The sequence below is a fragment of the Nicotiana tomentosiformis genome, chromosome 11 (assembly GCF_000390325.3).
Source record: "Nicotiana tomentosiformis chromosome 11, ASM39032v3, whole genome shotgun sequence".
In the NCBI taxonomy this organism is placed as follows: Eukaryota; Viridiplantae; Streptophyta; class Magnoliopsida; order Solanales; family Solanaceae; genus Nicotiana; species Nicotiana tomentosiformis.
Genome location: NC_090822.1, coordinates 84742264 through 84814352, shown reverse-complemented (window position 1 = coordinate 84814352; position 72089 = coordinate 84742264). Strand labels below are relative to the sequence as shown.

The window sequence follows — 72089 nt, the reverse complement described above, 5'->3', positions numbered from 1 at the left end:
GTGTTGATGATCCCACCAGTCATCCCTATGGTATGGCTATCACCCACATCTTGGAAGCCCATAACACCTCTATCTCAGAATACCATTTTGTCTCTGTTTCAAAGTCCTACAATTCTAGAGCCTTTGCCAGTAAGGGGTATGTGTGTACTAAGGGTTCCTGGGTGAAGAAACAATAAGGTGAAGTCAAGAATGTTCGGCCTGATTCTAAGATCAAAGCCTATGTTTCCCATCATAGTGTAGGTGATCCTGATCTTGTAGAGAAATTGACTACTATTGACAACAACTTGATCATCATCAAGGACCTTCTTGCTGCAACTCAATCAACGGTTGGGGATATCCATGCTATCTCCAAAGAGACTGGGTTCGACGTTTCAAAGATAAGGGTCAAAATTCTCAAACTTGCAGAGAATGCAGTCAAAGCCTTCAAGGAAGTACATGACAGGATTGATGGAGTGACAGTTTCAGCTAATGCCAGCTTTGAGCGTCTAAAGGAGTCAATTTGCAACACTCTCACTTATTTCTTGCGTCGTTACTTGTGGATGTTTCAGACAATGTTTTTTGCCATTTTGCTATTTTGGACTGGATAACCAGTCACTGGATACTTTCTTTACTTTTTCTAAACTCTGCATGCCTATAGTTTGCAAATATTTTCCTATGATGTGCTTGTTTCTACTTATTTTCAACTGTATATATGCATGTCCCCTCTTTGCTGATGTCAAAAAGGGGGAGAAAAGATAGTCATACATTGTAGGACAAATAGCAACACTTGTTGAGGGGGAGTCGACCGAAGCATATGCAGCACATGTTGAGGGGGAGTTGACTACAGTGGAGCAAGCCAACAGGGAAGTAAACTGTTGTTTATATATATATATATATATATATATATATATATATATATATATATATATATATATATTATTTTTGGAATCATCAAAAAAGGGAAGATTGTTAAATATGAGTTTCAATAATGAAAAATAATATATCACATTTGGTGTAGGATCACAAGAGATAAACAAAGAAACCAAGACTCCCTATCATTCAAGCATGGCCTAGGGGAAACAATTCATCAACAGAAATAAAGGAAAGGAAAAGTATCAATGACTAGCTATGAAAAAGGAAAAAGCAGCAAAATTTTGTAAGAAGAATCAATTAATGATTTGATAGATAATTGACGGAAGCTAGTATAGGAAAGTCCCAAAATCAAAGGAAAATAAGAGTGCAAAGTTCTACACTTGAGATCATTAAAGCACGAAATCAGGGATCCATTATCAATCACTCAAGTAACGGAAAGATTTGCCCAGCGGAAGAAAAGCCTGTCAAGGACACAAGTCAAGGAAGATCAATGGAAACCTAACCTTATTCTTGGAAAGAATCAATTTGCGATTCGGTTCAAGAATCAATTACCATGGGTTTGTAATCTCTCATGATTCGCATCAATCAAGAGTCAAGAAGGCCTCACGAAGTATATATACGTATGTTCCAGGCTTGAAGCAGATATACTTTGAATGAACCATTATTACTCTTTTTGTTCTAATCCAAACAAGCATTGTACTTCTTTTTAAATCTGTTGTGTGATTAGTGAGAGAAAAAAAAGAGATAAACACTGGTGAGGCATTGTATCAAGAAGGGAAAAGTGACATAGAAACTAAGCTATTGGTGTAAAGCTACATCAACCAACTTGTACTCGAGACACTTCAAATACTGAAAGAGATCACCCTTGCAACCCAAGGGGACTAGACATAGGATTCACATTGAATCCGAACCAGTATAAAAATCCTGGTGTCTTTATTTTCTGCACTTCATTTTTGCATTATTATTATTCTATTCTTATCTCTAGTCAGCTAATTGGTAAACTAGTCAACTACTTAGAATACTGAAAATAAAAATTGTCAATTCACCCCCTTCTTGTACTTTCACTCTATGCCTACATGCCAAGTATGCATGTCAAGTGTAATGCACCATAGTGATAAACTCATGTTCTCATGCTCTCAGAGTAGTCAACCTCACTCAGCATGCTCAATCACTCAGTCCTCCCAGTCACTCAGGCCTCCCAATCATTCGGCACTCGCACTCGCACTCGACACTCGCACTCAGTAGGTACCTGCTCTCACTGCTGGTATGTCAGACTCCGGAGGGGCGGATCCTGCCCAAGCGCTAATATAAACCAATCATGGCATGAATCAACAAAGCTTGTTGCGGCATGCATTCCGATCTCATAAATATCACTCACAATTAGGCCCTCAGCCTCACTCAGTCATCATCCTCTCCAGTCTCCCGGCCTCACAAATCTCATACCTATCAACCCAACAATGATAACATGGTATGACAACAAATGATAACAGAGATCGAGATATGATATGCAAATGAATGAGTATGACTAAGTATGTAATTGCAATTTAAGCAAATAACTCAACAATAGAAATGACCTTAGTGGGTCCCAACAGGATAAGAATATAGCCTAAACATAGTTTCTAACATGGATCACAACTCAATTACTCTAGCATGTTGAAATTTCATGGATAAAAACAAGATTAGGTCACTATACAGTACCACAGAATCAACCGAGTCATAATTCACATGGTGCACGCCCACACGCCCGTCACCTAGCACGTATACTCAGGGATTCATACCCTCAACACATGGTTTAGAAGTTTTACTTACCTCGAACAAGCCGAATCCAAAATCGAGCAAGTCAAACAATACTTTAGAAACACCATCACGCACGTACCGACCTTCGAACGACTCAAAACTAGCCAAAAGCAACTCAAGAACATTAAACAATGCCAAAGGAAACAAACCCAATCGATAAATATGAAATCTTTAATCAAAAGCCCAAATTCAACCAAAAAGTCAAACCCATGTCCGCACCTCGGAACCCGACGAAACTCACAAAATCCGATAACCCATTCAATTATGAGTTCAACCATACTAGTTTCACTCAAATTTGACTCCGAATCGATGTTCAAAACTCAAAATTTTACTTTATGAAATTTTAGACAACCCCTCCACCCCCAAATTTCACTTTGAAATCATCAATCAAATGCCAAAACAAAGATGGATTCATAAAATATAATCAAAACCGAGTATAGAACACTTATCCCAATCCATGTGGTAAAAGTTGCCTCCAAAATTGCCCAAATCCGAGCTCCCCAACTCAAAATATGACTAAATGAACAAACCCTTGATATTATATGTTTCTGCCCAGTTGTTCTGCCTCGTTTCTTGTTCCAAACGATCCCGAAACTCGCTTTTGATGCCTCCAATGGATTCCTTGTAAAATTCCAGTCAAGTTAGGCTTTCGAATCACTCCATTTTATAATGAAGGAGATATGTTGGTTTAAATATTTGGAAATAGTACAGATTTTTAAATATGAATTCAGTGGTAATTTCGTCATTAATCTGAAAAAATCTAGCAACCCAATTCTTAGTAAAATGATCATAAATTTCTCATACGATGTTGAAACTTGATGATTCCAGTTGCTATGGTTCCAAAATTATGATACGGATCTAATGCTTCAATCAAAACTGAAATTGGAGCTCATTTGCTTAATGTGGTACCATTTATGCTTGAATAAAAGACGTTGAAACATCAAAAACGAGCGCAACACAACCCAAACCTATCTAAAACTCACCCGAGCTCCTGGGGACCCCGTCCGAACATACCAACAAGTCCCATAACATAACACTGACTTACTCGAGACCACAAATCGCGCATAACAATATTAAAATCACGAATCGCACCTCAAATCAAACTTAATAAACTTTGAATTCTTCAACTTCCAAAACTCGTGCCGAACCTTATCAAATCAACTCGGAATGAACTCAAATTTGCACATAAGTACCAACTGACATAACAAAGCTATTTCAATTTTTGAAACCATAATTCTAATCTAATATCATCAAAGTCAACTCCCGGTCAAACTTATGAACATTCCAAACCTTTAAATTTCTAACTTTCGCCAAATAGTGCCGAAACCGTCTAGAAATATCCAAATAAAAATTTGGGCGTACGTCCAAGTCTAAAATCAACATCCAGACCTAATGGAACCATAAAATCTCTGATCCGAGGTCAAGTAGTAAAAAGTCAAACTTGATTAATTCTTCCAACTTAAAGCTTCCTAGTTGAGAATCATTCTTCCAAATCAATTCTGAATCACCCGAAAACCAAAACCGACTATACACACAAGTCATAATACATCATACGGAGATACTCATGCCCTCAAACTAACGAGCGAAGTGCTAATGCTCAAAATAACCAGTCGGGTCGTTACATGTTCCAATGAGTATCTTTGTACTAGTCTCTTTTGTATAATTATTCAGTCAATTAGAAATTCTATACATACTGTGGATCATGTATTTATATCAGAATGGCATCATTTGTACTTCATCTATTGAGTATAAAAGGTATAAATAATTTTAGGTCATTAAGTCAAATGCTGATGATTTTCACTTATGAGATTTTCTTTATCATGAAGTTGTTGGGAAAATTAATCCCCCCCCCCCCCAAAAAAAATAATATTTACGGTAATAATAACGGAATAATAGTGTAGTACCGAGATACGGTAATAAACAAGAATAAAAAGAAAAGCAAAGAAACCAGAATTTTTACGTGAAAAGTCCTTCTGCATAAGGAAAAAACCACGGCCCGAGAGGAGAAACTGATTTCACTATAGCAGGAATTTTATAATTTATGGTACCGGATAAAATACTCCAAAACCACTATACACTAAAAAGAAATAACCCTCTTTTGAATTTTTTACCTCACTACAATACCGCTCAAACTTTCTGTATTTTTTCTCACAGAGTATTTTTCTTCTTACTCTATCTGTTTGGTGTGTTTCACAAATGACTAAAGAGCTCTCTATTTATAGAGATTCAATACTCTTGCAGATGTCATCAGTGACGCCAAATGAAAGATAGAAATTTCAAACTTTTCAATGTGAACAAATCAAAATGTCGGCTGCCAAATCTATAAAAGTTGTTGACATTAGAAGTCTTTATCAAAGGAAGAAAAACATCTTCCTTAAATCATAGACCATAGGATGGACCCATCAAATCTCCTCCTCCAGTCGCATGCACCTGAAGGTGATATTTTCGGTTTTTCATATAAAGCTCATGCAGACAAGTTCTTTGCATAGCTCGAACTTGTCTCTTGGTATCACCTTAGTCAGCATATCCGCGGGATTTTCACTCGTATGAATCTTTTTGACCTGCAAAGATTTGTTCTTCACTTGCTCACAAATCCAACAATATCTCACACCAATATGTTCTTGCATGGTATATGAAATTCTTTCTCAAGTCTATTATACTTTGACTATCACAATAGACAACATACTCCTTCTGATGCAAGTCAAGCTCTTGAAGGAATCGTTTAAAACATATCATCTTCTTGCCAGCTTCAGTAGCGGTAATGTAATTTGCTTTAGTTGTAAAGAGTGCAACACACTTCTGCAGTACTGTATTTCCATGATATAGCTCCCCTTGAAATTGTAAATAAATATCCGGTACCTGATTTTGTATTATCAATATCACCTACCATATCGGCATCTTTATAGCCCTTAATATTGGATCAGATCCTCCAAAACACAAACAGACTCTTACGGTACCACTCAGGTACCTAAGTATCCACTTGACTGCTTCCTAGTGTTCTTTTCCAGGATTTTCGAGAAACTTGCTAACAACACAAATTGCATGAGCAATATCAGGCCTGGTGCATACATCTGGCTTTCGACTGCTGAAGAATAAGGAACTCTAGCGATGCCCTCTTTTTCCTCATTTTCTGTAGACATATCTTCTTGCTCAACTTCAGATGACTAGCAAGAGGTGTGTTGACTGGCTTAGCACTCTTCATGTTGAAGCGTTCCAGTACACGCTTAATGTACTTCTCCTGAGACAGCCTCAATTTTCTGCTTGTTCTCTCTCAACTAACTTCATCCCTAGAATTTGTTGTGCTGGTCTCAAGTCTTTCATATCAAATGACTTCGATAAATCTCCCTTCAACTTTGCAATTAGCTCCTTTTCTTTTCTTACAATTTACATGTCATCCACATAAAACAACAAAATAATAAAGTCGTTGTCAGAAAATCTTTTGAAGTACACACATGGATCATAATAGGTCTCCATGTAAGTTTGACTTTTCATGAATGAGTCAAACTTTTTGTACCACTGCCTTGGTGCCTGCTTCAACCCATAAAGACTCTTATTTAATTTGCACACCATGTGTTTCTTTCCAGCTACTTTAAATCCTTCTAACTACGCCATATAAATCTCCTCTTTCAAATTTCCACGAAGAAATGCTGTTTTTACATCCAACTGCTCCACTTCAAGATCTAGGCTAGTTGCTAAGCTTAAAATTGTTTGAATAGAAGTCATTTTGAAAACATGTGAGAAAATTTTATCAAAATCAATACCTTTCTTCTATTCAAAACCTTTTATCACCAATCGAGCTTTGTATCTAACCAGCTTGTCATTTCCATCTTTCTTGAGTTTAAGGATCCATTTGCATTTGAGTGGGCTTTTACCCTTTGAAAGCTCAACTAGCTTGTACGTGCCATTTTTCTATAGAAATTCCATATCTTCTTGTATGGCTTTCATCCATTAGATTTTTTCTAGATAGGACAGCACCTCCTTAAGACTTTCTGGCTCCCCTTCATCACTGATGAGGATACACTCTGTGAAAGGGTACCTGCATGACTTTACCCTTCGCCTTTATGATCTCCTTAGAGGTTGAGGTTGTTCTTCTTCTTGAGTGGGGGTACTCTACTTGCTCGACATCATCATCAAGTTGGTCCCCCTTCTCGGCAACCCTCATCGGTTCTACTTTCTGCACTTTAGGATTATTAGAAGTAGAAGGACTGGTAACAAGGTTAGGGATTATACCATTTTTGTCCTTCTCTGACTTATCATCTGCAGTTCCAACTTCACTTTCTCGGAACATTACATCTCTACTTCTGATGACCTTTTTCTTTACAGGATCCCATAATATGTACTCGAACTCTTCATATTCATATTCGATGAATATGCAAGGAACATATTTATCATCCAATTTTGTTCTCTGCTACTTTGGTACATTTGCAAAAGCTCTACAACCGAACACCTTCATATGTGAGTAGGACACCTCGTTGTTGGTCTAAATTCTCTCTGGGATATCAAACTTCAATGGAACTGATGGAATCTTATTGGTTAGATAACAGGTTGTCTGAACTACTTCAGCCCATAATGACTTAGGCAGTTTAGTCGTTCTTAGCATGCTTCTTACCTTCTCAACAATGGTGTGGTTCATTCTCTCAGTGCAACCATTGTGTTGTGGGGTTTCATGAACAGTCTTTTTGTGTCTGATCCCATAGCTTAAACAGTACTCTTCAAATTCCTTGAAGTGTACTTACCTCCATTGTCAGTTCAGAGATGCTTTAGCTTTTGGCATGTCTCCCCTTTCACTAGAGAATAAAACTTCTGAAAAACTTGAAACACATGATCTTTGGTTTTCAAGAAATAAACCCATAATTTTTGTGAAGCTTCATCAATAAAAGTAATAAAATATTTATTACCGCCCATCAATTCTATCTACATTTGACCATAAACACCAGAATGTGCAATCCCTTCTCTCTCATATGACCTATTCTTTTGTGCCACATATCTGCAAAAATCTCATCTTATGCAGTGTTCAATTCACCTTGGCATATTTTTGCATTTATCCCGTACACGTGCCACGAGCAACTCCCTTTGCAATCACCAATGATCCCTTGGTGAGTGTCCACTTTTGATTTGCAAAATAGTTCTCATATCTATCTCGGTCCAAAGCTATTCCAGAGATTAAGTTCATCCGCAAATCAGGTACATGCCGTACGTCCATTAGAACTAATGTGCATCCGACATTTGTCTTGATACAAATGTCATCAATCACCATAATCTTTGAGTAATGTTACCCATTCTCACAGTGCCAAAATCAGCTGCTATATATCTGTAAAAAAATTCTCTTACTGGTGTGGCATGCTAAGATGTTGTTATGTCAACCACCCATGGAGGTTGTGTTGTCGTCATTCTTCTGGCCGCTGCTTTCACCTTTGCCATTTCTTAGATTTGGGCAATATCTTTTGAAGTGACCCAGTTGATCGCAATTGTAGCAAGAGGTTGTGTTGTTCGTCATTTTTCTGGCCGATGCTTTCACCTTTGCCCTTTCTTAGATTTGAGCAATATCTTTTGAAGTGGCCCGGTTGATCGCAATTGTAGCAATTTTTGACTTTTGATTTGGATCAGTTCTTGGACTTCTCACGACCTCCGGATCTACCATAGTTACTCGAACTCCTTTGGTAACTCCTGCCTCTACCTTTTGTGATGAGAGCATGTCCTTGATTTTCAGGCTTCTTTATCATCTTCTCAATGAGTAGAATAGCCGATGTGACGCCCTTCAACTCAATAGTAGTTTTACCGTGCAGGATAGTTGTTGCCAATTATCGTTCGAAGATGGCAATGATTTCGAAAGCAAGATGACTATATCATCTTCCTCGATCTTTACTCCGAGGTTGGCAAGCTGCGTGATTAGTCCATTAATTACATTTAAATGTGAAGAAAAAAATAAACCTTCACCCATATGTAGGGCATATAATTGCTTATTCAGATATAACTTATTTGTCAGCATTTTGAACATGTATAGGCTTTTCAACCTTATCCAAATGCCACATACAGTCTCTTTATCAATGATGGTATTTACCACATCATCTGCTAAGTGCAACCTGATTGCACTAGCAGCCTTTTCATCCAAGTCAGCCCAATCCTCAACTTTTATGGTATGAGGCTTCTTGGCATCACTATATTAACCTTGTGTAATCATTGTTGGATGAGCATATCCCTCATCCTTCTTTGCCATGTTGAGAAATTGTTATCTTCGTTGACATTTACTACTTTGTACTTTACTCCGGACATTTTATTTTTCCACCAATTATAGTACTATCGATCGTGAAGGGTATTTCAATGAACGAGCATAATGTGTGCTTTGATACCAATTATTAGGAAAATTAACCCCCACAAAAATAGTATTCATGGTAATAGCAACGAAATAATAATGAAGTACTAAGACACAGTAATCAAAAAGATTAAAAAGAACAATAAAGATACCAAAATTTTTATGTGAAAAACCCTTCTAAATAAGAAAAAAACCACGGCCCAAGAGGAGCAACTGATTTCACTATAGCAAGAATTTTATAAATTGTGGTACCAAGTAAAATTAACCCTCTTTTGATTTTTCCACCTCATTACAATAGTGCTCGAACTCTCTACATTTTTTCTCACAGAGTACTTTTCTTCTTACTCTGTAAATTGTCTCTTACTTTATCTGTTTGGTGTGTTTCACAAATGACTCAGGAGCTCTATATTTATAGAAATTCAATACTCCTATAGATGTCATCAGTGACGCCAAATAAAAGATAGAAACTTCAAACTTTTCAATGTGAACAAATCAAAACGTCGGCTGCCAAATCTATAAAAGTTGTTGATATTAGAAGTCTTTGTCAAAGGAAGAGAAACATCTTTCTTAAATCATGGACCATGGGATAGACCCATCAGAAGTATATATAGCTTATGAATGTTTAGAAATATATAGTTGGTTCACTCGATCACAAATAAGGTATTGAGTGTCAATCATGCGCTTGTAGGCATATAAATTTAATTCGTAAAATAATTTGGACTATATTTTAAATTCAAGATATGTTAGTTCAAATAAGTTTATTGGGATAATAAAATTGGATTAGTTATATAAGTCCACTTTAAATGCATTAAATAAATAAGCCTGAATCCAATGGGCAAGCCTATTTAACTAGGCTACGAGTGATGAACCCACTTCATTTAGCCCAAGATGTCATCTTCCTAGAGGCCCGGTTTGGTGCCACGTGTCAGATGACGTGGCACGCCAAGTCAAATAGAAGATCCAATAGGATCATGCCACGTGTCAAATTGACAAGGCATGCCAAGTCAAATTAAAATGCCAATGAAATCGTGCCACGTGTGCAAGTGACATGTTCTAACCAATCAAATACGGCCTTGTCATACTTTGGTCTGATTGGTCGAAAAGAGTTTGTTTTCATCATAACTCTTCTTTTCCACAACTATAAATAGGGGTCTTCATAACTCATAAAAGAGACCAGAAGTTATAACCAGAATCAAGAGGGAGCTCGTGGATCAAACGCTGCAGATTTCTCTAAAAGCTTCAAGCATTCAAGTGTTCTAAGGATTAAAAAATCAAGAAGATTCAAGAACAAGCTGCAAGCCCTTGGATTAAAAATATGTCAAGATCAAGATCAAACCTCCAGCACTTGGATTGAAATAAAATAAAATTCAAGATTAAGCTCGAAGGCTTTTTATTTACTATTGGATAGAAGAATCAGAGGATTCATAAAGATTGTAACACTCATATTGTTTGAAATAAAATACTACGATTGTTATAATATTTTTTCGATCTCGATTATTTTTTTAACGCAAATTTATTGTCTACAAATTCTGGCATGCCCAGTGGGACAATCTACCTCTCATCTCAACTTTTCAATCAACAAAGTTCAAGAACATCGAAATGGCTTCAAAGAAGGTTAACTCCATATCAACTTCCACCAAGACTGCTAATTCCAAGTTTTATGCTGATGTGGAAAGCATCCTCGATGTTACCTTTGGAAGCTTTGGACCAACTACAAGGAACAAGGCAAGCTCTTTAGGACAACAAGCACTCCAAGTGCCGTCCGCATCAACCCATGTTTTCGGATCTTTATCCCCAAAAGGAGCAAGATCTTTCACAAACGCACCCTAAGGAGAAAGCGATGTTGAAAAAATTAAGAAAACTCTAGCTCTGCTTAACCTCTTCAGATCCAAGAACTCTGTTGTGAAGGAAGATGATGATACTTCAAGTAATGGATCCTCCCCAATTACACCGCATAGTGTGAGCCAATCAAGGATAAATCTATGTGACAATCCATGCTACTCCCCATCATCCACAACAATCATGCAAGCAATGGTATCGAACACTTCATCTGTGGAGGAGCAGTTGACAAACTTGACAGAAGCAATTGTTGGCTTGACCAAGTGCATGAAAAAATCAAGATTCTAGAGAGTGATTCTCCTCCAAGACAAGTAGCATGTACTAAGGTTATCACTGTCTCTTCTGAAGGGATGATTCCAATCAATAAACTAAAGGAGTTCATTGAAGGGACTATCAAAAATAAGTCTGAAGTTGCTTCCAAGTCCTCCCTCACATATGCAAAGCGGTATACAGCAAGGATCGACATGTTGAAGATGCCTGTTGGCTATCAACCTCCAAAGTTTCAATAGTTTGATGGTAAAGGCAATCCAAAGCAATATGTGGTGCACTTCGTTGAGACATGCAACAATGCTGGGACTTGTGGAGATTACCTCGTCAAGCAGTTTGTCCGCTCGCTAAAAGGAAATACTTTTGATTGGTATACAGACCTCGAGGCAGGATCTATTAATAGCTGGGATCAACTAGAACAAGAGTTCCTCAATTGATTTTATAACATAAGGCACACTGTGAGCATAGTAGAACTTACAAATACTCGGTAACGAAAGCGTGAACCAGTTATCGACTTTATGAATAGTTGGAGGAATGCAAGCCTCAACTGCAAAAATAGGCTTAGTAAAGCTTCTGGCATAGATATGTGCATCCAAGGCATGCATTGGGGACTGCGCTACATCTTGCAAGGTATCAATCTTAGCACATTTGAATAACTTACGACTCGTGCCCATGACATGGAGTTGAGCATGGCCTCCACTGGAAATGAAAGGTTGCCCGTCTATGAGCCTCGCAAAGGGAACGACAAACAAGAAGTTAGGAAATGGACCAAGTTTGTACCCAAGTCTGAAAGCAAATAAGCTATGAATGTCAACACATCACTTGTGAAGTTCACAACGAAGGTGAGCAAGAAACAAAGTATGAAATCCACTTCTTTTCAAGATAAGCCAAGTGGAAAGTTTACTCTAAAAGAAATACAAGAGAAGAAGTACCCATTTCTGAATTCTGATGTGCCAGCAATTTTTGTAGAACTCCTCGAGTTAAAGCTCATTGAGCTTCTGGAGATGAAGCGGCTAAATAAAGCTGGAAAAATAAATGACCCAAATTACTGTAAATACCATCGACTTGTGAGCCACCCTCTAGAGAAATGCTTTGTCTTCAAGGACAAAGTTATAGACTTGGCTCGTGAAAATAAGATTGAACTTGAAGATGAGAAAGAAAGCGCAAACCGAGTCTTTATCACTTTTGGTTTATTCAATCCAGATGAAGAATTACTGGAGAACAACAAAGCCAAAGTTGATCAGCCTGATGATGAAGGTTGGATGTTGGTGACTCATCGTAGGCACCACAAAAGAAGCCCACGAAAAGAATCAATAGAACAACAAACAAGGAAAAAAATGGTAAAAAGACTGAGAAAACCACGTCCAGTTAAGCATTTGAAGAAAGCAAAAGTGGAGGTGCACCACCCTCAAAAGCCACGACATCCAATGACCTTGGAGGAGTTCTTTCCAAGTTGGTTCCGCATGAAGATTTCCCATGATGGTATTGAAGCCTTTTGTTGCAATGCTAATAAAGGGGAAGAAAAGAGTGATGACCTACCCTTGGCACCATCTTCAGAAAAGCTCATCGAGTCCATTCCTCAAGATGTTAATATTTACAAGGAAAATGTTACGTTCACAAATGACGATCTTCTACTAGGTGACACTCCTCATAAGCGCACATTGTACCTGGTTGGCTATATGCGTGATGAAAGGGTAAATCAAATTTTAGTTGATGGAGGATCCTCGGTGAACATCTTGCCAATTCGTACTGTGAAAGAACTTGGCATTCCTATGAACGAACTCTCGAAAAGTCGTTTGATGATTCAGGGATTCAACCAAGGGGGAAAAGAGCCATATGCGTGATCAGGTTAGGAATCACGATTGATGATATGCAATTAAGTGCATGGCTGGATATGATCGATGCAAAGACTTCATATAACGTCTTGCTTGGAAGGACTTGGATACATGAGAATAAAGTGGTTCTATCTACCTACCACCAATGTTTGAAGTACTATGAGGGTGAAGTCGAGAAGAAGATAGTTGTTAATGACAAGCCATTCACTGAGGCCGAGTCACACTTTGCTGATGCAAAGTTCTACTTAAAGAACCACATTGTGAAGGAGATAAAAGTTGATGATATCATAAAAAGTAAGAATGACGAGTCCACAACTAAAAGAGTTGAGATGAATATTGGCAAAGCCAAAGCTATTGTTGAAGGGGTATACCCTAACTCGAATAAATCTTATAGAGGGAACATTGTATCTTATGACAAGAAAGTAACTCATGTACTCTACTATGTCCCTAAAAAGAAGAAAGAGGAGGGTGAATCATCTAATCTCCAAACTAACATGCTAAATGGGTTAACTCTTCCGGTCAAACAAATAGAGGTAGTAAAGTTGTCCTCAATGCTACTTGCAGGGTTTGTGGCCCAAAATCATTTGCAGAATGTCATTCTATACAAAGCGAACAAATTAAAGTTTTGATCCTAATGCTTACAGGCTATTTGCAAAAGCTGGATACAATCCCAATAAGCCGTCAAAGTTAGGGAAGCTCCCATCAGAAGCTGCTACGAGGCAGCCATGTGAAGGTTTGGGATACAAGCAACTGTCACCAATGCGCATCTCCATAAGAAGGGCGAGCAGCCATTATAGAACTGTAAAAGATGAATTTGCTGCTTCTAACAGGCCTTATGTCTTTGACCGACTTGGAAAATCAACTCTGAGGACTTCCATTTGAGAGATTGGGTCCATTAAGGAAGGGGAAAAAGTTCCAGAGAAATTATCAAAGCAAAAGAACATTCGCTTCGCCCAGAATCCAGAAGATCTCTAAGGATTCCCAAAGTTTGGTTCCTTCTGGAATGAGGTGACAAACAAAACTTATGGTTTCATGTAAAGAAGTACTGAAGGTAAATCCATATAATGTGGTCTACATTAAGGAACGTGACAAAGAAAGAAAGTGTGGGTTCTTCGTATCATGTTACTGGACAAGGTGAGAATGGTGTTTCATCTCTAATGGAGGATGATGAGAAATTGGAGGATGTTTTACCGTGTTATCACATATCCTTCAACGATGGGGACCCTCAAGAAGATATAGATGCGAAAGATACTCAACCTGAACTTGAAGAAGGGGTGAAGACAACAATTGATGCCTTAAAAGAAGTTAACATTGGCACTGATAAAGAACCAAGACCACCTACCTAAGTGCTTTACTAGATGTTGATGAATAAAGCACTTATATTAAGTTACTCAAGGAGTTTAGGGATGTCTTTGCATGGAGTTACAAAGAAAGGCCTGGCTTGAACCCGAAAGTAGCAGTCCATTACCTCGCAGTCAAGAATGGCGCTCGTCTTGTTAAGCAAGCTCAAATGCGCTTTAGGATGGACTTGGTTCCCCTGATTTAAATCAAAGTTAACAAATTCATTGAAGTTGGCTTTATTCATGAAGTTAAATACCCAACATGGGTTTCAATTATTGTCCCTGTAAGGAAGAAGAATGGCCAGATTCGAGTGTGCGTTGACTTTAGAGATCTCAACAATGCGTGTCCCAAAGATGAATTCCCGCTCCCTATTTTAGAGCTCATGATTGACGTAACTACTGGTTATGAGGCAATGTCTTTCATGGATGGTTCATTGGGCTATAACCAAATTTGCATGGCACCAAAAAATGAAGAGCTTACTGCATTCCGCACCCAAAAGGGTATTTATTGCTACAAGGTAATGCCTTTTGGCTTGAAGAACACTGGTGCTACTTACAAAAGGGCTATGCAGAATATTTTTGATGACCTTCTCCACAAGAATGTTGAATGTTATGTTGATGACTTGGTGGTAAAATCAAGAAAGAAGAGTGACCACTTGAAAGACTAGCTTAGGATGAATCCATTGAAATGCTTTGGAGTTACTTGTGGAAAGTTCCTTGGTTTCATTGTTTGGCATCGAGGGATCGAAATTAATCAAGCCAAAGTTAATGCAATTTTGAAAATGCCCGAGCCATGAGATATTCATGAATTGAAAAGTTTGCAAGGAAATCTAGCTCATCTTAGGAGATTCATCTCGAATCTATCTGGGAGATGCCAAACATTCAGTCGCCTTATGAAGAAAGGTGTCCCTTTCAAGTGGGACCAAGCGTGTAGCAATGCCTTTGAGAGCATTAAATCCTACTTGATGAAGCCTCCAGTTTTGGTAGCCTTATACCTGAAAAGACATTGATACTATACATTGCAGCGCAAGAAAGGTTTGTTGAGCACTCTTGGCCCAAGAAAATAGTGAGGGGAAAGAAAACTTGCTTTACTACTTGAGCATGATGATGAGACCAAACGAGCTGAATTATTCGCCAATTGAAAAGTTGTGTTTGGCACTGGTCTTCTCAATTCAATAGTTGAAGCACTACTTTCAAGCTCATATTGTTTGTCTTGTTTCTAAAGCAAATCCCATCAAGTTCGTGATGTAAAAACCTGTTCTTAGTGATCTACTAGCGAAATGGTACCTCCAATTTCAATAATTCGAGATTGTGTATGTTTCTCAAAAGGCTATAAAAGGATAAGCATTAGCAGACTTCTTGGCAGATCATCCGATATCTTATGACCGGGAACTAACTGATGAACTACCTGATGAGGATGCAATGGTCATTGAAGTTCAACCTCCTTGGAAGATGTACTTTGATGGTGCTGCACATCGCGGAGGAGCTGGTGTTGGCGTAGTATTTTTCACTTCTCAAGGTGAGGTTCTTCCCCTACTCTTTTACATTGATACAACTCTGCTCCAACAACGTTGCTGAGTATCAAGCATTAATACTTGGGCTTGAAATGGCTGTCGAAATGAAGCAGTTGCAATTGCAAGTCTTTGGTGACTCTTAGATAGTGATCAATCAGCTCTTAGGTAGTTACAAGGTCCAAAAACCTAAACTACGCCCATATCATGATTATGCTAAAACATTAATGGGGTGTTTTGGTGATGTGACTATTCAACATGTGCCTAGGAAAGAAATTAAGAAGGCTGATGCTTTAGCTGCCCTAGATTCATAGTTAACCCTGTCTGATCAAGCGCAAGTTACTATCTGCCAAAAATGGGCAGTATCACTGCCAAATGAGGGTGAAAGTGAATAAAATAAACTCGAGCATCTTGTTGCTGTTTCTGAAGCTGAGAAGGAAGAATGGTGATAACCCATTATCGATTACTTGATGTAATGACCCGACTTATCGTTTTAAGAATTAACGCCCTGTTCAGTGGCTTAAGGGATCAAAAAGCTTTGTAATATGTATTATGACCCGTGGGTGTGGTCGAGTTTGATTTTCGGAAGATTCGGAATTTAATTAAATGAACAATTCTTATTTAGAAGCTTAAATGAAAAGAGTTGACCGGAGAGTTGACTTTTGAGCAAACGACCCCGGAATGGAATTTTGATGATGGCAATAGCTTCGTATGATAATTTCGGACTTAGGCGTATGTTCAGATTCAGATTTGGAAGTCTGTAGGACAATTCGACGCATTTTGACGAAAGTTAAAAAAATAGAAGATTTTTTTGGAAAATCCTACCGAAGGGTGAATTTTTTATAACGAGGTAGGATTTCGATTCCGGAAATTTTAATAGCTCTATTTCGTCATTTATGACTTGTGTGCAAAATTTGAAGTCATTCCGGATTGATATGATACGTTCCGGCGCAAAATATAGAAGTTGAAAGATTTGAAAACTCAAAATTTGATTCGACGCGCGATTCGTAATTTCGGTGTTATGTGATGTAATTTGAAACCCCGAGTAGGTCCGTATTGTGTTACGAGACTTATTGGTAAATTCGGACGAGGTCCCGGGTAGCTCGGATGAGTTTCGGACGAGGTTTGGATCGAATTTGGACTTGTTGAAAATGCTGGGATTTCTGTTGTTTCTGGGCAGACCTGTTGGGATCGCACTTGCAGAAATTTGGGTGCAGGTGCGACCATCGCAGAAGCGAGATGAAGCTTGCAGAAGCGAAATCGGCTGGGCTGGACTGAGGCCGCAGGTGCGAAGAATTTCTCGCACCTGCATGAGCGCAAGAGCGAAAACTCTTCCGCAGGTGCGAGGGCAGCGCCAGTGGACATCGCAAAAGCGAGAATTGGCTCGCAAGTGCGATAAAATGGTCCGCATGTGTGCAAACTGGGCAGAATGTTAAGGACCAAAAATGTTCATTTCGCCATTTTCGTTTTGGGATTTTTGGAGCTCGGATTTGGGCGATACTGGAGGAATTCTTCACAAGCTTGGTTGCGGTAAGTGTTATATATCCTAAAGTGATTATACTTCATGAATCTATGATTATATTCATCGTTTAATTCGGATTTAAATGGAAGAAATCAAGATTTTTACACAATCTTCCAAAAATGAAAATTTAAGATTTGGAGGTCGAGTTGTTATTGGAATTCGATAAAATTGGTATGGTTGAACTCGCATCGGAAAGGGTGTTCGAATTTCATGAAACTTATGTCGGGTTCCGAGGGGCGAGTCCCGCGTTGACTTTTGTTGACTTTTTAGAATAAATTTTTAAGTCGACGTATTATTATCCAGAATTATTTCCAATGAATTTTAATGAAGTTATACAATTAATTTGGATAGATTTGAGCTGTCCGGAGGTCAATTCAAGCAAGAAGGTGATTTTGGAATATCAGCATAACTTCAAAGAAGTAAGTGTCTTGCTTAACCTCGAGTGGAGGAATTTTCCATTATGCATTGAGTCTTATGTGCAATTTGTGTAATTGAAAATCATGTACGTGAGGTGACGAGTACGTACTTGGTTTATATGTGCAAATTTTATTGAGTTAAAGTATTGAGCATATTGTGTAGTAAATTAGATAATTGTTGGCATATATTTAATCATCTATTTGTCGTGCCTAAATCCTTGTTGTTGACTCTGTTGTTATATGACAAGTTGATGTGATTATTATTTGATTATTTATGAAATTTCGTGAATTTGCTGGTTTGATAATTATTGGAATTTAATTTCATTTTGAATTTTTTCCTCTGCAAATAATTAATTAAATAAGCTTAAGAAGAGGTATTTATATAATTATTATAAATTTAGAGTTAATAAAGACTTTGCTTTTACGTTGAGTAATTTTTATCTCTGTTGATTATTTTTGGGTGTTGTACACATTGTGTGGAGCCTACGACTATTTGTTGTGAAATTAATTGACTTGGTTGTATCTTTGGAATTTTCGTTGTAGCCATTAGGCAAATTGTGATATGAATTGATTTTGTTATGTTGCCGTGATAATTTCCCGTTTAAATTGTTGTGTTATGTTAATTATTATTTTGAAGATATAAGGGTGGCATTTCACCGTTGATATTATGTGGGTATAAGGGTGACATTTCACTGTGGTTGTGTTTGTTGGAATATTGTCTGGGCGGAGCGATAAGGGTGGCAATAGGAGCGATAAGGGTGGTTATTGATATTGTCTGGGTGGAGCGATAAGGGTGGCTATAGGAGTGATAAGGGTGGCAATATTAGCGATAAGGGTGGCTATTGTCGGGGACGATATGTGATGATGTGGGGTTGTAGCATTGATGATTTTCATGTGATGTTGTAATTTTCTTGTGTTTATTTTTATACCTTGTGCAATTTGTCTTATTGTTGGTAAATTGGTAACAATCTGATTTATGTTGAAATTGAGAGCCCGTGGCTATGGCCAGGCGGATTATAAAATAAAATGTGGGCACGAGGTGTCGTGAGTAAATAATGAGGATATTTGGCACGTGAATTGTCCGTGCAGTTGAGATATGAAATGTGGGCACGAGGTGCTGTGATGAAATGATAATGATATTTGGCACGTGAGTTGTCCGTGCAGTTGTGATATATGATGATTTAATTATGGGCACGAGGTTCTGCGGTCCGCAGATTTAGCATTGCGGCCGCAACCTAGTCTTCTACGGTCTGCATCATTACTTCTGCGGCAGCAAGGTACTTCTTCTGCGGCCGCAAGGTACTTCTTCTGCGGCCGCACAATTCTTGTGCGGTCCACAATTCTGAAGGATGAGATTCGCACATTTTCTGAAGTTGATCTCAAGCTCTTCTTTTGCGGCCGCACAATTCCTGTGCGGTCCGCAGTTTGCTAGAAAGTCTGCTGGGATTTCCTTTATTGTCTGCGGACCGCAATTTCTTTTGCGACCGCAAAATTCCTTCTGTGGACCGCACTTTATATGCTTCTGTGACCTTTGTTGCCTTGAGATCGGACTACTCCTTTTTCAGTCGGATTTCATCTCGGGAGTCCAACTTCCAATATTCCTGCAATTTTGCAATTTTCATTAGTTTTGGAAACACAATTCAATGCTTTTAGACTAAAACAAAAGCAAAAAGGCGTTAATAAGTAGTCAAAATCCCCACTTATCAATAATAGCATATTTGGGCTCTAGCGTGTTTAGCACCTTCCCTATGGTTTGAAAATGCTTATGATGCCTTGTTGAGTAGATAACATATTTATTGACGCCTATATCTAATTTTCTTGGCTTGTGTCACTTTGTGCTTAATGCTTAATATTGTGTGGCTCCGTGAATACTCTTATTGTTTGAGAATCGGAATGGAACCGTCCTTAGTGAGTCATATGCCATGTGTAGTGAGAAATTATATAGTCCGTGTCTTTGCATTAGAGTCTAGAACTTTCCCGGCATGTGAGTTGAAGCGAAATTTTAGGTTTTTGCTCGGTTGAAAAATGATTTTAGGCTTTCTTTGATTTGTTTGAGCTTAATGCTTACCACAAATAATATTTATCCCTAGTCAACCCTTTTGAGTCTATAAACTTTTATTTGGCAACCACATTACAAGCATATACCCCTTTGTTCTTAATTATCACTGTTTTGATCCTTTTACCTCTTAAAATACTTTAATTATAAAATGAGCGCTAAAAGAAGTAAGGAGGGAACTTGGGTGGCTTTTGAGTGGAACCAATGAATAAAAGAAAGATGCACTTATATTGTAAAGAACACACCACTAGCAGGAACGGTAGAGAGAAAAAAAGTATTGTTGAAAAAAGAAAAGAAAAAAAAAGAATATAGCAAAAGAAAATAATAATATCTTGTTCTTGCTAGTAGATATGAATTAAAGTAGTGCTTAAAGAAAGAGGAAATACTTTGGGGATGATATTGTTTGTGAAATTGCAGTTGGGTTGAAGAAATATGCGCTTAAATTAATTTTGTGATGTGTTAAAGTGTTTAGGAGGGTCAGTCACTATTCCCAAATTTATCCTACCCATCCTTTATCCCACATTATAACCATAAAAAGTCCTAATTAATTTTAAATCGAGCAAGCCTACATTAGTAGAGGTTTACTTAATGGGTAAGCCTATGGTACTTTGTGCATGCATGTGACTTCTTTGCGAGAGTGAGGGATTTCTTTGATATATGTGAGTCCTTAAAATATATTTGAGCATTTGATTCGAATGTGTGGATTCAACTTACTCTCTTGTTCTTGTTGTGAGTGCACATGATTTCTCAAGGGATATGTGACGTTATTAGAATTCTCTATGATGTTAATTGTTCAAGCCATGAATGCATAAATTGTGTACGACCCACAAAACAAAAGTCCTCTAGGTTGAAAACCTTGAAAGAGGCGGCCTAGGCAAAAGTTAGGACATAAAAAAAGTCCGCTAGGTTGAAAACCTCGAAAGAGGCAGCCTAGGCAAAAGTTATGACATTAAAAAAATAATAACAATAAAAAAACTCACCTATTCTGATGGTATGACTTGATCCTCTTCATCGAGGTACGTAGGAAGCTTAGAGTTTCATTCTAAGTTCAGTCGCATGAGTTGAAAAATATATATCACCCCTAATATTTTTCTAAGTAAGGCATGACGGAATATAATTTGCTTGTTGGCACCTAAACATGGGAATTACATGTATCTTTTACCTTATCAAAAGGTTGATGGCTCATGTGGGCAAGTCTATAGGCTCGATAGTAGATTAGTATCTCCGAGGGGGTAGTTATAGTCATCTTGAAGAAGGCGAAATCTTAAAGTTGAAATTTTAAGCCCGCCAGTTTTTAGTGGAAGTCTTCAAAAGAACGCCAAGTACAGAAGTCGAATCCGTAAAATCCATCAAGTCTCCAATTAAAATGGTTCTTGATTTAAAGGTGCTTCTATGTCAAGGCATCACCTTTTGGAGCAAAAGCGCTCGAGTATGAAATTCCCAACGTGGCTAAATGTGAAGGTAAAACATAAAGTATTACCTAGAAGTATCATGGAGTAATTTGATTTTTAATTTTGATATGTCTTGAATTTTGAAGTCTAATTTATGATAAATCAGATGAATTTTAGCCCAAGCATTTAAAATGAAATTCTTGTGAAGAGTCAAGACAACCTTTCTTCCGTCAATGATAGACATCGTTGGTGCTGATCGTTGGTGAAAATTAGCCCCCGATTTTTTTTCACGGTTAGGAATGGAAGTCACCTCTAGGTTTGACTTAGATGTTAGAAGTGATTTCCTCGAGTCTGGATCTACCACATATTCACTACTACCATGTGGTTTGCTTTGGTGTGACGCTATGGAAATATCTACACTGTTTGGTTGCATAGAAAAAGATAGACGGTTAGTGAAGTTACTTAGATATTATGAGGTAATATGAAAGTTTTAATCATTACCTCTTTAATAGTCGTCAAAGTCCTTGAAGCACTGCCAATGTTGTCAGTAATCTCGACTATACCCAAATTAGTGTCTCCTTAATAATTTGAATATGGCTTCACCCGCTTGAAGTTTTGATCGCCATGACTACTATTTCTCTCATTTTGGGATGGGCATTTGTTGGAGGTAGGAACAATGGTGCCTAATGGAAAGGAACCCTTATTGACTTGATGAGCTTGAGAAGGTCCCTTATTTTTTTGAACTTCTTTATATGGAGGTCCCATGATGTCGCGTCATACAACCACTTTAGATTTTAAAGTAGGAGGTTTATCCTCCTTGTTATGCTCTTGAGGCATGACCTCTAAAGGCGTAGCAGTAACCGATCCAGTGGAATTCACCAAAGATTGCAAGTGATTTTCAAGAAAGTTTCCATGCACTCTTTCACACCAAGACTTATAATCGGCCGAGACATATTTCTTCATCTTGGGCATAATAGGGGGAAATTTGGCCTTTGACCTACTTTAAGACAGCACACAAGTTCGTAAAAGTTCCAACCTTACTTCTAAAGAGACCTCACAAAAATCGTGATCCAAGCAACCGAGGATGTCTTGATAAAAACCGAATTGACGACTGAAGTGATGTGGGCTATAAGGCTCCACGATGAAGGTTGATCCATTTCTCAAAGGAAGGTAATTCAAGTGAATACTCATAAAATAATTCGACTCGGACTCTTCCTCATTTCCATCGTCATGATGGTAATACAGTTAAGAACTACTTAGCAATTGGAAGTCCATGCAGCGCTTTCTCCTCCATGAATGCATTTTCTCGCGTCTTCATTCCCAAAGTATCTCGATGTTCCCTCACTTGAATATATGGCCTTCAGAGGAGTAGCTAGCCTATTTGTTAGAGAAAAATAACATGCCAACCAACCATATACATAATGAATTAGGAAGCAAACTCTAGAAGGATCGAGTGGTGAGCCGTTTGAAATTGTGTTTAAGCCTATGTAGATGCTGGCTAATACTGGAACAATAGGTTAATTCTTTGCCTATATGCTTGAAGGCCTGCAATCTTGAAAGTATGAGGCTGAATGAAGTCCCTTCTTTTGTAGTGAGCACAAAGACATATAAGCATGCGAAACTTCTTTAGGATCAGTTTAGGAGCCGCGCTTGGTGGGAAAGGCTTTTGCACGAATTTTTTTGTATCCAAACCTTTTATAATTGGTGGAGCTCCCGGGATCGGATCGACCCTGGAGTTATATGTTTCTACTTTTTTATCGTTGGCTTCGACTCGCTTTGTAAGTTCTTCGAGCAATTTAGTAATTTCGGGAGCAATCCTTGATTCTTGCTCATTTGACTTCACTATGGCTGGCTCCGTTCTGTGGGTGATTTCTCGAGATGAATATGGCTCCGGCCTGATTTGTAGCTGGGTTTGGCTCTGCAACTGAGCTATTGCTGCATGTTGAGCTTGCAATATTTCGAAAATCATATGCAAGCTAACGTCGTTTTCCTCGACGTTATGGGTATCTCGAGCTGCAGATCGAGTGCCTCCATGAATGCAATTTTCGGGTTCAGAATGTAGGTTCACCTCAATGGCCACATGCAAATTGATATCTATCGGTGCTCCAATTCGGGCTCCAACAGCATTGACAAGTGGTCTTTCGGTACTGGGTGTCAATTTATTATTCTCATCTTGAAGAGCGGCTTCGTTGTCGATTGGCGTGGCCATTTGGCTGGTAGTTAGTCGTTGCTAATCTGAAATCCAATATATTATCAGAAACAAGCGCAAAACACAACGGTGTGTTTTCGCAGATTCGTATCAAATAACCACTTTTATCCTTAGCCCCACGGTGGGCGCCAAACTGTTTACCCGAAAAATTGGATAGAGTTAAATTTGTATATGGTTCTAAGGATACGTGATATAACTTGGTACAAATTGCAGAGTGAAATAGAAATATATATATTTTTTGACAGATGGAATGAAATATAAAGCAGAGAAAAGGGAAGTGTTGATGAACAAGGCAAAGTAAATGAGCCCAAAAGTGTTAATCTCTCTGAAATTGTCTTTTTTGCAATCTAACCTTTATGCTTACAAGGATTCCCCCTTTATAGTAGAGGGATCCTACTTTATCTATATAAAAAAAATATAGTGGAGAACTCATGATGAATTGTCTTTTCCTCGATTCCTGCCAAGATTCTCTCCCCTAGTGCGGTTGCAACGACTCTTGTCTGTGAGCTCGATACCGGCTCGAGCTCGATATTGGATCAAGCCCTCGGCCTTGGTTCAAGCTTGACTCTGACTTGGAGTCTCGATATTCGGGGTGAGTGTTGGTCGGTCTATACATCTTCGATAATCTCTACTTTGCCTCGTAGTTCGATTTGGATATAAGCTCGATAATGATACCCAGCTTGTCGTTGATCGGTCTTAGAGCTCGAAGCTCGACGCCCTTACTTCGGACCTCGACCCGTCGTCACGTAGATACCCTTTGATCAAATTATTATCACCTCGACCAGTCCGTACGACTGACTTAATCGATTTTGACTGTACATAATGTGATTGTTTAATTTGATGGATTGTTCTCTTGATTCATTAGGGTTAGATATGGTTAGATGTCAATTTCTTTTTTAACATACCTTTGTTTCATTAAATGGGAATAGTATATGATATTTTATATTGTTTACCTGAAAAATTAGATAGAGTTAAATTTGTATATAGTTTTAAGGATACGTGATGTAACTTGGTACAAATTGCAAAGTGAAATAGAAATATATATATATATATTCTTTGACAGATGGAATGAAATATAAGGCAGAGAAAAAGGAAATATCGATGAACAAGGCAAAGTTAATGAGCCCAAAAGTGTTAATTTCTCTGGAATTGTCTTTTTTACAATCAATACTTTATGCTTACAAGGATTCCCCCTTTATAGTAGAGGGATCCTACTTTATCTATATAAAAAATATATAGTGGAAAACCCATGATGAATTATCTTTTCCTCGATTCCTGCCAAGATTCTCTCCCCTAGTGCGGTTGCAACGACTTTTGTCTGTGAGCTCGATACCGGCTCGAGCTTAGTATTTGATCAAGCCCTCGGCCTTGGTTCGAGCTCTACTCTGACTTGGAGTCTCGATATTTGGGGTGAGTGTTGGTCGTTCTATGCATCTTCGATAATCTCCGCTTTGCCTCATAGTTCGATTTGGATATGAGCTCGATAATGATACCGAGCTTGTCATTGATCGGTCTTAGAGCTTGAAGCTCGATGCCCTTACTTTGGACCTCGACCCGTCGTTATGCAGATACCATTTGATCGACGTATTATCACCTCGACCAGTCCATACGACTGACTTAATCGGTTTTGACCGTACACAAATAGTCCCCTCATTTCTCGGAAAAGGATGTGGCGAGAAACGATATGATTTCCCAACAGCTCGATCAAATATATGTTGACGTTTGCATCGTTCCCGACCATGACGTACGTGATAGCTGTCCCATCGGTTCAGTTTTACCAAGGCATTTAATTTGTGTCAGACGGTGGTCGGCCACCGCTGATATTGAATCGTCATTGCTTTAATCTATAAATAACCCTTCCTTCCACCATTCATCACTTTTGCGTCTTTAATCTTCCAAATTTTCTAAGTTCCCTTTCGTCTTTTCTGAGTTTTCTGTCTGCAAATCTGTGAGTTTTACTGTCTTTCTTAAAACACCAAATACTCTCGTTCTTTGTTCACGGAATTTTAAATGGCCAAAATGTCTAAAACTGTTCCGCAAAAAGAGATCGCTTCTTCATCTCGACTTGCTGCTGGTGGGGATGTGGAAGAGCCCCTCCTTGAGGAATTCATTCCGGTAGGATGCTCGACTGTAGGTGATTTTAAAATTGAAAAGCCTTCTCCGATACTGGGTCGGTGTGAGCCGATGTCGAGGTACCAATGTTCAATTACCGAGAAAGTTCTCGATAAAGTCATACAAGAATGCAACTGGGATAATAAACTCATAGTAATCTGATTGCATGATGAATCAATTACTACCCACGTCGAAGGGTTCTCAAGTGTTTACACTTATCCTTTCACGTTGGGCCCTCTAGACCCTATCATCGTTGCCTTCTGTAAGAGGTACGATGTGACTCTCGGCCAGATCCACCCTTCCTTTTGGAGGATAGTGATTCTTCTTCGATTTTTCTCTAGGAAGGTCGAGGGGCGTATCTTCACCCTCGATCATCTTATGCACCTCTACAGTCAACGACTTTATCGATGAGGGTTGATTAAGCTTGTTCGCCGAGCAACCAAAGCGCCATTCTCGAGCATAAACGAGACTCGAGATCAAGGTTGGATGGGTCATTTTGTTCGAATCAAAACCTCAGACCTGATCCCTGCCGATGACTTACCATTTCCCGAGAAATGGAATATGAGTCGTGAGTAAATGTTTCTTTTTGCCCGTTTTGATTTTGTGATTACCTTTCATTTTGTTGTTCCATTTTTCTTTTCTTATCACAGTCATAGATCGGATACCGGAACCGATCCCGGATCTTAAACAATGGGTCAAAGGTCTGGTGTTGCAGAGACCGTACTCTGAGCGTGCTTGGGTCGAATTATCAAAGGGTCGATGGGAGGCCCACAGTCATGGTAAATCTTCTTATCGATTTGTCTCTTTATTGGTTTGTATGGTAAATCTCCCTTATTCCCCTTTGTCGGACTTGGGAAAGATGTAGTCATGAGGCTTCCATCTGGTGGTGAAGAAGTTCCTGCCCTGAAGCAGGTAAAAGAAAGAAGAGAAAAGACGTATCGGGCTCCCCGAGCTCGGAAAAGAAGAAACCGGCTAAGAGATCTCGAAAGCCGAAGGGGGGCTCTGGTGTTATGTCTACGGAAGTGGCTCGCCATTTAAAGGACGAGCCCGAAAAAGGAGGAGAGAATTTAGCCTGCGTACGGGCTAATGTTGTGATTCAACGGTCTTCCAATTTGGTGGAAGAAAATCAGGGAACCCTGGCCATAATCCCAGAACAAGAAGAAGCCGAGATTATCCCTTCTCGAGCTAAGATGATTGAAAGGGATACCGGGGGGGTGGGTCTTCTCGGGCAATAGAAGATATTTTAAGGGATGAGTTCGGGATATTTGACATTAGCAGATCCCTTCAGATTCGAGAGGCCAGCATGTTGGAGGATCGGTCTTATGAGGGTATTCAAGAGTCGGCCGATATCCACGATTTTTCTGGAGGGGCTTGAGTCAGGTGCCTCAGAGGAGGTTACCGGTTTTGGTGGAATGTCGGTACCCAAAAAGGCATCATGGTCGGGTTCTACTTAGCCTTCATCGATTCACAAACTGGTGGATCGATTCCCAGCCCCGAGTATCAATCCCGACCGAAGGCGAAAGATAGTGCTCTCCTTACCTGAGGATACCCGAATGTTTTCTCCCCTTGTGGGGATTGCCAGTTACCTTCGGTCCTTGGTGACCGAAGAAGATCAATCAGTGATGAATGCGGTGGGGCCCGCATGTCTCTTCAACGAGGCCCAACATGCTTTGAATCGGGTAACTCTGATGGCATTTTTGCCACTTCTTTTATACTTAGAATTGTATGTAATTCTAATGTTTCTCCTTCTGTTTATAGGCTTCGGTGTTGTATCAAGAGGCGATTCTTCAAATCCGGGAGGAGCATGATGCCGAGGTTCGGAGCCTCACTGAGAAGAGTGACTCATACAAGCTCCTTAGTAAAAAACTTCGAGCAGATTTGACAGCGGCTCGGGAAGAGCATGAAGAGATGGCTGAGCAGGTATTCTGAATGTTCTATGATAGTGAAGATGAAAAAGAGATAACCACTAACGATCCGATTCTGCAGGTCTGGCAGAGGATCGAGTAGATTGGATGGCTTAACTCACAGGTAGATGCGCTACTGGCCGAGGCAGAAGAATTTAAAAAGTGTATGGATATCCTTGCCTCAAAAAAGGAAGTCGTTCAAGCTCAGTTGGAGCTGTCTGATGCCCAACTTTGATCTATGAAAAAAAATGCATCGGGGCAGATCGAAAAGATGAAAGAGCTTCAGCATCAGTTGGATTTCGCCACTTCAGATAAAGCAGATTTGGCTAAAGAACTTGAAGTGGCTAGATCTGAGGTGATCGGGGCCAATAAAAGAGCCGATGCAAAAGTGGCTCAGTTCAGGATCGATGTTGAGGTTAACCATGACAAAGCTAAGAGCATGATCGAACTTGCAAAATGGCAAGCTCAGAGAGAAGCTCTCGAGGAGGTTAGAGCTCAGGGCTTCGATATTGGGGCCGAGATTGAAGTCGCCAGGGCGGAGGAGAACAAACCTCGAAGGTTAGCCTTTCCTGAGGAGGACTCCGATGACTCAGGGGAGTCTGAAGATGAGGAAGATGCTGAGAACACGGTCTCTGATGAAGATTAAATCATTTAGGGCCTTAGGTCATTTGCTGCGTTCTTTTGATACCGCTTTCGATTTTTGTATAAAGAACTTCCTTTTGGCTAAGTTGCCGCCTTTGTACAAAAATTTGTAAATATAAATCTTTCTTCCTTTTGAAGCAAAATAGCCTTTTAAGCTAAATAGATAGTTTGAATTTTAATCTCTGTTGCCTTCGGCCCTTGTGGGTAGTCCCCTTTGCTTTATCGGGCTCGAACAGCCTTCAGCCTTTAAATAGTCAAGTGATCGTTTGAACTCGAAGTAATGAGTAATGTTACTCGAAGTAATGTAGCTCGTAGGCATAATGGTCGAGTGAGTGCTTGCTCGAACTCGAAATAAAAGTATCCCATAGGCTTAGTAGTCGAGTGAATGATTCGAACTCGAAGTAATGTAGCCCATAGGCATAATGGTCGAGTGAGTGCTTGATCGAACTCGAAATAAAAGTAGCCCGTAGTCTTAGTAGTCGAGTGAATGATTCGAACTCGAAGTAATGTAGCCCGTAGGCATAATGGTCGAGTGAGTGCTTTCTCCAACTCGATCCTTTTTGCATAATAAATCTTGGATATAAGATATCGGTAAAGAAGAGAGATTTCTTTGCAAGTCATTATACATGTGTTCATGTTTTGCATAAAGTCTCAGGCCAATTACATGAGCATGGTTTGTTTTGACCATTTGGCTCTTACAATGTTTCCAGTCGAGACACTGTTTGTCATGAAATAACGAAGTAACTTCCTTTGCATCGTACTTGATAATTGTCGTTGATATGTTTGATGACGATGGAATGCCCCCCAGTATTCGAGATTGATTGTAAGGGGGCCTCGAATACTATTGAATTGTTCCGAGTTAGCACGATCAATGGTTGCCTCATTAAAAACCTTGCCGAAAAGCCCATTTGGGACAAAACCGGTCTAAGGGAAAAAAGAGTGCAACACGTGCTTTCAGACCTAAGGTTTCGTGTTGAATAATCCATCTTTGTTCCTGATCGAGTTCATTAATCCTCGTCTTTGGTCGAACACCTGCATTGGTTAGTTTTGAAATATAATTGAACAGGGGGGAGTTGTACCTTAGCAGTAGTATGAATTTAGACGTTTATCACACCGAGCTCGTAAGATTTCCATTATAGGGCCGGTATCGATTTTTGATCGATCTCTGTTCTCGGTTGGCAACCCTTTTAATAACGGACCCAGAACCTAACTGATCGTCTTCGATTCTTATTTTGGATTGATACCGTCTATGCATATCGGCCCAAGTAATAGCTGGGTACTCGATCAGGTTATGCTTCAGCTGCCGTGAAGCCGTCGAGCTTCGTTCGTTTATTCCTTGAGTGAACAAGCTTGAACAGCCCAATCGTCCGCGACTAGAGGTAGATCCATTTGTTCCATTTGGAAACGAGATACAAATTCTCTTAGCATCTCGTTATCCTTTTGTCTTACCTTGAATAGGTCTGACTTCCTGGTCTCGACCTTTATGGCCCCAGCATGTGCTTTTACGAAAGAATCTGCAAGCAAAGCAAAAGAATCGATAGAGTTAGACGGTAAATTATGATACCATATCATTGTTCCCTTTGTCAGGGTTTCACCAAATATTTTCAATAATACAGATTCGGTCTCATCATTCTCTAGATCGTTCCCTTTGATGGAACGTGTGTAAGAGGTGACATGTTCGTTGGGATCGGTCGTTCCATTATATTTAGGAATATCGGGCATGCGAAACTTCTTTGGAATCGGTTTAGGAGCCGCGCTTGGGGGAAAAGGCTTTTACACGAATTGTTTTGAATCCAATCCTTTTTATTATTGGTGGAGCTCCCGGCATCTGATCGACCCTGGAGTTATATGTTTCTACTTTTTTATCGTTGGCTTCGACTCGCTTTGTGAGTTCCTCAAGCAATTTAGTAATTTCGGGAGCAGTCCCCGATTCTTGCTCATTTGACTTCACTATAGATGGCTCCGTTCTGTGGGTGATTTCTCGAGATGGATTGGGCTCCGGCCTGCTTTGTAGCTGGGTTTGGCTCTGTAACTGAGCTATTGCTGCCCGTTGAGCTTGCAATATTTCAAAAATCATACGCAAGCTTACGTCGTTTTCCTCGATGTTATGGGTATCTCGAGTTGCAGATCGAGTGCCTCCATGAATGCTATTTTCGGGTTCAGAATGTAGGTTCGCCTCAATGGCCACATACAAATTGATATCTATCGGTGCTCCGATTCGGGCTCCAATAGCGTCGACAAGTGGTCTTTCGGTGCTAGGTGTCAAGTTATTGTTCTCATCTTGAAGACCTGCTTCGTTTTCGATCGGCGTGGCCATTTGACTGGTAGTTAGTCGTTGCTAATCCGAAATCCAAGATATTTTCGGAAACAAGCGCAAAACACAACGGTGTATTTTTGCAGATTCGTATCAAATAACCACTGTTATCCTTAGCCCCACGGTGGGCGCCAAACTGTTTACCCAAAAAATTGGATAGAGTTAACTTTGTATATGGTTCTAAGGATACGTAATATAACTTGGTACAAATTACAGAGTGAAATAGAAATATATATATTCTTTGACAGATGGAATGAAATATAAGGCAGAGAAAAAAAAGGAAATATCGATGAATAAGGCAAAGTAAATGAGCCCAAAAGTGTTAATCTCTCTGAAGTTGTCTTTTTTACAATCTAACCTTTATGCTTACAAGGATTCCCCCTTTATAGTTGAGGGATCCTACTTTATCTATATAAAAAATATATAGTGGAGAACCAATGATGAATTGTCTTTTCCTCGATTTCTGCCAAGATTCTCTCCCCTAGTGCGGTTGCAACGACTTTTGTCTGTGAGCTCGATACCGGCTCGAGCTCGGTATTGGATCAAGCCCTCGGCCTTGGTTCGAGCTCGGCTCTGTGTTGGAGTCTCGATATTCGGGGTGAGTATTGGTCGGTCTATGCATCTTCGATAATCTCCGCTTTGCCTCGTAGTTCGATTTGGATATGAGCTCGATAATGATACCGAGCTTGTCGTTGATCGGTCTTAGAGCTCGAAGCTCGACGCCCTTACTTCGGACCTCGACCCATCGTCATGCAGATACCCTTTGATCGAAGTATTATTACCTCGATCAGTCCGTACGACCGACTTAATCGATTTTGACCGTACCCAGATATTATTCTGTTTTGTTTGATATTTGAACTTTTCATACATGTGTTTCTGTAAATGTGACAGTATTTGATGTTTGATGCTTTCTATAGTACCTTAGAACACCATCAGTTTATGGCGGTAAGGAGAGGAACTACAACATATTTCTTGAGAAGTACATCTACCGAGGAGAACAAGAAGCCACATGGTCAAATCCTAAGAGCTTTGGCAGGGATTGAAAATATTGAGTTTGAAGATTTTATTCATTTACTACAGGTGCTTCGTTTTTCTTTTATATATACATATTAAATTCTTGGTCTCTTTGATGGCACATGTTGTTAGTGCTGTTGAAAAATAAAACATATTACAGTTTCTTCATTGAATTTATATACTATGGTGACCATTTTAAAATGTAAGAGCATTGTATAGCAAGACAAAGAAAATAAGCCTGCGAATTTACAGAAAATCTGGAAGAATAAAATACTTTGGTCGATCAAATGGAAAGAGGAGCGGAACGCCAATTAGCACCAAGAAAAAAAAGATAAAGGAGAGAAAGGAAAAGAAAAGAAGAAAAAGAAAAATAAGGAAAGAAAACGGGGAGGGGGGGGGGAACGAAAATGTATGGTATAAAATATTTCCTCATCAATTTCTCTATCTTTTTTTCACCACTAGCATTTCCCTCAAAAACTTCTTCAGTCAGAGTTTATTAGTATATTCACCAATGTCGTCTTCTTTTTAATTACTCACAATTTTATCACTTCTTCCACTTTCATTTTAAACCAATTCGCATAGCTTGACATGAGGTAATTCATCAAAGCCAATACAGGTAAGGCTTTAATTTTCATAAAGCGATGAGCGATTCAACTATCCAGGATTTGTTTTAATATTTTCATGCGAGATTAAATATGTTGAGACTTGACAATATCATTAGGTCAACTCTTTCGGACTATTTTCTGTAATTTATATTTGAGTTAGTATTTTTCATATTTGATATTTTTTCTGAAAAATAAATGGTTAGGAAAGCAATAAAGAAAACAAGAAGAAAAAAAAGGAAAGGTAAAAGATGAGAAATAGGTATAGCTTCACGTATATACGTTTAGGTTATTAAGAAAAAGGATCAACTAACAATAAAACTCCAATAGGAAAATGCTAGAAAAAATATAAGATCGATAATAATAAAATTGATTAGAACTTGAACTCTAATACATTTAGATTCGATGACTAATATAATTTTAATATTCAGATATTAAAAAAATTATTTAAGTCTTTTATTAATCGCGTGAAGCGCTAGTAAATTCACTAGTGTTAAACTAAATTACGGAACAAGAACAACAAATTGTGTTTACCTTGTTATGCGTAGCAGAAATTGTTGTAATTGCTACCAAAATAATTGCCCCCAAAATAATTGCCCTAAATCTACTTTGAATCACTAGAAAATAAAGTTTATTTCACAAACTAAAACCTTCCCTCTTTGTACGTATGTTGTTTTGGGAGAAGAAGAGAAAATTATTCTCTCTATGTTTTTCAAAAAAGCGGAAACTCTCTTTTATATCTGATAAGGAGAAGTTAAAATTTCAATCCCACTCCCACACGTTCACAATAGTGGCAGAAGTTATTGTGGGTGTGGTAACTGATACCTTTCTTTGGTAACATTTTAACCTCATCTCTTCTTATTGGGTCGGGTCGGGTCATTTCACATGGGTAACCCATGACCCAAACTCAATATCTAACACCCCCACTTTGTACATGGTGAACTAGATCTAGACCAGTACCATAGAAATAACACAATGTAATTCATACAGACAAGTAGTCCGTGCAACCTGTGAGCATTAAGAGCTATAATATATTTCAAACCTATTAAGGTTATTCTAAAGTTATATGTAGAAATACGATCATATTCGAAAAGGATTCACTACTAACATGAGAATCTTATTACTCACTATACCCCAGACATCACCCGCTACTCTAGCAGTTAGTTATTCAATCTCTCATCCTCGACAGAGGTGAACTCGAGTTCATGTTTAAGTTTATATTCATAATTACATTGATAGTAAGTGTAATGTTTGACCTATGAATAAAAGTTAAATTACTAAATTATTTTAGTTGTCTTCCCTCTCTATTCGATTCTTTCCATTCCAAATTAACTTCTTTCCTAGATGTACACTGTATTTCCAAATCATTCATGGCTATTAGTGATATGCTAAAGTAGCAACACTGATTAGCACTTCAAGATACAGTAAAAGGTCAAAGGGTATTCCAATAAAAGTTAATATAACTTCTTTGGGATCTCACACAATGAAGAAGCAGGGATTCATTCTTCCATTATCCCACTAGTCGATAACACACGTGGTATGAAACACATATTACAGTATTCTCACATTTTATTGGCGCGTGTGTCTTATTCTTTTAATCATTCAACACAGTACATATCTTGATTTAGACACCTCCAAATGTCTAACCCGAGTTTCTCACTTCAATAATCATCAAATCCAACTCTTTGGAAAAACTCGCATTTGGCTTACAAAATAAGTCATAATTGAATGGTAAAATTCGTAAGTCTAACTAATTGTCCAGACCGACCTTTACAAGTAAATATAAACCTTGCATTATCCAAGGTTCTATAAGGTCTCATCTCTTCACGATTCTTAATATAAGAGGCAATTGCTCGTGTGAGAGAGCCAATCTCATGACTTGTTCGGCACATTTTATCAACAAAACATCATCACATGCATACGAGATATAAGTATAACTTCAAGGGTCAAATATTGATGAGCATATTATAATAATAAAGTCATTTTATAATACATAAATATGTCCATATCCTTCGCAAACCTAGAGCCATAACATGTTTCTCAAACAAGTATCTAGATATCGCCTTTGTAAAAGGATTAGCTATCATGCTTCGCGTAGGAATGTGCTATAAATTTATCTCTCCATTTGCTACCATGTCTCTCACAAAGTTATACTTGATGTCAATGTGTTTGGTCTTGCTATGATACTTAGGGTCTTTTGTGTATGCAATAGCTTCTTGATTATCACAATATAGAATCGGGGACCCTGAGAGTTCTTTTTAATATCCAAATGCTCAAAGAATCTCTTCAACCAAACAACTTCTTGTACTGTAGCCCCACAAGCCACGAACTGAGCTTCCATCGTCAAAAGGGTTGTACAAGTTTATTTCTTACTTTTTCATGAAATAGCACCACCATTAAGTAATAAAGCATAAGAGGATGTTGATTTTCTATCATTCCGGGCACCAGCCCAATCAACATCTATATATCCTCTCAAGTATAAATCATTTCCACTATAACATAGTAAATAATCTCCTGTTCTTGAAACAAATGAGGAGTGATCTGAACAAATGATCTCTTCCAGGATTGGATTGATACCTGCTAACCTGACCTACATCATAACAAATGTTCGAACGAGTACACATCATAGCATACATCAAGCTTCCAACAACACTTGAATATGGAACTCGAGACATGTCTTCCTTTTCATTTTCAGTCTTGGGACACATTTCAAGGCTTAAAGTTTCACCTCTCGCTATAGGAGTATCCATGGATTTGCAACTGCGAAAACGCTCCAAACTTTTCTTTATATAAGTTCTTGAGATAGACTCAATAATGGAAAGGTTCCTTTGGATCTTAACTCCAAGGATATAGTCTGCCTCACCCATATCTTTCATGTCAAATGACTTTGAAAGTCATGACTTGATATTTTTCAAATACTCCAAATTATTTTCGGCTAATAAAGTATCATCCACATAAAGAGAAAGAACTACAAACATCCCATTTTACTTCTTCACATAAATGTGATGGTCTTCATTAATCATGATAAAATTATACGAGATCACCTCCTGGTGAGATCTCAAATATCATTGCCTTGAAGATTTCTCCAGGCCATAAATAGATCTTTTCAATTTATAGACCTTCTTTTCTTGGCCTTTAACGATAAAGCCTATAGGTTGTTCCATGTAGATTTCTTCGTTTAGTTCTCCATTGAGAAAATTTGTCTTCACGTTCATTTGGTATAATTTCAAATCCAAACGTGCCACAATTGCCAAAGGTAAGCAAATTGAGGTAAACTTCACAACAGGTGAAAGTGTTTCCTCATAATCTATTCAAGCTTCTTGAGTAAAGCCTTTTGCTACCAATCATGCATTGTATCTTTCTATTGACCCATCCGCTTTGCGTTTAACTTTGAGAATCCATTTGTTCCCAATGGCTCTATGCCCAGGCGGAAGGTCAACTAGATCCTAGACGTTTTTGGTTTTCATGGACTCTAATTATTCTTTCATTGCTTTCATCCACTCATCTTTTCCAGGGCTCGATAAAGCATCCGTCACAGACTTTGGCTTATGATAAGTGAGAATTTTGACTATTTATTAGCGCCTTTTAGCTTTCGTTTTAGTCCAAAAGTGTCTAGTTGTATTCCCGAAAACTGATGAAATATCCTTACCTGCAGAAGTATTGGAAAATGAGCCACTACGATGAAATCCAACTCAAGGAGGAGTGATCTGAACAAGGACAAAAATTAGGCATAGAAGCTTAAGTGTGGACCGCAGATTTCTATCTGCGGCCACAGAATGTGAAGGAAAATCAACAGAGCCCAAGTGCAAAGTGCGGACCGCACAATTATTGTGCGGCCGCAGAATCTACGTAAGAGCCAAAGTTCAGAGAGTTTCATTTCAAGCTCAAGAAGAAATACGGACCGCACAATAATTGTGCAGCCACAAAAACAGCTATGCGACTGCACTCAGAAAATGTGCGGTCCGCAGAAGAGCCTAGTGCGGTCGTACCTAGAATTGTACGGACAGTAGAACATGAGAGATGCGGCCACAATCTAGAATTGTGCGGCCGCAGCGTCAACTCCTATCAAGATCTGAAGAGAAGTACAGACCGCACATATAATTATGCGGCCGCAGAACCTCCGAAAGGAAAGTTTTGTCCGAAAATTCTAGCTTTGTATAAATAGACTACTTTCATAAAATTATGTCAAGTTTGGAATATTGAAAGTACTGTAGCCATTTTTCTTTACCCTTTTAGAAAACTTTAGCTTATTTTGGTGATTTAACATTGGATTTTATCTTTTAATCTTGTAATATGAGTTTTATCATCTTTTCTTCTCTATTTTCCTCTATACCCATTATGAGTAGCTAGATTTTTAGCTAGGGTTGTGACCCAACCCTAGTGTATGAACCTAATGGGTGTTTGATTTATGGCTTGTTTATGGTTGGGTGTTTATTATTTAGCATTGTTCTTGCCTTTAATTATAGAATTAATGGTTGTAAATATTAGTTTATGCCTATTTGACTTGGTCTCTACTTGAAAAAGAGAGACTTAGTCTAGGAAAATTTGGCTAACAAGAATTTGGGATAAAATCAAGAGATTGATAGTCCAAATTAAAGGGTTGAACCTAGGGTAGTAAAACCCGACTTGCGCATTTTATCAACTGTTTTGTTCAATACCCATTTGGACTTGAGAAACCCAAATTGGGCAAAATCATTCTCTTACCGAGAGGTATTGAGTGGATATTTGAGTGTTGATTGCTATAATATACCCCGACCAATAAAACAAGCTTTAAAGTTTACAACCCATTAGACAAACACCTAGGTGAAGGTCATACCCCTAGGACTTTTTATATATTTGAAAACCATCCAAAAACAATATTCTCTAGTTTTATATATTTATAATTGTAATCCTTAACGTAATTTTAGAAGTAAAAACAAAACTATATTTGTGGAAGTGCAACCAAGATACTTCACGTGCTTTATCCAATATATACCACTAATCCCATCTCAGCTCCCTGTGGATTCGATCCTGACTCCTTGTTGGGTATTATTATTGCAATCGATCATTTCATAATCCCGAATAGAGGTGTAACTTGGAAGAGATCAATTTTTGGCGCCGTTGCCGGGGAGCATAAAAATGGATTTAGCTATAAATTTCATTTTGTGTATGAATTGTCTTATTTTTCTTCCCTATTACTAATCTTTTTGGTGAAACAATTGTAGGTGAAACAATGGCTCTCAACAGCAATGATCCTCTCGGAAACATGCCTTTGGGGTATATGGACGTGGAAGATGACCAAGTTGAAGAGGTTCCTCTTGAACCTCAAGCAAATAGATGAGGCCGACCGCCTCAAGACAACGTTCCCGTTCCACCCCCACCTCCACTAAGAGCGGCTCCACACCGGGTGTTGCCGAATGAAGGGTATGCAAGTGCCATAGTCCCGCCCCACATTAGGGCGGGAAACTTTCAAATCACAAATGTTATGCTCACATTGCTCGAGCAATGGGGATTCTTCACGGGGACTCCGAATCAAAATGGGTACAAACACTTGAAAGGATTTGTGGACACTTGCTGGGGGAGTAAACAAACAAACGTCTCTGAGGATGCTTTAAGGTTGAGGCTATTTCCTTTCTCTCTACGGGAAACAACCTTGGATTGGTTAGAAAGGTTGCCAAATCATTCCATCCATACATGGGATGAATTGGCGGAGAAAGTTCTTTTCTCCAGGGCATATGGCTACTCTTAGAGACGAGATTATAGTATTCAAACAAGAACCCAAAGAGTCGTTGCATGAAATATGGGAGAGGTACCGAACTATGGTGAAAGAGTGCCCAAATAATGACATGACGGAGGCTATGATGCAACAAACCTTCTACAGGGGGAATTAATACTACCAATCAATGCGTGGTCAACCAACTTGCCGGTGGAAATTTCATGACAACGCCATATGCGTAAGCTTGTGAGATCTTAGATGAAAAGGCGGATACTTCATCGGCATGGAAAGGTAGAGCAAATGTTCCTCAAGGTGATCCAAACGCGATTCACCTACATAAAGAATTGCATGATCATGGCAAGTAATTGCCGAGTTGACCACCACAATGAATCAATTAGCCAAGGCTCTACTTCAACAAGTGCAAGGTCCTAAGCAAGTCAATGCAATGGAGGGAGTTAATATGATGGTGAACAAGAGAAGGCAAAAGGGTCCTCAAGTGCAAAACTGTGCGGAACATTATGTGCAAGAAGATAGTGGGTTTGATCAAGATGAATCTTACAATGAACAAGAGGAGGAAGTACAATATGTGAACAACTTCCAAGGGCAAAGAAACAACTCTCAAGGCCCGAATCAACAACAATGGCGACCTCATGGTAATCAAGGGAATTGGAGTTCTAGCAATCAAGGTAATTGGAATGGTGGTAACAACCAAGGGAATTGGAACAATCAAAACAATCAAGGAAATTGGAATGGTCAAAATAACCAAGGCAATTGGAGTGGCAATAGTCAAGGATATTAGGGAGGCAACAACCAAGGGGGATGGAACAATAACCAAGAAAATCGGGGGTCGGGCTTTCAAAGGCCCCCGATGTATCAACAACCGAGCAACCCGCCTCCTTATCCTTCCCATGGTCCAAGGTCTTCCAACAATGAGATGAGATGGATTGAGAACATGTTCAAACAAATGATGGAGAAGAATGCCAACTCCGATGCCCAACTAGCCTCTCACAACACTTCAATTCGCAATTTGGAAGTTCAATTGGGGCAAATCTCGCAAGCTTTAAACACTCATCCTAAGGGGGCACTACCAAGTGACACGGTGGTGAACCCAAAGGGTGGGAACAACACGGGACATGCCATGGCTGTTACTATAAGAAGTGGAAAAGGTGGGGATGCACCCACCTAAAGTCAAAGGAAAATTGTGGATGATGAGCAAGTGGTATAAGAAGATGAGATCCCGAACAATGTGGTGCAAGCAAATGATGAAGTAAGAATTGATATTGATGAAAATGTGGAGGAGAATCAAGAGGAAGTGAACCCGTCTAGGGAGCACATTGTTGACATACCTGAACCGGTAGTGCCAAAGGCTAAGGCACCGATGCCAAGGCCTCCTCCTCCATACCCTCAAAGGCTTGCTAAGCAAAATGGCGAGAATCAATTAAAAATATTTATTGACATGATGAAGAGTCTATCTATTAATGTACCATTGGTTGAGGCTTTGGAGAAAATGCCCGGTTATGCAAAGTTCATGAAGGACTTGGTGACAAAGAAGCGATCGATAAATTGTGAAACTATAAAGATGACTCATCAAGTGAGTGCAATTATGCATTCAATGGCTCCTAAATTGGAAGATCTCGACGCTTTCACGATCCCTTGTACCATTGGAAGTACCGACTTTTCTAAAGCTCTTTGTGATCTTGGGGAAAGTATCAATTTGATGCTCTATTCGGTTTTCAAGACTTTGAGAATTGGGCAACCAAGACCCATATCTATGAGATTATAAATGGTGGATCGCACCATGAAGATACTGTTGGGGATAATTGATGATGTGTTGGTTCGTGTTGATAAATTCATTCTCCCGGCGGATTTTGTTATTCTTGATTGTGAAGTGGACTATGAGGTACTGATTATTCTTGGTAAACATTTCCTTGCTACGGGAAAGGCTCTTGTCGATGTGGAAGCCGATGAACTCACTTTCCGAGTGGGTGATGAAAAGATGGTATTCCACGTGTGAAAATCTATGAGGCAACCGAATAGCAATGAAGTATGTTCGTTCGTGGACTTGGTGACCGATGTTATTATTGATGATACAAGTGCCACGATTAATGTGGATGACATGTTGGAGTCTGTTTTGCTAAATTTTGATGATGAGGAAATGGATGGCTTCATGGAATGTGTAAATTCTTTGCAAGGGATGGGGTCATATAATTATGCACTTCGGAAACTTTCCTTGGATCTCGAAAATGGGAAAACTCCTCCTACAAAGCCTTCAATTGAAGAGCCTCCTATCTTGGAGTTGAAGCCATTGCCTCCACATCTCAGGTATGAATTTCTTGGCCCTTGTTCTACTTTACTGGTTATTCTTTCCTCTTGTTTGACTAACATGTAGGTAGACTCCACATTGGCAGCGCTACAAAAGAGGAAGAAAGCTATTGGATGGATAATGAAAAATATTCGGGGAATAATCCCCGCATTTTGCATGCACAAAATTAATTTGGAGGAAGATTCCAAACCCTCCATTGAACATCAAAGGAGGCTATATGAAGCAATGCAAGAGGTGTTCAAAATGGAGATCATCAAGTGGCAAGATGCAGGGGTTGTTTACCCCATTTCCGATAGTTTGTGGACCTCTCCGGTGCAATGTGTCCTAAAGAAAGGGGGCATGACGGTGTTTACCAATAATAAGAACGAGTTGATTCCTACAAGAATGGTGACCAGGTGGAGAGTGTGTACGGACTATAGCAAGCTCAACAAAGTCACAAGGAAGGATCATTTCCCACTTCCCTTCCTAGATCAAATGCTTGATAGGTTGGTCGGTCGTGCTTTCTATTGTTTCCTTGATGGGTATTCCGGCTACAATCAAATTCTTATTGCTCTGGAGGATCAAGAGAAGACTACTTTCACATGTCCTTATGGTACTTTCACATTCTCGTGAAATGCCATTTGGGTTATGCAATGCACCGATAACTTTTCAAATATGTATGATGGCTATCTTCACGGATATGGTGGAGGATTTCCTTGAAGTCTTCATGGATGACTTTTTAGTGGTCGGGAATTCTTTTGATGATTGCTTGAAAAATTTGGATAAGGTCTTGCCAAGATGTGAAGAGACGAACTTGGTGTTGAATTGGGAGAAATGTCATTTCATGGTTGAGGAAGGCATTGTCTTTGGCCACAAAATTTCAAAGAATGGCATTGAGGTCGACAAGGCAAAAATAGAGGTGATTTCTAAACTTCCGCCTCCAACATCCTAAAGGGAGTGAGGAGTTTCTTGGGTCATGCGTGGTTCTACTGGCGTTTCATCAAGGAATTTTCCAAAGTGGTGAACCCCTTGTATAAGCTTTTGGAGAAAGATGCCAAATTCCATTTCAAAGAGGATTGCATGAATGCATTTGAATTGCTCAAGTTCAAATTGACAACTACTCCTATTATCACCGCCCCGAATTGGAGCTTTCCTTTTGAGCTCATGTGTGACGCTAGTAATGTGGCGGTCGGAGTAGTTTTGGGGGCAACGTGTCAACAAGATCTTTCATCAGGTCTACTATGCTAGTAAGACCATGAATGATGCCCAAGTCAATTACACTGTGACCGAAAAAGAGCTCTTTGCTATTGTTTTTGCTATGAAGAAGATTCGCCCGTACTTGATGGGTACAAAGGTAATTGTCCACACGGATCATGTGGTACTTCGGTACCTTATGAGCAAGAAAGATTCAAAGGCTCAGTTAATGAGATGGGTGCTTTTATTGCAAGAGTTCGATATAGACATCCAAGACCGCAAAGGTAGTGAAAACCAAGTGGCGGACCACTTGTCTCGCTTGGAGGAGGAGGGAGGCCAACATGACGGCCTTGAAATCAATGACTCCTTCCCCGATGAGCAACTTCTAGCCATTTCAATAACCGAGATGCCATGGTTCGCTGATTTAGCAAATTATCTTGTGAGTGGTATTGTACCAGATGAGTTCTCTTCAAACCAAAGGAAGAAGCTCAAACGGGATTGCCTAGACTATTATTGGGATGAATCGTACCTTTTCTGGATTTGTACTGATGGTGTGATTAGAAGATGTGTGCCGGAGACAAAACAAGTTGAAATTCTTGGGGCTTGTCATTCTTCACCCTACAGTGGTCACCATGGGGGAGTAAGAATGGCAGCCAAAGTGTTGAGTTGTGGATTATATTGGCCTACTCTCTACAAGGACGCAAGTGATCTAGTCAAGCGTTGTGATGAATGTCAAAGGGCCGGTGGGATTTCAAAGAAAAATGAGATTCCCCTCACCACCATCTTGGAAATTGATATTTTTGATGTGTGGGGTATTGATTTCATGGGACCGTTTGTAAGCTCTTGTGGGAACACCTACATTTTGGTGGATTATGTGTCAAAATAGGTTGAGGTCGTTGCTTTACCCAACAACGAAGCTAGAAATGTGGTGGCATTTTTGAAAAAGAACATCTTCACAAGGTTTGGTACTCCGTGGGCTATTATAAGTGATGGGGGGTCGCATTTTTGCAACAAAGCTTTTGATACCTTGCTTAGAAAGTATTGGGTCACTCACAAAGTCACGACCCTCTATCACCCTTAAGAAAGCGGACAAGTGGAAGTCTCCAACCGAGAGATCAAGAGTATTTTGTCAAAAATAGTGAATGCCAACCGGACGGATTGGTCAAAGAAACTTGATGATGCTTTATGAGCTTATAGGATGGCTTACAAAACACCGATTGGGATGTCTCCATACCGGTTAGTGTTTGGAAAAGCTTGTCACCTTCCGGTGGAACTTGAGCACAAGGCCATGTGGGCTTTGAAGAAGCTAAATCTTGAGTGGGATATCGCCTCGAACTTAAGGGTGGCACAATTGAATGAGCTAGATAAATTTCGGTACCATGCATATACAAGTTCATCCTTATACAAGGAGAAGATGAAGTACCTCCATTACAAGTACATTCAGAACAAGGAGTTTAAAGAAGGTGATCTTGTGTTATTGTTCAATTCTCGGTTACGGATGTTTCCGGGAAAGTTGAAGTCTAAATGGAGTGGCCTGTTTGAAGTTGTGAGTGTGACACCCTTTGGTGCATTGGACTTGAAGAATAAAAATGATGAAGTGTTTAGAGTCAATGGTCACCGGGTGAAGCACTATCTGATAAAAGTTGGTGATGGCCACGTAGTGGTAGTGATTCATTTCAAGTGATTGATGGTAATCTGCGTCGGGCCGCGATGTTAAATCAGGCGCTTCTTGGGAGGCAACCCATGTTTCATTTTATTTTCCTTTTTCTTCTTCTTTAGATAGATCTTGTTTTGTGCTAACTATTTTTGAAGTGTGTTGCAGGAATGAGTGTGCTTTGCAGGAACTGTGCTCAGGAAAAGTGGCAAAGTGTGAAAAAAAGTGCGAACCGCATAATTTTAAAGGCCACAGCAGAAAGGGATCTGCGGCCGCAAAATTCTTGTTGCTGCCGCACAACTGGAGAACAGAAATTGCAAACTCTCTGAAGTTGTGCATGTCAGAGAAATGGCCAAAGTGCGACCGCACAAAAATATGTGGCCGCACTCAAAAATGTGCGGACCGCAAATCATCAAAAAGGTAATTTGTAACAGGTAAATGAGTGCGGACCGCACACAAAATTGTGCGGCCCCACTCAGCTCTTGAGTCCTTGCCCTAAACGGCCAACTATAAATAGTCCCTTCTCACCACTGTTCAAACTTTACGAACTCTGAACATTTGACACTAGGGCAAGCACAGTGCACTCAATTGATTCAAGCATCTCGCTCTCATTTCATCATCTTTGATTCTTCCTTGCATGACTACATTACTAACAATGGTTAGATCATGGGGACGAGGTGATATATCCAAGGGGAGGGGTGAACCCTCCCGAGGCCGAGGCAGGGGTACCCTACCACTCTTCGTCAAAAAGAGATATCTAAAAAGGCAACTGCAGGGTGAGGTAGGGCTACAGAGCCCTATGAGTCAAGTTCATACATCCCGTCTAGGGAAGCATCAGAGGGCCACTCAATGGAAGAACGGTCTGATGCCCAATCTCAGCCACAGCAATTTCCAGGGAGATACCAGCTCCGAAATGAGCCTTCCACCTCAGCAAGCACTTCTGAGGGTTCGGATGATAACAGTCAGGGTTCAGAACCCTCATCTACTCATGCCTCCTCCGCACCAGTCACAGTTGATGATGATGATGATATTCCGGATGACGGTCGAGGGGGTGATACCAGAGTTTTCAACCTCGATAGGTCAAAAAAAAAGGAAATTTGGAAAGATAGATTCGTGAGCCTGACCGCTTTCACCAGGTTTCGAGAGTGGTTGCCTCAGAGATCGCTCATACTGCGTCATTTGCTTTTGAAAGACTTGTATAGGTACAATACAAATGTGGCAAAACAGTTTCGGGAGAGAAAAGGGTGGACATGGTTCACTAAAAGGGTGGTGGATTCCAAGGATCACTTAGTCCGGGAGTTCTACGCCAATGTGGCGCACGTAAGAAGGGGACTAAGGTGAGGAACTTGAAAGTACGATTTGATCAGATCACCCTGAACACTTATTTGGGGCTCGAGGATTTGGAGCCGGTGCAGTATTTAGAGAAGTTCGCAATGGGTGATGCAGCTCGCCCTTGACTAGCTGAGATACTAGCAGCTCCAGGACCACCACCACCATGGATCACAGCAGGGGTTCCCATTCAGCGGAACACCCTCAACTTTGAAGCAAATGGTGGCAAACATTTGTGTGCAGTCGCATAGACCCAAGCTGGAATGAAAACAATCTCCCAATACCTCGGGCAATCCTAGTTGCTTCCATCATGGTCGGGTACCCAATCAATGTGGGTGCCATCATGTCGGCCAACATGTCTTTGGTTGTCAGGTAGGGTAAAAGCTCATATCCATATCCCAACACTATCACGGAGTATCTCACAGATGCGGGGGTGGAGCCCAAGAGCTTTGATACGAAGGTTAGGGATAAGAAGCTCTTCTCCTGGTACTCTCTGAAGGACCCAAGGAACCCGAAGAACAAGGGTAAGTTGACTACTACCGTAGGCTAGTCTGATGAGCCGTCGGTGGTAGTTGCAGATTGAGCTGCCATGCCTTCTACGGTAGCTATGCCTTCCACAGTAGCCGGGCCTTCTACCGATACAACTGCTATACCTCCACCTCCATCTTCAGGGCCATCAGTATCAGTGCCTTCCTCCTCTACTTATCCAATCTCGTCACTGCGAGTCTCCCAGACACTGGAGAGTCTCAAAAACTGGATGCAGATAGCTACTGCAAAGTTGTCTGACCTATCTAGTGTTGTTATAGCTCAGACTTCTACCCCAGCACCCCAGCACCCTAGATTTCTCCGTCAATGGAGGAAACTTTGAAGAAAATATAGGAGAATCAGAAGACCATCATGGACACCTTGGTGGCACATGGGGGAGCAATTGAGGAGCTTGTGAAGCAGGTGAAGAAGATGAGGAAATCTCAGGCTTCAAGGAAATTAGCTGACAAATTGAGACGAGAGGTGACCAAGATAGCAGCCGCTGGAGATCTTCCATTTGACTTACTGATGGAGACAGATCCATCAGTACCAGAAGCACCAGTAGCACCAGTGGCATCAGGTGGCCAGTCTGAGGAGCCAGACCTCGCTGCCCACACTGCTGAGGCGGTGCTACAGATGTTCATCAACCCAGCTACTCCCCGAGTAGGGGATGATGAGATCCATTTAGAGGAGCCTGAGGGAGATGATGCTGCTATGGACATTGAGAACACATAGGGAGTCCTCTCTACTCTTTCCCTTCCTTGTTTTTATTTTGTTAAGCATTGAGGACAATGCTTATTTTTATTCAGGGGGGTGGAGTCTATTTTGACTTGAAATTTGACATTGGCTTGTAATAACTGATAACATTCTCTTTTTATTTTTACTTTCATTATGTACATATTCTTCTCTCTCAATTGATGTATATATTCTCTTTTTCTTTCTCAGTTTGTATATTCATTTATGCTTTCAGCAGTTTACTTCATAGCTTCTTTATTTTGTTTTCTCAGTAGTCAATGTTTAGTCTAATAGCTTCTTATTTACTTTAATAGCTTCTTTTTAATTTAGTAGTTTCTTTTCATTTTTAAGTGATCAATATAAGCCTTTGATTTTCTTAATGTCACGGTTCTTTCCAAAGGTGGGTTTTGTGTGAACCAGGTGACTCTTCCCAGCGATGGATGGTGTGATAACCTTCTTAAGGGATTGAGTCCGTTTTTTATGTTTAGGTAAGAACAGTAGTAATAATGAATAAAAGGACCTAATTTAGTCGAACTAGAAGAGTCAAGCATGCTTCACTTGGTACCAACATACTTAACTACATGCTTATGATTAAAAACAAGTTCTTGGAAAGAAATAGCTCTAGTTAGTGACCTTTTGACTCTTGTGTTGACTTAAGCAATCATCGAGTGATTTAGTTGAACCATTAGTGATTTTCAATCTCGAATATGGTTGTTGTGGGACCTCGACTCTATCCTCTTGAACAATCCAGCTGTGTGATAGGTAAGATGTTTTGTTGCAAGCATATGGTACTTAAAGTCGTACTTGTGACATTCTTTTGAGAGAGATGAGCGAACTTTTCACAAATCCTTGAAGTGAGTGCTACATTCTTAAGTGAGATATGCTAACGGAGAGTAGAGGAGGAGGAGTTTGGGATCCACAATGACCTACATCAAAGAGCGAACTTCCTTGATGAGTAAAGTCAATTCTTGATACTCTAGTATAGCATTAGAACTATTTGTGCTTAAAACATAAAATTATTGCCTTGTTGATAATTCATAAGTGCTGTGGGTACTTGTTGGTTCCAATTGATGTGTGTTCGATTCACCTTAGATTAGTTGGAATAGCTCTTATCCTGTGGAGGTGGGAATTACCTTATTTACTTGAGGACAAGCAAAAGCTTAAGTTTGGGGGAGTTGATAAGTGGGAATTTTGACTACTTATTAGCGACTTTTAACTTTCGTTTTAGTCCAAAAGTATCTAATTGTATTCTCGAAAACTGATGAAATATGCTTACCTGTAGGAGTATTAGAAAATGAGCCACTACGATGAAATCCAACTCAAGGAGGAGTGATCTTAACAAGGACAAAAATCAGGCACAGAATTTCAAGTGCGGACCGCAGATTTCAATCTGCAACCGCAGAATGTGAAGGAAAATCAACAGAGCCCCAGTGCAAAGTGCAGACCGCACAATTATTGTGCGGCCGTAGAAGCTACATAAGAGCCAAAGTTCAGAGAGTTTCATTTCAATCTCAAGAAGAAATATGAACCACATAATAATTGTTCAGCCGTAGAAACAGTTATGTGACCGCACTCGGGAAATGTGCGGTCCGCAGTAGAGCCCAGTGCGGCTGCACCTAGAATTGCGCGGACCATAGAACATGAGAGATACGGCCGCAATCCAGAATTGTGCGGCCGCAGAGTCAATTCCTATAAAGATCTGAAGAGAAGTGCAGATCGCACATATAATTGAGCGGCTGTAGAACCTCTGAAAGGGCAATGTTATCCGAAAATTCCAGTTTTGTATAAATAGACTACTTTCATGAAATTAGGTCAAGTTTGGAATATTGAAAGTACTGTAGCTGTTTTTCTTTACCCCTTTAGGCAACTTTAGCTTATTTTGGTGATTTAGCATTGGATATTTATCTTTTAATCTTGCAATATGAGTTTTATCATCTTTTCTTCTCTATATTCCTTTATACCCATTATGAGTAGCTAGATTTTTAGCTAGGGTTGTGACCCAATCCTAGTGTGTGAACCTAATGGGTATTTGATTTATGGGTTGTTTATGGTTGGGTGTTTAGTTGTTTTGTTCGAAATTGAAGAAGCTCTGTTGTCAAGACTCAAGCCCTAATCGCGACCCTTTTGTTAAAGCCTTTGCCCATTTTTTTTTTTTTTTTTTTAAAATAAGCGACGCTACAGTAGCATCTCGCGACACTGTCGCCTCTCGTTACACAAGTAGAGGCGAGCTCAATTTTGAAACGCAACACAACACAGGGAAAGTGGCGACACTGCCTCGCCTCACGCTATTAGCGCTGAGGCGAGCGCTATTTATAACACTGATCTAACTCCTAATGTGCTAATAAGACTATTATTATCAACTTCAACACTAATATCCAAACACATTAATGCTTATTTATAAGATCAGGTTCAATACCTAAGAGTGTTTTTCAACACTTGATGCTTCTCAGTTACTTTTAATCAACTAACCGAACAGTAGTATGTGAGTTATTGAGTATGCGCAAACGAAGAGGAAGTAAGAAAGTGATACCATTTTCACTTTTGAGGCCTAAAAAACTGAGTTCAAAGGTCAAGTACAATCACAGCTGAAAATTGTTTAATAAAGAGTGGCGTTGACTAAGAGAAGCATTGACTGTGAAGTGAAAAATAACTGCATTCTCTAAGTTTGACAAGAATTGTAGGAGTTGAAACAACTAGGACAGAGGACAAAATTTTGCTATGACTGATTGACTGTCTTGTTTCAGAAAAGAGTTTATGTTTTGTGCAATAACAGTGTATAAATTTTTCACACCATCAGCCATCAGGTTAAGCTGATACAATAATATGTAACTCATCATAAAAAACTGTGTATGGTAACTTGATAAATAGGCTAATAACTTTCTATAACCAGTTAAAATAAACTATTGATGTAAAATTTTATATAACACTGTCAGTGTATGTAAATAAAATTCTTCAGAAAAATATATGGTAAAAGCATAGAATTCTAACTGTAATTCTTATTTCTGTTTCTGGTGCCTTCAATATCTATCAGTCGGTTTCTCATCTAAAATTTACCATTTTGGAAAAAAGTCTTGTTTGATTGAGATTTTCTGTTATGTAACTGGATTTACTTTTGGTTTTTGTCTTAGTTTAGGAGCAACAGGATGCTGTTCATATTATTTGGATTCAAAATTTGAGGATTCATTAAAAAACCATTTAAGGAAATTGCAGTATTACTTAGATCTTAGTATTATCTACATCATCATACTTCTTTTTCTTTGCCCTTTTTGGGCATCTTGTTCCAAAATAAGAATAGCTTGTATAAATTCCACATCAATTTTTGAATACTGCAATGTACTCTTCATTGATGAGCAAGTCTAGCTTAGTAATGCAATCACATTGTTTTTTGGCAACATAGTTCTAGTGGTACCGTTGCATATTTGTCCCTTTAGGCACTTTGAGTTCGGTATATATGATGAATTCTACTGTGCTAATTTTAGAGCTATTCATTAGTGCTAAGAACGAGGCTGATACAGTTAATTGTTTTATATGATATTAGCTTACGGCCGAGTTGTCAAGGGTTGACGAGAAGCTCAAGCTGACAGAATCTCTTCTGGAAAGCAAGGTGCTATCTCGAACTCTTCCCTGTATTTTTTTTTTTTTTTTTTTGATGTGCTTTCATAACTGTGGATACAATTCTTGCTTGGCAGAATCTTGAAATTAAGAAAATTAATGAAGAGAAAAAGGCATCCATGGCAGCTCAGTTTGCAGCAGAAGCCACCCTTCGAAGGGTTCATGCTGCTCAAAAAGACGATGATATGCCTCCAATTGAAGCCATTCTTGCACCCTTGGAGGCTGAACTCAAGCTTGCTCGTCAGGAGGTCTGTGGCAGTATTTCGCATCTGGCTGTGATTATGTATGTCCTCACCTCATAGAACTCATTCTCTGGCCTATCTTCTCCCTAGATTACAAAGCTACAAGATGATAATAAAGCACTGGACCGTCTTACTAAGTCAAAAGAGGCAGCTCTACTTGATGCTGAGAGAACTGTGCAGTCAGCATTAGCAAAGGCTTCTATGGTGGATGACCTTCAGAACAAGAACCAGGAATTGATGAAACAGATAGAAATATGCCAGGTACGTTGATCACAGAAATGGTGCTTCTGCTGTTATGAATGTTAGACCACCTTGTTGTTATTCTTTTAATTTCTAAATCATCCTTCTTTAACTATGTTTTTCTTACAAACATACATCAGGAAGAAAATAAAATACTGGACAGAATGCATAGACTAAAGGTTGCAGAGGTTGAAAAGCTTACCCAAACTGTACGTGAGCTTGAAGAGGCTGTTCTTGCTGGCGGTGCTGCTGCTAATGCTGTCCGGGATTACCAACGAAAAGTTCAAGAGATGAATGTAATTCATCCTAGCAAGACTTCAATAATATATATACTAAGTAGTTTTTATGTGGACAACCCCTAAATTAGAATGCTTCTACTTATCTATTCTACAGGAAGAAAGAAAAACTCTTGACCGGGAGCTAGCACGTGCCAAGGTAACCGCTAACAGGGTTGCAACCGTGGTTGCTAATGAGTGGAAAGATGCCAATGATAAAGTAATGCCTGTTAAACAGTGGCTTGAAGAAAGGAAGTTTCTACAGGTTTGATGGTTTTCCATGACTTTGCTCTATAAGATAGTCATAGGGGCATCTTATCCTAATAGAGCTGAATGTTTTCTGAATAAAGTAAATGAGCTTATAAGAAAAATCAAATTATGGTGGATGTCTACTCTTCCTTCATGATCTTCTCAAATGCTTAATGACATATTCAATGACATATTTTTATGCTTAATGACATATTTAATGACATATTTTTTTCTACTTTTCATGCCTATATAAAAGCCTTGTAATAGATAAGAAAATACACACAATTGAAAAAGAAAATCTCTTCCTTCTCTCTATCTCCATTTCTTGTTCATGTTTTACTAAATTGCTTTTATTTTATAACATGTCTTGTTCATGTTTTATTAAGTTGCTTTTATTTTATAACAAGATTGTTTAACTGACTTCTAGTTTAACAATTGCAGAATTATAAACTAAGAAAAAATAATATAAAATGACAATGCTTATTAACTCATCAAATTGTTCAATTGCCGATCAAAAAAGAAAATCAACATGCACTAAGCGTTTAGATGTTAATTTAATATTTTGTAACATAACTTCAATTAATATAAATAAATAAAAATGCTAACAACAATAACAAACAACAACAATAATATATATAACTTAAATTAATAAAAATGCCAACTTAAAGTTAAATTAGTACTTAGTAGTATGAAATTTCAGAAGTAAGAAAAACATTACAACACACCCAACAAGTCACAAAGTCGCTCTCCTATTGTCTCTCTCTCAATCTCAATCCCCACTAGCAAATTGTCTAGAGAGATAAACAAACCCCAAAATCGCACCATTTTCAACTCTCTCTCTCTCTCTCTCTCTCTCTCTCTCTCTCTCTCACACACACACACACAGAGTTCTATTTTGAGCTTAACACTGAAGAGATAGCAACGCAGCATTTTTGAACTCCACACACACAGAGACACTTTCCCTTAAATAATACATACTATAAGTATAGACATAATCATCTGTTTATATACATTTTGTTGTATGTATGAATTATTCAGCGGAAGTGAGCTTACTGTAATAATAGAGAAATGTACAGATCGGAGCTGACGGAGGTTTCCGGCGAGGAAAGGTCGCCGGAGGTGTGTTCCGGCAATAACAGCGGTAATGTGCGACCGACGACGAGTGAAACAGTTTCGCCGTTGACAGTATCAGCTTCGTTCAAGGAAGGGAAGACTTACCGAAGAAGAACGTCGATGAGGCCAAGCCTTGACGCAGACGAGTTCTTAAACCTTCTCCACGGGTCGGATCCGTTGAAGTTGGAGCTTAATCGACTGGAGAATGAAGTAAGAGGTCTGTATTGTTAGCTGGATCCAATGTGATTTAGTGGCTAGCTGTGTCCTTCTTTTCTGAATTTTTAATTTTAATCTTTTTGTTGCTTTTTACAGTTTTTTATTGATACGGTGTGTGAATGTGTCATTGTAGATAAGGACCGGGAATTATGTGAGGCTCAGGCGGAGATCAAGGCGTTGAGGTTCTCAGAGCGCTTACGAGAAAAGGCTGTTGAAGAGGTTTTGATTTTTTTGTATATCTACCTTCTTACAATGTGACATGATTTCAAAATACTACCTCAGTCCCAATTTATGTAATGTTGATTGAGTGGACACATAATTTAAGGAGGAACCAAAAACTGTTTAAACTTGTGGTGCGAAACTAGCCAGAAACATTTGTTTGATATTAATTCACGTAACTAAGGATAAATTGGGAAATTTAAATTTAAATTATTTCTAAATTTAGAAGTGTGTCAATCCTTGTGGGACAAACTAAAAAACAAAAAGTGTCACATAAAATGGAAGATAGGGATATTTTGATGCAATTTAGGTATCTAACTCAGTATTTTGGATAGCGTGCGGCGACAAATAGCGACGAGGGCCCGCTTCACTGAGGCGAGAGGCACGCAGCGAAGCGCTCGCCTTTTTGATGTGAAGAGACAATTTATACAAAAACTTTATATATATATATATATATATATATATATATATATATATATATATATATATATATAAAACTAAAAATTCAACAAATACTAGATAGTCATAGTAGATTCATAAACTAAAGTCTAAAAGTCTAAAACAAGCAACATATATTCTTCTTCAAGATTTTCAAATTCTAGAACTTCATGAATGTTAGCATTATATTGGCTATCATCTTCTTCATCCTCGGAGTCTTCATCAATTAGGGACCGATTTGAACTTGCTATTCCTTTTTCCTTGTAATTTGAACTTGAAGAACTCCCTCTAAGACCATAGATATTTTCCTCAACTCCAGCCGCCATAGAAATAGTACCCCAATCAAGATCATCTCCTACATACACTTGTTCATCTTCATGATTTTGGGAGGCTCCAGTTAACCATTCATTTGCCTCGTCAATGTTATCCAGCAAAATTGGATCAATGGTATCGTGAGCTTCATAACGTCGCCTCAATATTCTATTGTATTTAATATACACTAGATCATTGAGATGCGATAGCTCAAGCCTATTCCTTTTCTTGGAGTGAATCTGCGAATAAATTGTTTAGATTAATTAATAGATACTAATAATAATACAATATAGAATATATTAATATAATAAATCTGCTTCTTACATGCTCAAATACACTCCAATTTCTCTCGCATCCAGATGCACTACAAGTTAGGCTTAGTACTTTAATGGCAAACTTTTGCAAGTTTGGAGTTTGATGTCCAAATTGCATCCACTATTCAACTATAGAAAAATATTTTAAAAGTTAATAAGTATAAATCAAATAAATTAAATTAAAGTTATAAGGATATCTATATTAAAGTTAGTTACCTGGCGACCTTATGTTTCTGGCTCTAATGGCCGCCTGTGAACCAAATAGGCCCTTTGCTTGCAACCTACCAAACTCCTCCCCTATTTGATCTACCATCGCTGAATTGGGGATCAACTTTTCAAGACACTCATGGCATCCAATCCACATCTCTGAATCCAAAGTTTCATCTTTAGTGTTCTTGTAAAATAATCACGGGTTCAGAAGATGGCCTGCTGCATGCAAAGGACGATGGAGTTGATTCGACCACCTGCTATCAATAATCTCAAAAACTTTCTCATATTTCCTAATATCTCCCTCAAATGACGCTGTAATAGTCTTTTTGGCTCTATCCATAGCTTCATAAAGATAGCCCATTGGTGCGTTTCTCTCCCCATCTACCATACGAAGCACCCTAATCAAAGGACCACCAACTTTAAGAGCCCGAACGGCGTCATTCCAAAATGATGGAGAAATAAGAACTTTGACAGTTTCTTTCCCCGCAGCTTCCTTTGCATATCTATTATCTTTCCATTCATTTGAAAGAACTAGCTTTCTTAAGTTTTTCTTTTGCAAGTAAAAACTATGCAAAGTTAACAAAGCCGTTGCAAATCTAGTCTTGGCCGGTCTCACCAAATTTCTTTCATTTGTGAATTTCCTCATCAAATTCAACAACAACGGCCTCTGACTGATGTAAGAATATACCTTGACGGCCTTAGTGAAAACTGTAAAAGTAAAAATAACAATTTTATAGTTAATACTTAATACTTAATAGGATAGGACATAATAAGTATAAATAAAGATAAAGCTTTAAAGATAACTATATTAAAGTTACATGAAGCATATGAGTTTTCCTTGAATATGTCACCAAACATTAAGTTGATATAATGGGCAACACATGGAGTCCAATAAAATGTGTGGATACATAGCTTCCATCATCATACCCGTACTAACATTCTCACTAGCATTATCGGTAACAATTTGTACAACATTTTTCTTTCCAATTTTATCAATAGTCTTTCTAAACAAGCTGTACATTTTGCTTCCATCCGTAGAAGAGTTGCTAGCATCGTAAGATTTAAGAAAAACACTCCCTCTTGGAGAGTTCACCAACACATTTATGATCATTTTTTCATTCCGTTCTGTCCATTTATCCATCATAATGGAACATCCAAACTTGTTCCATTCCACTTTATGCTCCTCAATAATTTGGTCTATCTTCTTCACCTCTTTTTTAAGATGAGTTACTCTAATTTCATGATAACTAGGAGGCTTCATTCCTGGGCCATATTGTCCTACGACCCCAATGAATTTATCAAAAGTTTTGTAGTTAACACAGTTGAAAGGAAGCCCTGCATCATATATCCATGCTGCAAAGGCATTTACGGCGTGATTCCTCAAAATCTTCTTGGCTTCTAAACCTGAACCAGAATCACCTTTTCCCTTTTCTTGTTGTTTTGCCGAGAAACAAAGATTGAGAGGACCATTTGTCACCATACGTGCCGTCGTGGATGACCCACTAGAACTATTTGAAGATATCTTATGAGTTTTGGGGGGCGGAGGTCCCATTTCATCATCTTCATCAATTAGATTCATCGATGTTTCATAATTCATTTGAGTTCTTGTCACATTTTTCTTATCAACAAATGCTTTTACTTCCTCCCTAACCTCGGGCGGACAAAGAGGACATCGTATTATATTTTTAAATCCACCTATCAAATATTGCTTGTGACGAGTTATTCCACCATGATATATTTTTTCACAAAACACACATTTAATTGCGGATCTTGATGAGCCTTGTATAGTATAATTTCAAGCTATATCATTTCGTTTATTACTATCGAATGATGCCATTTCAACGTTGTTTTATAGAAAAAAAATTATCAAGTCAATATGCAATTAATTCTACTCTATAAGACTATAAGTCAATAATTGAAAAAACAGGGCAAACAAAACAGAATGAGCTACTGCCTCTGCAGTCTGCTCTGCCTCTGCCTCTGTTATTTTTGCTCGAAACAGAGCCTCTCGAAACAGAGCCTCTGTTATTTTGCCAAAACAGAGCCAAAAAAAAATTAAGAGAAGAAGAAAAAGGAAGGGAAGAGCCTCTGTATTTTGCTTGAAAAATAGAGCACAAAAACAAACCTCTGTTTCTGTTCTTCTTGACAAAAAACAGAGGAAAAAAATAGAAAGAAGAAGAGAAGAACAAGGAGAAAGAAGAAAGAAGAAAAAAGAAGAAGATGAAGAAAGAAAGGGAAATCAGAGAAGCATACCTGGTCTTTCAATGGCAGAAACTTGATGAAGAAGACGATGACACTTTTAACATACTTTATATAACTTACTATCATGGTCATGTGGTACCATATAAAATAAATACCTACACTATTATTTTTATCAAAACATCCATGTAAAATACATATATTTTCTCAACTTATAATTTTTCTAATCTCATATAAAGAGTAAAAATTCTCGTACGCTTAATTCTTAAAATGGTAAAAAGATAACCTTCTTTTCTTGTGAGAAAATAACTTCTATTTTTACAATAAAGAAAATCTCATAAACTTCTTATATTATGTGTATAATTTACCATATCCGAAAATATTAATAACTATATAAAATCATACTTTTAAAACATTTTCTATAATAAATGTTCCACTCAAAATAAATACCATATCAATATGAGGTTACCCAAAAGTATTCCAACTTCTTTCTGAATACCATCGACCAAAGGGCCCAACTGGGATTGAAAGTCAGTGCACCATTTATTCTAAAATGGTGATATCTAACAGTGAAAGAAACCAGTCCAAACTATAATCAAGTACTGCAAAATCACTAGAATCATCGGAAAGTTTCATAGACGAAATAGTAACAAAATAGTGCTGCCTCAACAACACTTCCAACATGAGAAACAAGGCGTCCAGTGAGACAAGGTGCCTATATTTCACAAGCTATCAGCTGTGGCTGCATCTACGAACAAAGAAAAGCAACAGTGACATGGACAAGAAAATGCTCAGCCGCAAATAACAAATCCGGCGGCGGTGGTGGCTAGAAACAGAATCCAGCGAGCCATAAATCCTAAAGGCCACAAATTATTTGCAACAATGAACTTTCGTAACTAATATGAAATTTCTGCCATGTATTTGAAGTTAGGATAGAATAGTAGTATCTATAGGTGTGGGCCTCACTTTGATTGATGACTTGGCCACATAACTCCACTAAATATGCCACCTCATTAAATGAACTTAGGAGTCATATTTTCCAAAGGCATTTGCTGCCAAATTTCTAACATCCCACGTGGATGTTACCCCCTTTAATTATACATAAATCTCACATAAATATTTATCCACAATTTCCTAATTAATTTGATAATTTTCCACTCAAATCAATAATTAACCAATTATTCATATAATTAAGATCTATCTCAAATTACTTATAATACTTCTCCTTCTCAATTACCATGATCTCGCACATTTAACCCGCCAAATTCCTCAAAATATCTTGTTAAACTTCTCATGAACATTCCAAATTATCAGCCACGGTCACATATTTGACCTTTTGTCGAGTAGTAAGTGGAACTCCTCGTAAAAACCTCATCAAAATCACGCAATCGCCAACCTATTCAAAGGAGTTAACCCACCTGTAGAAACTCCATACTGACATCTTCTAACGACGCTGCATTGGGTACAACTACCACGAATTCAGTAAACCCTCTGAAGCCCATACTCGTCCGCCAGGTGTAAAAGTCGGTTCATTCCCCATACACATCAACTGAAAGTCCGACAATACATTCCAAACTCGAAGTCATGTTGTATCCAAAATGATAATCAAATCTTCACACCCCTCTTCATTTCAAGCAAACTCCTTTCTACCATACTCAATGTTCCTCAGTATAGTAGCCACCATCCCAAATAAAATCTGTAGACCTAGTCACTTTCCACCATGCCTCCTACCACAGGTGCGTGGCTATCCTACCACAGAATCCATATACTACTCTACCACTCCCACTTCGGTCAAACCATCTCCTTTAAGCAACCTCTCGACCTCCTCTTTTCATACTTGACCTGCTAGTAATTCAACCACCGCGAGACACCTCCTTCCATGTCCTTCCTCATACTTCGCTGTCGAAATGTTGCCTCACATCAAATCCATACCTGTAGCACCCGAACTAATAAATTGCTACCAACTCTAAGCCTCCTCGGAGATCATCTCTCTCTATCTCTCGAGCTATCAGCATTAGAAATACAATTCGGTTCTAAACCGCTACACACCGCTATCTTTGACAACTGATCCTCAGGCACCATTTCACAACACCCTGCCCCGAAGGCAAAACCAAAGAAGACCATATCACCGGGGAACCCTATTGCATTCGAACAAGTACGATGACACCACATCACAAATGAGAATACCACCACGCTCAAACATATCAAGTCTCGTTTCTTCATCAACCAAGGCCTGAACATCCATAGTCCGATTTCCTTTCCTCCGCTAGAATTAAATGCCGAACTTCTAAATCATGCACCAAGAAATCCTCCTTTCAAGTCATTCACAACCTCGACACATAAACAAGCATCCTACCATTCCACTAGCACTATGTGATAACAACACATGAACATCATAGCAATCCGTGCACAGCCTCGAAATCATAGGAAATATAGATACTGAACTGAAACAAAGGACATTCTTCTGCAAGGTGACGATAATAGCCCGCCAGAACACGCAGGGAAAAACATCCTGCACTACGTCTGCAGTACCACTACAACTCCTCGATGCCCAATTGATAATAAGTGCTTCACGTCGCGTAAGATTGAGTAGGAAGGAAATAAAAACACAAGCCTCAGTAGAATCAAATAGCACGATGAGGGATCAAGAAGGGAAGTGCTCCTAACAGCCCTGTAGCCGCTCGAAGATAAGTACAGACATTTTCATACTGATCCGCAAGACTCTTCTAGACTTGCTCATGACTCGTGAGACCTAAGTGAACCTAACGTTCTGATACCAAGCTGTCACGACCAAAAATCCACTATAGGTCGTGATGGCGCCTAACACCGCCGTCAGGCAAGACAACGGTGATTGATCTATTTAACTACTCATTTTATTACTTTCGAAATCATAAGTTTTAATAAGAAAGGAAATTTACACTTTTAAATTAGCGGGAATGTACAAAATTTGTAGTTTGTAAGAGAAATAAGAGGCGATACTAATATATGAAACCGTAAGAATCAACTAGTATAACTCCAAAACCCGGTGTCACAAGTGCATAAGCATTTTTTTCTAAGGAGTATAATAATAATACAACATCTGTCTAGAATGTAAATGAGACAGGATAAAATGACTTGTACGATGGAGACTCGGTGGACTGCAATGCGTAGCCTGGAATGTAGCTCACATAAAGTCCCCTTAATAGGTGCGTCTATGCGCCAAGATGATCGCTCAATGAACCTGCCAAATCCTGCACATTTAGCGCAGAAGTGCAGCATGAGTACGTAAATCAACGCGTACCCAGCAAGTACCTAGCCTAACCCCGGAGAAGTAGTGACGAGGGGTCGACATCGATACTTACTAGAGGTTTAATGAAATAATATAATAACTCATAACAGATATCAAGTGCACAACGATAACGGGGTAAATCTATAAATTACATAATCTTCCAAATATTTACTTCAAAGTATGAATTTCTCAATCTTGTATTCTACCTTAACGGCTCAGAAAATGTCAAGTGCCAATATCAATGAATAAGGGACACCATATAAAATATCGGGTATTAGCAGAAAGAAAATCTCGTGAATGTTCGGACTACCAGTAATATAACGCACGATTATGCCGAGGTCGCTCGGCCCGATCCAGAATAATGTGCACATTGCTGAGGGTCGAGAGGCACGAACCATAGATGCATCTACTATACTGTTGAGGTGTTCGGCATGCTCCACAAGAAATGAAGGAAGTTATCGAATCACGAGACACGCGCTTACAATACAGTACTTGAGTGCAAGGTGAATATAATCCTTTACCGTTTCTCAAATAACTAGCCAACAACTCAAGGTGATAAGGCTCGGCCTAACATATATATGCATGTATTTCTAAATCAAATCAGTTATAATTTCAATTAATTAAGCCAGCGGGATGGATTCAAGTATTTCAAATATCACATGGTAAAGTCCTAAGCCCACCCGAACATTAACATTCTTTAGCTACGTACGAATTCTCGTCACCTCGTATGTACGTAGCACCCACAACTATTAGCACATAACAATTACACACCTAGGGGTAGTTTCCCCCTCACAAATTTAGACAGGAGACTTACCTCGCTCCGAAGTTCCAAAATCGGCTCCAACGCCTCTCTAACTCTTCAATTCAAGCCAAACGATCCGAAACTAGTCAAACATGGTACAAATCAATCAAAATATACTCCAATGCTTATAATTAACCTATTCATAACAATCCCCAACTCCGCTCTAAAAGTCAATAAAGTTAACCCTCGGGCCCACGTGCCCGAATTCTGAAAATATTCAAACATAAACTTTACCCATAATGCCAGGAACTCAAATATATAATTTATTCCAAATTCCATGTCCAATTTCATGGTCAAAATCTAAAATTACCAATTTTCTAGGTTTTCTATCAATATTCCAAATTTCTACAAATTCCCATGCTTAATCAATATATAAACCACTTACCCCATAATAGATGATGAAAATGGCACTTCAACATTGCTCCAAAATCGGCTCCCATGGACGAAATAAAGTGAAAATGGGCCAAACACCCATTTTTTTAAAAAACAACACTACCCAGAACATTCCGCTTCTGCGGACCAAAATGTCGCTTCTTCGGTTTCAATCTCGCTCCTGCGAGGATACAGGCCAGGTCGTCGGCCACTACTGGGGCCTTGATGCGCATCTGCGCCCCCGCTTCTATGATGCCCCACTCCGCAGGTGCGGTCCCTTTTCTGCAGTGAAACGACCGTATTTGCGGCCCCAGCATTGCCCAACAAAATCTGCTCATGCGCTTGCCTGGCCGCTTTTACGGTGTCGCACCTGCGGCCCCTTTTCCGTAGGTGCGATTGCACCAGTACTCAGGCCCTTCAGCAATACAACAAAGCTCCAAAGTGATCAGCGACTCATCCGAAATACACCAGAGGCCCCCGAGACCCCGTCCGAACTTACCAATAAGTTCCATAACATAACACGTACCTACTCGGGGTCTTAAATCAGACCTAACAAAATAAAATTGCTAATCGATGATCGAAACCTTTCTTTAAACTTTTTAACTTCGACGAACGCGTCCGAACCATACCAAAACATTCCGGAATGACGCCAAACTTTGCGGAGAATCCCAAACGAACATCAATAATACCAAAATCCACCGCAAACCAAACTTAGAAAATTCTAAAATATTCAAAATGCCAACTTTCCACAATCCACACTGAAATGCTCCCGGGTGACTCGATACTCAACCCAAACATACGCCTAAGTCCGAAATCATCATATGAACATATTGGAACCTTCAAATCCCAATTCCAAGGTCTTTACTCAAAAGTTAAACCTCAGTTAATTTTTCAAAGTTAAAGCTTCCAAAATTAGAATTTTCTTTCCAAATTTTGAACTTCCCAAAATTCAATTCCGACCACACGTACAAGTCATAATACCTGAAGTGAAACTACTAAAGGCCTCAAATTGCTGAAAGACATGCTAGATCTCAAAACAACTGGTCGGGTCAAGGCCCAATTCCATGGATGCAATGACATGAGATAGACATCCTTGAGTTCAAAACAAACACCAAATCTAGCCCATCAAGCTAGGCCCAACTCTTTCTTACCAATCAAGCTTAACCAACCAAACAAGTAGAGGTGTGGCTCGTTCCGGCACATCAGAGTTCACGAGGACTTTGCTAAATCTCGAGCAGTGCTCGTTGAAAGTGCAAGAGGGGGTGAATTGTCATTTTTTCATTTTATAGCTAAGTAGTTGACTAGTTTAACAATTAGTCGACTAGAAGTTGATGTAAGGTAAAAGCTAAAAATAGAATGTAAATGAAAAAATTAAATGACACCAAGTATTTTTATACTGGCTAGGATTTAATGTGATTTCTACTCCAGTCCCCTTGGGTTGCAAGAGGGTTCTCTCTTTAAAATTCCTTGAAAAACTTTTTACAAGTGTGCTGATGTTATTACGAACACCAACTGCCTTTTTGGTTCTAAGTAAACTCGTTGTATTTTGATACAATACCTCGCCAATATTTTTCTCTCTTTCTTCTCTGTACTAGTTACACAGTAAACCACACTCAGATTACAATGCTTGTTTAGAGTAGAACAAAGAGAATGTAGTTGGTTCGATCATAGTATGTTTCTTCTCTTGGTCATCTCACTATATATATACACTTTGAGGGATTTGCTTTGATTCTTGATTTTGGCATATATTGAGAGATTATATACCCCAAGGGAACCGATCCTTGGAATGAATTGTAGAATGATTCTTTCCAAAAATAAGTGTGGAACTTCCGTTGATTTGTCTTGACTGGTGGTCTTGATAAAGCTTCCCATCATTGAGCAAATCCTTCTTTCATTTGAACAACCTAAAATAGATTCCTTGATTTCGGGAGTCAACAGTCTTCCTTTAATAAGCGGATCTTCAGTGTGTTGATAGATAAATCAAGCGAATTCTAAGAAATCTCAATATCCTTTGATTTTGGTCCTTCATTTATTATCTTCCTTCATACAGACTGTCAGAATTTAGAGGATCTTTTTCTTCTTTTTCTTTTCTCCTTCCTTTCTTGTCTTCCTTCTTAGATATTTGACAATCTTCCTTTTCGTTGCTCATTCCTTGCCTTTGCTCCTTCTTTTCTGTTGCTCTTTTAGTGTTCCTACAAGCACAAATATGTTATTTTCCATCATTAAAACTTGGATCTAACAATCTCCCCCTTTTTGATGATGACAAAATAACAAAATAAAAGCAGTGTACTTCCCTGTATGTTAGTTGACTCTTAGTCTGATGTAGTCAACTCCCCCTCAACTGAGCATCAGTTTGCTTCCCTGTATGTTAGTCGACTCCCACTCAATTGGGCAGCCAAAAAATGTTTTTGTTCCTTTAATTTTTACCTATAATCTTCTCCCCCTTGTGGTGTGTTCTTCTTCCTCTATGAAATTCTAATCAAAACTTCCTCTCTTAATACAATTTTGATACATATCAACAACTTTATGTAAAAAGATAATATTTATAACTTAAATACAAATTTCATACAACGATTCATACATTATACAAGTATTTTCAACTTTCATACAACATGCAAATAAAAAATATATATAATTACAATAGAATACAACTAAATACAATTTACATATAATTTTAATACAATTTCGTAAGTATATTGTATGACATGTGTTCTTCTTCTTCTTCTTCTTCTTCTTCTTCTTCTTCTTCGAGTTTCAATCTGAAATTCAGCCAAAATCAAGTCTAATCTTCACCAAACACCCTTGAGTAGGTAAACTTTCTAATCTAGGGTTTGATATAACCTACTAGAGGATGATTTTCTACTACGTTTAATATAGATTTGCCTTTGATTTTTCTCTACTTGTTCAACCATATGTTTATTTTTGTTGATTGAATGGCCATCAACTGACTGTGCCTATTTAGTGTGTATATTTCTCGAGAGAGAGTACACATTTATGTAGTCGTTGAACAACATCACTCCTAACGTATGTGAGAGATCAATACAGAGGGTTTAAAGGAGGGATTAGAGATAACGAAACCTTGGTGTGATTGTAGTGAGTGGTGAGTTAGTGCCAACTAGCGTAGTTCGAGAGAATATGTCTAGTAAATTATGAAAGTTGCTCGAGAGAGAATTACGACGCTCGAAGTACTCAAGATCGGTAGATAATACTTAGGCGAAATTATAGAAGACATAGCGGGAATGATTCCGACAATTGGAGAAATCATAACTCTAGACCTCCTTAATCTATTCTCCAACCCTTATTATCTTTAGTTATTAATCTACTAGTTTAATTTATTAGTTAATTAGATATAAGAATCTTAATATTTATAACTTAGGAATTGTTCGAGCTTATCTTCTTAGTGATAGCCAACAATTGTAGCTAAACCTTAGTTCTCTATGGGATTTGACTTCGAACTTTTAGACCGAATTATATTTGTAGCGACCGCTTATCCTTTTTAGGACTAGAGTTGGGCGTGATCAAATTTTGGCGTCGTTGGCGGGGAATTAATGGTGTTATTAATTACTTCTAAAAGAATTGTTAGAATTCATAGTTTATTAAGCCTTCTCGATATGAAATTCATTATATTGAAACTCTAACGTTTGTAGTCTTGTGTGTTACAGGTGCATGCCTAGAAACTACTCAAGAACTGGTGAATTGTACGAAGCATTACCAGACCCTGAGAAATCTTTCAAGGCACTAAATCGAGCAAACAAGAGAGACAAACGAAAACAGAACTCAACAGAACAAATCGAACTAGACATGGGTGACGTAATAAACAACCAAAACAATATGAATGACCCGAACAATCAGGGTGTGAAACCTCTTATTCCAGAAGAAACCTTGTGTGATTGGGCACAACCCACCGCTGAAAATCTGGCAATCGCAATTGCAGTCCCTCAGATACAAGCAAAATCATTTCAAATCACAAACAACATGCTACATCTACTGCAGATTAAGGGACTATACTCGAGGTCTTACATTGAAGATCCACAACAACATCTAAAAATTTTCATGTCGATTTGTGTCACGCAAAGGCACCCGAATGTGACACCGGAAGCAATAAGACTGTTGTTGTTTCCATTCTTAGTGACGGGAGAGGCTCAGACTTGGCTCAATTCTCTCCCCATAAACTCTATCACCACTTGGGAGGAATTAGTCAAGCAGTTTTTGAACAAGTTCTACCCACCCTATAAGACTGCCAGGCAAGTTGATGAGATAATGAGCTTCAGGCAAAAACCAACTGAAACATTGCAAGAAATGTGGGAGAGGTTCAAAGGTATGTTGGTTAAATGTCCACATCATGGCATTCCAGATCATATGTTGGGGCAAAGGTTCTACATGGGATTGGCAGACAGCTTGAAGGCCAATGTTGATGCTTCAGCAGGTGGAGCATTTTTTAGCAAATCATTCAAGGAATGTAAGGTCTTACTTGAAAAAATGGCTCAAAACTCAGGATGGATGACAAGAGACACTACAATCACCCCTGTATTTCACTCAGTAGCTTTGGACCCAAGCAACTCCCTAGCTGAGAATATGGCCACTCTAGTGACGCAAATGAGTATCCTCACCAAGAACATTGATGAATCAGGCCTGAAGCAGGTACACATAGTTGATACAACTAATTGGGACTTATGTACACCATGCATTAACCAACCATATATGTGTTCGTCGAGTGGTGAACATGAAAGTGACAATCAAAGCTACCAAGAGAATATGAACTATGTTGGCAATTATGGAGGCTAGAGGCAAGGTGGTCAGAATTGGGGGCAGCGGAATCAGTAGTATAGACCAGCATAGCAGTAGTTCAATAACAACAACAATGATAGAGTTATGCGACCACAGGGTCAACTCGTGCCTTACCAAAGGCAACAGGGATACAATCAGCAAAATCAGTAGTTGGCTTATCAACAGCTTCAACAATAACAGATAGTGAGACAAGATGATGGGTTGTATGAAATTAAAGGAATGCTACAACAACTGATTGGGTCCAATGGAAAAATGCAAGAGAAGGTGGAAGCACATGACTCAGTGATAAAAGGCATTGAGATTCAATTAAGGAAGATATCTATGGCTCTGAACAATTGTCCCCAAGGGACTTTACCTGCAAACACACATGTCAATCTAAAATAGTAGGGCATGAAGCAACTGATGGCGGTGAGTCTGAGAAATGGTAGAGATCTTGACCTAGAGCAAGAAATTGCTCGCGAAAGTCGACCAACTGAGATACTCGTGCCAGTACCGATTGAAGTAGATGAGTCAAGTAAGCTAACATGAGTAAGAATCCAGCTAGCCTAAGAGGAACTAAACAAGGAAAAAGAGGTTGAAAAGGAGGTTGAGGGAGTGCAAGGGAAGGAAGTAGAAAAAAGTGCCTGAGAAGGATCGAACTCAAGTCACAGGAAAGAAGGGACCGCCAGCACCCTCCCCGCAGAGGTTGACCAAGTATAAAAGGATGAGCAGTATAAGAAATTTATGGAAATGTTAAAGCAGATTCAAGTAAACATTCCACTGATTGATGCATTGAGGGAGATCCCTGGTTATGAAAAAATGATGAAGGACTTGATGTCTCGCAAGTTCGACTTTCAATACTTGGCAACTGTTACACTAACTCAGACATGTAGTGTTGTCATGATGAGACCCATAAATGAGAAGCTGGCCGACCCAGGGAGTTTCACAATCCCATGCACAATAGGCAGCTATGATTTCGCTAAAGCATTATGTGATTTGGGGGCAATCATAAACATGATTCCCTTAGCTATTTATAAAAGGTTAGGCATTGGAAGAGCGAGACCCACATCCATGTTACTATAGCTAGCTGACCGAACGATGAAGAAGCCATCAGGTATACTTGATAATGTACTTGTGCAGGTTGGGAAGGCCATGCTTGGCCACTAGGAGAGCTCTAATTGATTGTGAAACTGGGGAGCTAAAGATGAGACTGAACGATAAAGAGATAACATTCAATGTGTAGAAGTCTATGCGGCGACCAAGTGAGTTTGCTAACTTCTCTCTGATAGAAGCTGTGGATATGATTTTGGAGGAGGAAGATGAGACACTGAATGCGAAAGATCCCCTAGCAGCCTGCCTGATGAACTTAGAAGAGGTAGATGGTGAGAACTTGGCGGAGTGGGAGTTGGCCCTTGAAGGCCAAGGGTACTGGAAAAGAGAGCTCGAATTCGAGCCTTTACACTTAGAAGAAAGAAAGACCCCTCCGGCTAAGCCATCAATCAAAGAGCCACCACAGTTGGAGCTGAAACCCTTGCCGTCTCACCTCAGGTATGTTTTCTTGGGACCAAGTTCGACATTGCATGTTATTATCTCAACCAGTTTGTTAGGTGTGCAGGTAGAAAAACTTTTGCATGTTCTAAAGGAGTGCAAGACTGCAATTGGGTGGACTATAGCAAACATAAAGGGTATCAGCCCAACGTTTTTTATGCATAAGATTCTACTGGAAGATGGGCACAAACCTTCCAGAGAACATCAAAGAAGGTTGAATCCCAACATGAAAGAAGTGGTGAAGAAAGAAGTGATCAAGTGGTTAGATGCGGGAATCATCTTCCCCATATCTGACAGCAACTGATCAGCCCAGTTCAGTATATGCCAAAAAAGGGTGGAATGACTGTAGTGCAAAATGAGAACAACGAATTGATCTTAACGAGAACAGTCACAGGATGGCAAATCTGTATGGATTGCAAAAGATTGAACAAGGCCACCAAAAAAGACCATTTTCTGCTGCCCTTCATTGATCAGATGCTAGACATATTGGTGGGGAGGTCCCACTTTTGCCTGGATGGATACTCGGGGTATAACCAGATCTCGATTGCCCTGGAGGATAGAGAGAAAACGTCATTCACCTGCCTGTATGGCATCTATGCCTTTCGGAGAATGTCGTTTGGCCTATGCAATGCACCCGCCAGTGGTGGGGAACTCATTCGATGAGTGCCTTATGAACTTGAAAAGAGTATTGAAGAGGTGTATGGAGACTAATCTGGTACTAAACTGGGAGAAGTGCCATTTCATGGTACATGAAGGTATAGTCTTGGGACACCTAGTGTCAAGTAAGGGCATTAAAGTGGATCGTGCTAAGGTTGATATAATTGAGAAGTTACCTCCACCCACATCGGTTAAGGCCATAAGAAGTTTCCTTGGTCACGCCAGTTTCTACAGGCGGTTTATAAAAGATTTTTCCAAAATTGCTAACCCTTTGTGTAAATTGCTTGAAAACGGTCACCCCTTTGTGTTTTCTAATGACTACAGGGTAGCATTTGAAGAGTTGAAGAAGAGACTGGTGACTGTACCAATCATAGTGGCACCCAACTGGGGATAACCTTTTGAGCTGATGTGTGATGCAAGCGACTATGTTGTGGGAGCAGTTCTTGGGCAGAGAAAAGATAAAGTCATGCATCCAATCTACTATGTAAGTAGAACCATGAGTGATGCCCAACTAAATTACACAGTGACGGAGAAAGAGATGCTATCAGTGGTGTTCGCATTTGACAAATTCAGGTCATACCTGATACGCTCGAAAGTAATTGTTTATACTGACCATGCTGCTCTCAGGTACCTAATTTAGAAGAAGGAGTCAAAGTCACGCCTGATTCGATGGGTGCTACTGCTGCAAGAATTCGACTTGGAAATCTGTGACCGAAAGGGGACGGAAAACCAAGTTGGTGATCATTTGTCCAGGCTTGAGGAGCTGAAAAGAGGGTTGAGGTGGAAGAGATCATGGATACTTTCCTAGATGAACAACTTTAAGCCACGAGCCTTGAGGTAGGCCATGGTATGCAGATATTGCAAACTACCTGGCGAGCGGTATTATTCCCTATGACTTGTCCTTTGTGCATAATAAGAAGTTCTTTCGTGATTGTCGCATGTATTTCTAGGATGAACCATAATTGTTTAGGATTTGTATTGGTAACATGATCCGGAGATGCATTCCCGAGATAGACCAACCTTCTGTTTTGCAGGCATGTCATGCTTCCCCGTATGTAGGCCATTTTAGAGGAGTAAGGACAGCTGCTAAAGTGATGGAGTCAAGTTTTTATTGGCCGATGTTGTTTAAAGATGCACACTTTTGGGTGAAAAGCTGTGATGAGTGCTAACGGACGGGGAATATTTCCCGTCGACATGAGATGCTCATGAACCAAATTCAAGAGGTGAAAGTATTTGATGTTTGGGGAACCGATTTTATGGGACTATTTGTCAGCACATATAGCAACAAGTACATACTGGTATATGTGGACTATGTCTCGAAATGGGTAGAATTCGTGGCACTCCCAACAAATGATGCAAAGGGAGTTATTGGTTTTCTAAGAAAGAATATCTTCACCCGATTTGGTACTCCAAGAGCGATCATCAGTATTGAAGGCACCCACTTCTGCAATCGGGCCTTTGCAAAGTTGTTGGAGAAATATGGCATTCTCCATAAGGTCGCCACTCCGTATCACCCACAAATAAGTGGGCAAGTGGAGGTGTCAAACAGAGAAATCAAGAGTGTTTTGACCAAAACTACAAATGCTACTCGGACTGATTGGGCAAACAAATTGTATGATGCACTATAGGCCTACCGCACTACATTCAAAACTCCGATTGGTATGTCACCGTACAAATTGATATTTGGAAAGGCATGTCACTTACTGGTGAAGTTAGAGCATAGAGCTTTTTGGGCATTAAGACAATTAAATCTTGACATGGAGGCCGCTGGTACGAGTAGGGTCACAAAGCTTCATGAACTTGACGAATTCTGTTACCATACTTTTGAAATCACCAGGTTGTACAAAGAAAGGATGAAGATGATGTATGATAAGCATATTCAAGAGAGGATTTTCAAACCCGGAGATGTCGTGTTGTTGTATAATTGAAGATTAAAATTATTTACGGGGAAGCTGAAATCTAGATGGTCGGGGCCATTTAGAGTTGTGCAAGTATTCTCAAGTGGAGCTGTAGAAATTGAATATGAGGATGGAACAAATAGGTTTAAAGTCAATGGGAAAAGTTTGAAATATTACCTTGACATGGATGAGAAAAAGTTATATCGGTTACTCATTTGCAGGAGTCTCAAATTTTGAGTGAACCTTAAGTTTCATATCCTGTGTCATGCCTCGTTGGGAGGCAACCCAATTCGTAGTTTATTTTAGCTTAACTAGAATTTTTTGTTTGTTTTTATGCACTAACAAGTGTTTAACTAAATCTTAATGCTTGAACAGGTAATGGAGAACGCAGGGAGGTCATAGTGCTTGGAGTCGTTCACAAAATGAAATAAAAAATCACATGATTACACTAGAGACATTGCTGTGTACCTCATGTTGCCCAGCCTAATACACAACGGACATGGTAATAGAGCTCGCGTTGCCAGCTTTTAGCAGAACTCACCTAACCAGGTTTCCAGCTCGCTATTGAGCTCGCGTCGCAAGGGTTGTAGTGAGGTCCACCTCGCGGCGCCAGGTAAGGTTGAGCTACGTATTTTTTGTACTTTTGTTTTCTGCTAACTTCTTGCTAATAAAACACCCCACACACACACATTAATTAAAACACAACATCACCGGTAGCTATACTAACCCTCTACTAACCTCCCATCACATAAAACACATTATTCCCCCCTCTCTACTGCCCTCCCCAATTTCCCTCTCCCCCTCCCACACAAACCCCATTGAAGACGATTATTCATCCATTTCTTCATTCACTTGCAACATCAATTGAAGAGCAATCCCTCCTCCTAAGCATCTAAGGTATGGTCTCTAACTCTTTTCTTTGCCAAATTTCGAATTGTGTAAAGTCATGAAATCGGATAACTTTTCGGTTTGTTCTTCATAGTAACAATGTGCTTGTTTGTCCTAACCCCATAAACCCCATAAGAATGGTATTTTTGTTGTATACAAAAGTGGAAGCACAGAATTTCCAAGCCGATTTGGGAGGGTGAGGCAATCCCTCATTCATACAAGCACTTCCATGGCACTAGTGCATGCTAAGTGTTTGTCAAAATGCCTCAAAGGCACTATTTGTCCCCATTGGAGCTCGAGTCTCCGGGATTGTAATACTAGTGCTATGTCGCCTTGCACCACTTGAAATTTTAAGTGTGGGGTGGTTCACCGGTAGATATATGCTTCGAAATTGTAGTAGACATCATTGTGTCACTGCTTGATTCTCATGCTAAAATAATGAGGTGAAGTTTGAGTAGCCTCGAAAATTGTTGAACATCATGTGATGAACTCTTAAGTGTGGGGTCGCACGACCATGTTTTGAAGTGATTCAATGCATCTAAGAATGACTAATGTTCACTTGTGTAGGTACAAACATGCCTCCTAAGAAGGATAATGGTAAAGTCAAGGGCAAAGCCACTGCTCCCACCAAAGCTAAGGCTTCCTCCTTCGCACCTCCACCGAAAAAGAGGAATGGAGGGGAAGCCGCTTCAAGCCAGGTTGAGGGGCTGCAAGCAGTTGCAACTCTAGAAGCCCCACACCCATAACCGGTGGGACAACGCCAATTTGGCCTTAAGAGTATACCCGCATCTGCCAAGGACTGGTACAAGATTTATTGGCCGAAGCATATACACTCTGAGTCGGCTATTCATGAGCGTCGTCTAAAATATAAGTATCACTCAATTTGGAAGGGTATTCATGATTTTGGATTGAGCTACGTGTTTGGAAGCACTGGGGATATCAATTTAAACCTTGTCCATGAGTTTTATGCTGGGTATGATCTGAATGATCCTCAGCAGCTAGTGCCTATTCGGGGGAGCTTGATTGATTTTTCCGCATTAGTTATATGCAATTACTTGGGAGCTCTGGATGTTCCTCAGGAGCCCTTGGATTACTTCATTACCCGTCCAACATATCGGGCGCTGAGACACACTATCTGTGGTGTCAATTATGTGGCCGCTTGGGTTTGTGACAAGAACACTAAACATCATAGGAAATTTTCAAAGAAAAAAATAATGCCGAAAGCTCAGGTGTGGTTGAAATTGATCAACACACGCTTACTTCCATGCAACCATGAGACTCTTATTAGCCTTGAAAGGTATGCCCGTTGTACTTCCTAATGACTGGCCAGAAAGTGAATGTGGAGGAGGAGCGAGCTTTTGTTGTAGTCATTCCACCACCCCTCCGACTGACGGATATCACCAGCATTCGGGCGAAGGAGGAGAGTGCTATGGCCTCACTGATAGGGGCCGAGCGCAATGCTTGAGATGAAAACTTTATGGCCCATTTATATGGGATGATGGACTTGCAGCTTAGGCTTGGAGGGAGGCCGGCCACTACGGAGGATAGGGCCATCTTGGAGGAGCGTTTCCCGCTCAATGCTCATGCCCAGCAGCTGGTTGGGCTTTGCGATGGCCAACGACTCCTAGATTATGAGAATGTCAACACGCCAGAGTGTTCCGAGGCCGAGCCAGAGCAGTTCGAGGAGGAGGATGATGATGATGCAGAGGAGGGAGCAGAGGATGAAGAGTGGATAGCTGCAGATGGGGCCTTCGAAGATGAAGGCGATGACGATGACTGATCAGGGAGTTTTTCCTACCACCTTACTTATATTTTATTTATTATGAATTTATATATGCACTGAGGATATTGCATGAATTAAGTGTGGGTGGGAGGTTGTATTCTCTGTGACTTGTAAATATTAGATACACTAATTACTTCTTTTTTTATTTTTTTAAAAAAAATTTAGCTTCGTCTTTTCTATTTTAGCATAGAATATAAACATTTAAAAAAAACTTTGAAATGATTAGACTTTTCCCGACGATTAATCTCCTTGACTGTTTTCTTGAGGGACTAAAGTCTAACAAAAAAATAAAAATAAAATGAAAATACAGAAAAATCCAAAAATATATCTTTTTTTATTTTAGGTAGTAATAATCCCTCGTGATTTTTCTTTGTACCTCGGTTCTTTTTCACGAGATGTAGTTGAACCGGGTAGTAGTTTTTTTTATCTTTAGAGTAGAGTAGGATTTAGGGAATAAAAGGATGGGAAAAATGAGGTGTACTAGGCGCCTTTGACTAGTTTGATAGTTGACCTATCGCGCACAATGCACACCTCAAAATAAGGTATGACACGGTCGATTACAATTATAGTAACCCAATGAAGAGTCGGGATTGAATCCACAGGGAGCTAGATGGGAGTTAGGAGTATATATTCTAATGAGTGAATTTGAACTATCTTAATTTGCACTTCCACAAAATGGTTTTGTTGCTATTTTTATTTTAAAACTAGGGATTGAAAAGTAAAGAAATAAGACTAGGATAATTAGTTTTGTTGTTTTTCAAGTTTGTAAAAAGCCTAGGGTTATGACCTTCACCTAGGTGTTCGCTTAATGGGATAAAAACCTTAATGATTGTTTTGTTGATCGGGGTGTATTATAGTTATCAACTCTAAATTACCCACTCAATATCTCTCGGTGAGAGAATGGTTTTTCCCAATTTGGATTTCTCAAGTCCAAATGGGTATTACACAAAATAATTAATAAAATCTCAAGTCGGGTTATTACTATCTCTAGGTTGAATCCTTTTGATTGGATTAATCAATCTCTCGATTGACCCAATTTCTTGTTAGCCAAGATTTTCTAGACTAAGTCTCTCTTTCTCAAGTAGAGACTAACAACT

The 72089-nt window shown here is 39.3% G+C and overlaps 4 protein-coding genes and 1 non-coding gene across 5 annotated transcripts; 3 read left to right on the top strand and 2 right to left on the bottom strand.

Annotated features, from left to right (window-relative positions):
- Positions 1–48884: 48884 nt before the first annotated feature.
- On the top strand, positions 48885–50010 carry LOC138901778 (microtubule-associated protein 70-1). Its single transcript, XM_070189568.1, has 5 exons — positions 48885–48974; positions 49060–49230; positions 49315–49485; positions 49605–49760; positions 49858–50010. Exons 2-5 carry the CDS (start codon positions 49102–49104, stop codon positions 50008–50010), a joined length of 609 nt encoding a protein of 202 aa, XP_070045669.1. The 5' UTR covers positions 48885–48974; positions 49060–49101.
- Positions 50011–50154: 144 nt separating this feature from the next.
- Positions 50155–51678, top strand: LOC138900854 (microtubule-associated protein 70-3-like). The gene is made up of 2 exons (XM_070188489.1): positions 50155–51318; positions 51451–51678. Exons 1-2 carry the CDS (start codon positions 51057–51059, stop codon positions 51573–51575), a joined length of 387 nt encoding a protein of 128 aa, XP_070044590.1. The 5' UTR covers positions 50155–51056; the 3' UTR covers positions 51576–51678.
- Positions 51679–53006: 1328 nt separating this feature from the next.
- On the bottom strand, positions 53007–54389 carry LOC117276254 (uncharacterized). The gene is made up of 2 exons (XM_070189567.1): positions 53738–54389; positions 53007–53518 (listed from the first exon to the last, which is right to left on the bottom strand). Exons 1-2 carry the CDS (start codon positions 54387–54389, stop codon positions 53007–53009), a joined length of 1164 nt encoding a protein of 387 aa, XP_070045668.1.
- Positions 54390–63693: 9304 nt separating this feature from the next.
- LOC117277256 (small nucleolar RNA R71) lies at positions 63694–63800 on the bottom strand. Its single transcript, XR_004507528.1, has one exon. It is a non-coding gene; the product is annotated as a small nucleolar RNA R71 (small nucleolar RNA).
- Positions 63801–64968: 1168 nt separating this feature from the next.
- LOC138901777 (uncharacterized) lies at positions 64969–65461 on the top strand. The gene is made up of 2 exons (XM_070189566.1): positions 64969–65258; positions 65359–65461. Exons 1-2 carry the CDS (start codon positions 64969–64971, stop codon positions 65459–65461), a joined length of 393 nt encoding a protein of 130 aa, XP_070045667.1.
- The last annotated feature ends 6628 nt before the right edge of the window (positions 65462–72089 follow it).

Excerpts from the sequence above, each read along its gene's own strand:
- LOC138901778 (XM_070189568.1), top strand. The coding sequence starts at position 49,102 with ATGGCAGCTCAGTTTGCAGCAGAAGCCACCCTTCGAAGGGTTCATGCT. Across the intron at positions 49,231-49,314 it reads TCAAGCTTGCTCGTCAGGAG|ATTACAAAGCTACAAGATGA; the intron begins GTCTGTGGCAGT and ends TCTTCTCCCTAG. Across the intron at positions 49,761-49,857 it reads GAAAAGTTCAAGAGATGAAT|GAAGAAAGAAAAACTCTTGA; the intron begins GTAATTCATCCT and ends TCTATTCTACAG.
- LOC138900854 (XM_070188489.1), top strand. The coding sequence starts at position 51,057 with ATGTACAGATCGGAGCTGACGGAGGTTTCCGGCGAGGAAAGGTCGCCG. Across the intron at positions 51,319-51,450 it reads ACTGGAGAATGAAGTAAGAG|ATAAGGACCGGGAATTATGT; the intron begins GTCTGTATTGTT and ends GTGTCATTGTAG.
- LOC138901777 (XM_070189566.1), top strand. The coding sequence starts at position 64,969 with ATGTTAAAGCAGATTCAAGTAAACATTCCACTGATTGATGCATTGAGG. Across the intron at positions 65,259-65,358 it reads CCCTTAGCTATTTATAAAAG|GTTGGGAAGGCCATGCTTGG; the intron begins GTTAGGCATTGG and ends GTACTTGTGCAG.
- LOC117276254 (XM_070189567.1), bottom strand. The coding sequence starts at position 54,389 with ATGAATCTAATTGATGAAGATGATGAAATGGGACCTCCGCCCCCCAAA. Across the intron at positions 53,519-53,737 it reads TAGTGAGAATGTTAGTACGG|TTTTCACTAAGGCCGTCAAG; the intron begins GTATGATGATGG and ends TTACTTTTACAG.